Raw genomic sequence first — 71,580 nt, 5'->3', positions numbered from 1 at the left:
GGGACAACCTGATGACCCTGTATCTATCCCAGCGCTTAGACCCGTGCTCTGCACATAGTAAGCGCTTAACAAATACAAAATATTATTATTTAGGAAATCACAGCTATCTCTTGGAAATTTCAGACCAGAAGGAGAAGCGGTGGGGCCTTGTAGAAAGAACATGGGCCTGGGAGTCAGAGGACCTGGGTTCTAATTCCGGCTCTGCCACGCGTCTACGGTTTGACCTCGGACGAGGCACTTAACTTCTCCGATCCTCAGTTTCCTCAACTGAAAAATGGGGTTCAATACCTGGTCTCCCTGCTACTTAGAGGGTGAATTCCATGTGGGCCAGGAACTGGGTCCAACCTGATTAATCTACAGGTACCCCAGTGCTTAGAATAGTGCTCGGCACATGGAGAGCGCTTTTTAGCCTACCCACTGCTGCCGTTTCCCAAGACGATTAAGCGCTATCTTTTTTATTTGGCTTCCGAAGGCCGACGTGACGAAACCGCATCCATGGTCTTTTCACTGTGTTTCAGCGTTCACAGCCTAGGGTTTATTTCTGTCATATGAATAGATATGGCTGAACATAATAGAAACAAAAATATAAAGTTCAGCCTCGTGGGTAGCAGGTCTGATTTTGAGTCCCATCCAGGCAGTCAGCAAAGAATGTCTCAACACGGACCTTATCCATGCCAGGAAGAGGTTCGGCTCAAGTGTGTCATTGAATAAAATATGATAATAACGATAATGATTATGGTATCTGTTAAGCGCTTACTGTGTGCCAAGCACTGTTCTAAGCGCTGGGGGAGATACAAGGTGATCAGGTTGTCCCACATGGGGCTCACAGTCTTCATCCCCATTTTACAGATAAGGTAACTGAGGCACAGAGAAGTTGAGTGGCTTGCCCAACGTCACACGGCAGACGAGTGGCGGAGCCGGGATTAGAACCCACGGCCTCTGACGCCCAAGCCCTTGCTCTTTCCATTAAGCCAAGCTAATTCTCCAGTATGGAGAACATATTTCTCAAAGGATATCCATCCGGGTCACCAAGTCACGAGGCGATTCCAATCATCTGCAGTTTCCTGAATTCAAATTAAATACGTTGGCAGGCACGCACTCAAACGTTTTGATTTTTCCATATTTAAGTGCCCAATTAGACTTCGTCTGACGGTTTGTCATTACTGCCCAGTGCCTCACTCACTATTGGTGCTAAACCTGGAGTCACCAAGGCTAGAACAAGTCGATCAATCAGTGGTATCTACCGAGCACTGACTGTGTGCAGAGCACTGTGCTAAGGTTTTGGAGTCAATAAATGTAATCCAGAAAATGGCCGTTTCTCCCATATGAGCGACTTGATTTTACAGACCCCAGTATCATCTTCCGGAAAGCAGAGTCGAGAAGTCAAGAAGTTCAAGGATTGGCCCATGACTTGAAGGAAACCTAGGCTCGATAGGGTGATTTTAAATGTAATGATGATCCTGATAATAACAATCATCACGATAACAATAATAACAGTATTTGCTAAATGCTTACTATGGGCCAGGCACTGTGGTAAGGACCGGGTTACAATACGGTTAGATTCAATCAATCAGTCGTCCAATTAGTGAAATAATACAATAATAAAATTTGTCATTTAGGGCAGCCCAGCTTCCTATCACAGCTTTGGAACACAGAATTCTTTTCCAGAATCACTTCAGTAGCAGCTGTACCCTTATACCCTTATTCTCTGCCATCTGTAATTTCTTTTAATGTCTATCTCCTTCACTGTATCGGACGCTTCTTAAGGGCAGGAATCCCGTCTGCAAGACCTATTGGATGGACTCTCCTACATGCATTAGGACCTGGGTTCTAATCCTGCTTCTGCTAGTTGACGGCTGTGTGACCTTGGATAAGTCACTTCAGTTCTCCGTGCCTCAGTCGCCTTGTCTGTGAAATGGTGATTAAGACGGCGATCCCCATGCGGGACAGGGAATGTGTCCAACTTGATTATTTTGTATCTAACCCGGCATTTAGTACACTGCCTGGCACGAATTATGTGTTTAACGAATACCGTTTTTTTATAGTGCTTAATAGAGTGCTCTGCACACAGTAAGTGCTCAATAAATATCACCGATTGACTGATAAAGCATAAATAAAAAGCAATACATGTGGACTGGGAGTGGGTTTGTTCCCGTTTGGGGATTAATAGCTTTTCCTTTCAGTGTCTGGAAAAATAGCAATTTCCAGGGGAACTACGGGAAGGGGGAGAAACATGGCAAGGGGTTTTACCTAAATATAATATCCAAAGGAGACAAAAGATCCTTATGCTCTATTCTACCCCTGGGTAGGAGGGAAAAGCTCTGACACAGAGATGGAATATACCCCCAACCTACACACATACACACACTGTAATGCATTTTGGGGGCCTCCTTACATAAGAACCAGTGTTTCCCAGTGGAAAGAGCGTGGGCCTGGGAGTCGGAGGACCTGGGTTTTTCTCCTGGCTCCGCCTGCCGGGTAACCATGGCCAGGTCACTTACCTTCCCTGGGCCTCGGTTTCCTCACCTGTAAAATGGTGGATTCAATACCTGTTCTCTCTCAGACTACGCCCTGGGCGGGACAGGGACTGCGTCTGACCCCATCGCCTTACACTGCAGGCTTGGCACAGAGTAGGAGCTTCGTGACTATCACGGTTCTTAGTATTACATGAGAGAGGAAGTCCCCACTGCCCTGGGACATGGCTCGGGGGGAAGGGAGGTAGCCAGACCCGCTCGGAGCCGTCTGAGGCTCCTCCCTATTGCAGGTCGTGGAGGTGCACTGAGGCTGCTAGATAGAAAAGCAGGATGGTCTAGTGGATAGAGCACGGGTCTGCGAGTCAGAAGGACCTTCCACTTGTCTCCTGAGGGACTCTGGGCAGGTCGCTTCACTCTTCTGTGCCTCAGTTACCTCAACCTACGGGGGTTGAGGCTGTGAACCCCATATGGGAGAGGGACCGTGTCCAACCTCATCTGCCTGTATCCATCCCGGTGCTTAGTGCAGTTCCTGGCACGCAGTAAGCACTTGACAAATACCACAGTTATCATCTGACAGCAGTATACGTTGCCATCTCCGAAGCTCGATTCTTTCCACGATGGGAGGGGGAACCGGACATCAAAGCAGAGGGTTTCCCCTAGACCGTAAGCTCACTGCGGGCAGGGATTGTGTCTACCGACTCGGTTAAGATATACTCTCCCAAGCATTTACTACAGCGCTCTGCACCCGGTAAGTCCTCCATAAATACGATCGATTAATCGATAGCTGTCCCGACACCTACCAAGCTTATTTTCTTGTACTCTCCCAAACAACGCTCTGCGCACAGTGTGTGCTCATAAATGCCATTGATCGATTGCTAATAATAATCAATCAATGGCATTTATTAAATCCTAGTCTCTCCTACTTACTCTAAGCCTCATGTGGGACAGGAACTGTGTCCACTCTGATTCCTCATATTTAGCCCGGCATCTAAGTTCAGTGTTTAGCACGCAGTGAGTGCCTAAGGAGTACCATTAAATAAATAAGAGTTCCCAAAGCAGGTGACTGCTGGATTGCTGGACCCCAGTTAGTTAATGGGGTTCATGAAAATAGAGTGGGAAGTAAAAGAAAACTAAAATAGAGTCCTCCAAGGGAAAAATGGAAAGTGCATCGAAGCGTTCGTAGATACATAACTTTCTACCTTACTATTTCCCCTATCTGTAATTCATTTTAACGTCTGTCACCCCCCGGGAGACTTTAAACTCCTTGTGGGCAGTGATCATATCTACTAAGTGCTTAGTACAGCGCTCTACCCACGGAAAACACTCAAAAAATACTACTGATTGATTGATCGACTGATTTGATCAAGATCTGAAAAAAGCACTCGAAAATGTGTGTTTTTAGAGTGATAAAAACACGATACATTAACTGACATAACACAACAGGAATTCTTCCGTTGGAAGACGCTGCTGCTGTGAGATTTTATCCAAAATAACAGACACAGGGTCCATAACTTCCACTCTCCTCTTTCAAGAATCTGATCCCAAACTCCACCAAGATATGGCTTGGGGTGACTTTTTTCCCATCTGTTACAGGGGCCCTTCGGTTCCCCCGACCTGGGATATAATGCCCAGGGCCCAAGAGGTTCAAACTGACCTCAACTGCCCTCTCGCAGAGTGACCAGTGATCCTGATTTTCTGCTCAAGAGGTTCTAAGGACAGATTAATACCCCTAGGTAACTCTCCGGAGCAGCATGTCTCCGCTCGGTTCGGCCACAAAGTTGCAGCAAAACCCTTTGGGGAAAAGCTCTAGATAACAGCCAATTACAGCAGAGACGGAACTTAGCTTTTCTCATGAACTGATCAAAAACACAGGCCATGAGGCAGGAGAGATTACTACTGAATCCACTACACGGCATGCTAAGTATATAATCTACTCACTAACTGTTTTACATGCAATAATAATGATGATGGCACGGGTTAAGCACCTACTATGTGCAAAGCACTGTTCTAAGCGCTGGGGAGGATACAAGGTGATCAGGTTGTCCCACGTGGGGCTGACGGTCTTCATCCCCATTTGACAGATGGAGTAACTGAGGCACAGAGAAGTGAAGTGACTTGCCCAGAGTCACACAGCTGGCAGTGGCGGAGCCGGGATTAGAGCCCGTGACCTCTGACTCCCAAACCCGTGCTCTTTCCACTAAGCCACGCTGCTTCTCTATTTATGAAGCACCATGACCTGGTGGAAAGAGCACTGGCTTGGGAATCAGAGGACCTGGGCGCTAATACTGGTTCCGCCACCTATCTGCGGTGTGACCCCGGGCAAGTCACTTCACTTCTCTGGGCCTCGGAGAATGGGGATCAAGACTAGGAGCCCCATGTGAGACAGGGACTAGATCCAACTTGATTCGCTCGTGTCTATCCCAGTGCTCAGTAGAGGGCTTTGCACATAGTAAGGATTTAACAAATACCGCAAAAAGGGGAGAACAGATATTTCATTCCCGTTTTACAGATGAGGGAACTGAGGCACGGAAAGTTTAGATGACTTGCCCAAGGTCACAAAGCAGGCTAGTGGCAGAGCTGACGTTGAAACCAAGGCCTCCTCACTTCCACTCCCGTCGTTCTAGCCACTAGACGACCCTGGAGGCATACGGTCTGTTAACTGTTACATTTGGCAAGCTCTTAATACAGTAGGTGCTCAATAAATATTACTGATTGACTGAAACAAGAAATCTGTACCTGGGGATCCGGTTCAGCAGGCCCTTGAAAATGACGACAACAAAAATGCATTTTCCAGACTTCTCTTCACTGGATTGAATGTGAGGTTCCTTCATTCGTGCCATTAAGACACGTCCGGGTAAGGGACGCTTCCTACCAAGCCCAAGCTCTGCTCCCCGTAGCCTCGGCCAGCAAATGTCCGTTTCAGAGGCTTTTCTCCTTGGGGGCATCGGCTTACATTCTTGCCATCCCTTGGTTTTCCTTTTACCTCTCTGGTCAGTCCTTTTTGGTCTCTTTGGTCAGCTTCTCTGTCTTCCACCCCTTTATTTTGGAGGCCCCTTAAGTTGTGGTTGTGACTTTCCATCTATTCTCCATCTACGTCCAACTCGCTCGGAGAACTCATCTGCTCCCGCGGCTTCGACTGCCATCTATTCATTCATTCATTCAATAGTATTTATTGAGCGCTTACTATGTGCAGAGCACCATCCTAAGCGCTTGGAATGGACAATTCGGAAACAGATCTTCAGATGATCCCCCAAACCACCTCTCCAGATCCGACTTCCCTCTTTCTCTGCAGTCTTAGGTTTCGCCTTGCCTTCTGGACACCTCTACCTAGATATACAATGGTCACCTCAACTCAGTATGTCCCAAACTAAACTTCTTATCTTCCTTCCCAAACTCTCTTCTCCCCTACACCGCAGACAAAAGCATAATCCTTCCCGTCTCACAAGCCTGCAAACGTGGCTCGTTCCTTGACTCATCTCTTCAACCCACTCGTTCGGTCACTAAATCCTGTCACTTCTATCACCAGAACATCCCCAGAATTTCATCCTTCTTCCCCATCGAAATTGCTCTCTCACTGGTTAAAGAATTTATCGTATCCTGTCCCGCTACTGCATTACCTTCCTCTCTGACTTACCTCTCTCCATCCTCTCCTCACTCCGGCCCATACTTGGCCCTGCTGCAGGGATCATTTTACTTAAAAATAGCTTCGGGAAAGTTGCCCCACTTCTCAAATGCCTCTGATGGTCACCCATCCTTCGCTGCTACAAGCAAAAACTCCCCACCATCAGCTTCAGCTTCCCAAAACTCAATCAGTCCTCCGACCACTTACTTCTCCTCGCTCCTCTCCCACTACGGCCCAGCCCCCACACTTTGCTCCTCTAATACCAACCTACTCGCCGTGCCCTGCTCTCGCCTCACCCATTATCCATCCCTTGCCCATTTCCATCCTCCTCTTTGGAACTCCCTACCCCTACATATCCAACAGTCCACCCGCCTCCCATCTTCAAGTCCTCCTAAAAGTGCGTTTCCTCCAGGAAGCCCTCCCAGACTAAGCTCTCATTCCCCCAACCTATTTTCCCTTCTCACTGCCTCTCCCATACACTTAACCACACCCTTTAAGCATTTCAGGACTCACCCCACCCTAAAGTACATATGTCCATATCCTTCATTCTCTGGCATTCCCCTACGTGTAATTTCTTTTAATGTCTGTCTCCCCAGATAGACTGAGCTATTTCAGGGTAGGGACTGTATCTACAAACTATATTGCACTCTCCCAAGAGCTCAATACAGTGTTGCGCACAAATATCGCATGCAAAAAGCACACAATGAATATCATCGACTGTTTCTTCGGAATCGCATTTCCTCATCTCCTCCAATTCATTTTATCCCAGAGGCCTTCTCAGATATTAGCCCTCATATTGATAAAGAATATTTACCAAAATAGTTTGAGTATTTTGTAATGTTAAACTGACATTTATCTGATGCTTGAATCCTTCTTAGGTATTATTTTTTCCTTTGCGATAGATCTTCTGAATACAAAAAAGCCATTATTCTTTATCCTTTCATTTTTCTTAAGATTAAAGAAGTTTAGATATAAATCACATAAAAATCCCACCCAACCGCACCAGATATGAATACAGAAGTAATTCCCGATATACCAAAGCAAACTCATAAAATCTGTTACTTAGTACTTCTTATCTTGGCTCTTCTATCGGCTAGAAACACAAATAAGGAGCGAGGCCAGTTTTAATGCCGTGCTCGTCATGTTTACCGAAAGGGTTGGGGGGTAGGGAGGAGAGAGAAGAGAACCAACTTCCCTCCCGAGTCCTTCTTTCCTGAATCAGAAGCGGCACCTTTGTTAGCGGGGACCTGGGAGAGGAACGTAATCATCAGTCAATCAATCAATGGTATCTATTGAGCACTTACTGTGTGCAGAGCACTGGGAGAGTACAATGTAACAGGGATGATAGAAACATTCCCTGCCCGGAAGGACTTTACAGTCTAGGGCTTACGGTCAATGATGCGGAAGCAGTGGGTTTTGGTAGGATCCTCGCAAAGGAATATTCTAGGTTTCTCTGGGAAGACTTCCATGCGACATCATTTCTTTGTGGAAAAATAACGACTGTGGTCATCGTTAAGCCCTCATTATGTGCTGTACTGCACTAAGCACCGGGGTAGAAACAACATAATCACGTCAGCCACCGTCCCTGTTCCGTATGAGTCTCACAGTCTAATGGGTGGGAGAAAATGATTTAGTCCCCATTTTGCAGAAGAAGAAATGGAGGCCCAGAACAGTTAAGTGACTTGCCCAAGGTCACCCAGCAGGCAGGTGGCGCAGTCAGGATTAGAACCCAGGTCCTCTGACCCCTAGGCCCATGCTCTTTTCACTAAACCACACCGCTTTCCTGACAAGAGCCTTTTCCCGCCCCCGACCTCAGGAAGGTCAAATATTTGCTTTAGAATTTGCCTACAAAGTTCTCCAATCTGTAACGTATAAGTCTTTCCATCCTGGGTGCGCACGCCATCTGCTTTCAGTTGGATTAGTTCCCAGATGACTATCAAGCTTTCAGTGGGACTCACAAGATAGTCAGATTACCCTGACTGGGAATCGGAAAAACATCCCATTTCTGTAGGTACAACTTCATACTCGCCTTTCTGAAATAAGTTTAATAAAATGAGGTCTCTTTTCTTTACGATAACTAGTACAGATTTCAACGTGAGAGATTTTTGTGGCTGAATCTCCAAGCGCAAAGCATAAGAAATAAAATACATTAAATCAGTAAGTTTAGGGTTTACCAAATGAGGAATTAGGCGGAATAGGAGCTTCTCCACCTGTAGAAATGCAATGATAGTAATAGCGGACTGTAAGTTCATCTCCAGACCGTAAACTGGTCTCTAGACCGGAAGCTTCTGTGGTGGTATCCGTCAAGCAGCGTGGCTCAGTGGAAAGAGCCTGGGCTTGGGAGTCGGAGGTCGTGGGTTCGAATTCCGGCTCCGCCACTCGGCAGCTGTTTGACTGTGGGCAAGTCACTTCACTTCTCTGGGCCTCGGTTCCCTCATCTGGAAAATGGGGATTAACTGTGAGCCTCACGGGTATCTACCCCAGCGCTTAGAACAGTGCGCTGCACACAGTAAGCGCTTAACAAATACCGACATTATCATTAGTATTATTAAGCACTTACTATGTGCCGTCTCTACTAAGCGAAAGGGTAGATGGAAGATAATCAGGCGGGACAGCAAACTGAAACTCCTTACCGTCGGCTTTCAGGCACTCCATCCCCTTGTCAGATCTTAACTTTCCTTGCTGCTTGCCCACTACGACCCAGCCCTCATGCTTTGCATCGAGTAGGTTGCTCACTGTATCTCTATCTCATCTATTCATTCATTCGATAGTATTTATTGAGCGCTTACTATGTGCAGAGCACTGTACTAAGCGCTTGGAATGTACAAATCGGTAACAGAGACAGTCCCCGCCCTTTCAGGGCTTACAGTCTAATCGGGGGAGACGGACAGACAAGAACAATAGCAATAAATAGAAGCGAGGGGATAAATAGAATCGAGGGGATCTTGCTACCAACTCTGTTATATTGTACTCCCCCAAGCACTCAGTACAGTGTTCTGCACGCAGTAAGCACTCAATAAATCCAACTGATTGACCGATACAGTCTCCGTCTCCCCACGGGGCTCACGGTCTAATGAGGAGGAGGGACGGGTAGGTGGTCCCCATTTTATCGAAGATAACTGAGGCAAAGAGAAGTTAAGTGACCTTACCAAGATCATAAGGCAGACGAGTGGCAGAGCGGGATTAGAACCCGCTGAATCTGCGGCCCAGACCCTTTCCACTCGGCCGTGCTGTGTCATTTTATTTCGGCCTTTCCCTGCCCCTAAGCCTGCCCTCCCACTCTCGCAGTTACCAAGGAGTGAACTTGAGGAGCTCCCACCATCTTACGGAGCCGCTGTCAAGCAAGTCAAGCGTGAGCCCCTTCTTAGATTTTCAGCACTTTTGGGAGCTACGGAACATTCATTCAGTAGTATTTATTGAGCGCTTACCATGTGCAGAGCACCGTACTAAGCGCTTGGAATGTACAAATCGGTAACAGATAGAGACGGTCCCTGCCGTCTGACGCATTTACGGTCTAATCGGGGGAGACGGACAGACGAGAACGATAGCGATAAATAGAATCGAGGGGATTGAACGGCTCATTAAAACGATAGCAAATAAATAGAATCGAGGCGACGCACATCTCATTAACAAAATAGATAGGGTAATGAAAATATATACAGTCGAGCGGACGAGTACGGTGCCGAGGGGATGGGAAGGGAGAGGGGGAGGAGCGGAGGGAGATGGGGGGAAAAGAGGGTTTAGCTGCGGAGAGGTGAAGGGGGGCGGTAGAGGGAGTAGAGGGAGAAGGGGAGCAAAGTCTGGGAAGGCCTCTTGGAGGAGGTGAGCTGTAAGTAGGGTTTTGAAGAAGGGAAGAGAATGAGTTTGGCGGAGGTGAGGAGGGAGGGCGTTCCGGGACCGCGGGAGGAGGCGGCCCGGGGGTCGACGGCGGGATGGGTGAGAACGGGGGATGGTGAGGAGGTGGGCGGCAGAGGAGCACGTGCCAATCTAGTCTGGATATTTTTTCCTGTGCTTTATTCAACGCTCTGCACTAAGAGTTTAGTAAAAAAAAATTACGCGCTTAGTCCAGGACTCAGTGCTTAGCATAGGGCTCTGCACCCAGTAAGCACTTAATAAATATCATTACTACTAAATATTATTACTACGACTATTACAATCGGTACTGTGACACAGTAATTCCTTGACAAACGACTACGCAGATATGAATTAATCTTGAGGTCGTAAATCAGTATTGCACAAATGCAAATGAGCGGCTCTGAGCCCAAATTAGAAATACGGCTACTGGGTCTCAATCTCCGCTTTGGCTAGAATGAAAAGGAACTGGAATTTCTGCACCCTCAAACAGCAGTACATAAAAGTTTGGAAATCTAAACATATTGGAAATATACACAGGGTTTGGCCCGTGCAGTTATTGGATCTGCACGGCTATGGCCAGTGGGAGAAGATTAAAGTTAGATGCTAACGCTGAAAAATGAGCCTTGTATAATGGAAATGCATATTCACGGCGGTGATAGATTATCAGGAGAATGAAACTTATGGGCCGATCTATTAACGGGCCCCGACGTTATTAGGAACAAAGCTATTATCATTTGACATTGTTAACTGATTTTTTTGGTAAACACATTACATAGCTCTGTTTGCAGTTCATCACTTTCTAAGCAGTTAAATAATTATTTCAAGCTAATGTGAAAATAGTCTCAAGTTGTTAGTGTTAATGAGAAATCACCCCGCACATATTAGTGTCACACATTTATAAATAATTGATACTCCATTTGCTTTGAGGACCGCCTCAGGAACTTATTAGTTTCAGTTTGCACCGTAACTTGCAAAACACGGGCGTTTATGAGATTTAAATCAGGTGCTTTAAAATAAAAGGAAGAAAACATTATTTCACAGTGCCAGGATCCGACCGGGTTCTTTAGTGTGGTTTCGTGTTCCTTTAATCTATTAAAATCGGAAGGTTCCTGTTAAGTGACAGAATATCGTGCTTTGTTGACAATGATACCGGGGCTTCAATAAGGCAATTGAGTTTATCCCAAGTAGCATTCTCTCAACACCTCGTCCGGATCTAATCACTCCGAAGTACGCGCCTATCTGTCTTGAGGGCTACAGTCGAAGTACTGGGGAAAAAAGCTCGGTGTCAAACGGTGGGGATTTACGAATCCACCGTATTTACCGGGCACCCACTGTATGCCAAGCACCACGCTAAGCACTTTAAAGAGTAAAGAGAGTTAGAACTCCTTAAGCAAGTTGTCTACACGCCCACTGCCTCTACTTCCTCTCCTCCAATTCACTCCTGGACCCCCTCCAACCTGGCTTCTGCCCCCTTCGCTCCACGGAACTTCCCTCTCTAAAGTAACCGCTGACCTTCTTCTTGCCAGATCTGCGGGCCTTTAGTCTACCCTAATCCTCCGAGACCTCTCAGCTGCCTTCGACACTAGAACAGCCCCTCAGCTCATCGCGGGCTGGGAATCTGTCGATTGCTGGACTGTATTTCCCCAAGGGCTTAGTACAGTGCTTTGCAGACGGTAAGCGCCCAATAAATACCACCGATTGAACGAACGAACGAATGAATGAGTGAAACTTTACCCAACCTTGGCTTCACGGACACTGTCCTCTCGTAGTTCTCCTCCCCTCTGACGGCTCCTCCTCAATCTCTTTTGCAGGCTCCTCCTCTGCCTCCCACCCTCTGACAGTGGGAGTCCCTCGAGGCTCAGTCCTAGGTCCCCCTCTATTCTCATTCATTCCTTTGGATTCGACTAATGATTCGCAAATCTACATGTCCAGCGAATGATTCCCGAATCTACATGTCCAGCGCTGGCTTCCCTTTCTCTGCAGTCTTGCATTTCCTCTGGCCTTCGGGACATCTCTACCCGGATGTTCTGCCGACATTTCAAACTAAACATGTCCGAAACAAAATTCCTCATCTTCCCACCCCAAGCTGACCTACCCGGAACTTCCCCGTGACCGTAGACACCACCACATCTTCCTTTTCCACATTTTTCTCTGACTCATATCTCTCATTCAACCCAAATATCCAATGTCATCAAATCTTCTCAGTGCTACCCTCACGATATCGCTAAAACCTCTTCTCTCCTCTCCATCTAAACTACTACCAGGTTAATCCAAGCACTTATCCTATCCCGCTTCGATGACATCAGCCTCTTCTCTGACCTCCCTGCCTCCGCCTCTCCCTACACCAGTCCTTACTTCACTCTGCTGTGGAGCGGCGCGGCTTAGTGGATAGAGCACGGGAGCCGGAAAGTTAAGGGCCCTAATCCCGGCCCCGCCACATGTCTGCGGTGAGTTCTTGGGCAAGTCACTCAATTTCTCTGGGCCTCAGTTCCTTCATCTGTAAAATGGGGATGAAGAGCGTGAGCTCCATGTGGGACAGGGATAGTCTCCAATCTGATTAACTTGTAACTCCCCCAGCACTTAGAACAGTGCTTGGCATATAACAGCACTTAACAAGTACCGTAATTATTATTACCCATATAATTTTTCTAAAAAAAGTCCAGCACACATCTCCCCACTCCTCCAAAAGCCCAACTGGTTGCCATTCACCTCCGCATCAAACGGGTTGGATATCAAGCAGAAATTCCTCTCCATCAGCTTGAAAACACTCAATCACCTTGCCCCCTCCTATCCTACCTCCCAGATTTCCTACTACAATCCACTTCACCCCTTCTACTGTTATGCCAATCTACTCGCTGTACTTCAATCTCTTCGATTCACTGCCGACCCCTTGCCCGTGTCTTCCCTTGTCCCCGAGACTCCCTCCCACTTAATATTTGATAGACCACAACTATCTCTATGTTCAAAGCCTTATTAAAATCGCATTACACCACCTCGACCTCTCCCACCTCACGGTGCTACTCTCCTTCTACAACCCAGCCCTCACACGTCGCTCCACCAGTGCTGACCTTCCACTGCGCCTCGGTCCCGCCTGTCCCGCCGCTGACCCCGATCCGTCTCTCGCGGTGAGAAGCAGTGTGACATTTGAAAAGTATCTGTTAAATGCTTACTATGTGTCCAGCACCACGCTAAGTACTAGGGTAGATGCAAATTAATCAGGTCAGAGACCACCCTTGTCCCACATGGGACTCACAGTAAAAGTAGGAGGGCAAACAGGTATCGAATCCCCTTATATGGTAAACCGAGGCACATGAGAAGTTACATAACTTGCCAAAGGTCACACAGCAGGCAGATGGTGGATCCAGGATGAGAACGCAGGTCCTCTGACGCCCAGGACCACGCTCTTTCCACTACGCAACACTGTCATCATCATCGTCATCAGTACCGAATGAAGCATCCGATTGAATTGAAGCAAGACGATCAGGTCGGACACGGTCCACGTCCCACAGGGGGCTCGTAGTCTTCATCCTCAGTTTAGAAACGAGGTAACTGAGGTAGAGAGAAGCGAAGTGAGGTCTAAGACCACATATCAGGCAAGTGGTGAAGCCAGGATTAGAACCCAGGTCCTCTGACTCACAGGCTCGTGCTCTTTCCACTAGATCACACTGCTTCTAAGGAGATTGCAGAGGAGGTCAGAGGCTGGTGCGAGCGAAATAATCGACAGCACAGAGATGGTGGCTGAAATCGTGGGAGTGGATGAGCTCCTTAAGGAAGGGAATGTAAAGTGAGAAGACAGTACGGCCTGGTGCACGGCCTGGGAATCGGAGGATCTGGTTTCTAATTCCGGCTCCGCCACTCGCCTGCTTGTGTGACCTTAGGAAAGACACTTCATTTCGCTGTGTCTCTGTTGCAATTACAAAATGAGAATTCAATATCTGTTCTCCCTCCTACTTTAACTGGGGGCCCCGTGTGGGACGGGGACTGGGTCTGACCTGATTAACTTGCACAGAACAGTAGGCACTTAGCAAAATACCATAATGATAATGATATCACCTCAGCACTTTTATATGAACATGTCTATAAATACATACATGCATACAACACCCATATATACGCACATACACATATACGGAGACAAATATATATATAAATGTATGCACATCCTACTTCAAGTACTTACTCATCTGCAGATCTATAGCTTTCTTTAGTTTTCTGCTCTCTCTAAATCATTACGTGTCGATGCAAACCCCGAGTTGGAGGGTGGAAAGGAAAACGGGAATGGAGTTAGCAGGGAGTAGGATCTGGAGGGGTCCTGACTGAAGTCCTAAAATCTCAAGGAGTACAGTGCTCTGAACACAGTAAGCACTCAGTGAATATGAATGATGGATTGATTGATGACCTTGGAGAATGTTGTCTCAGTGAAGTGAAAGGTACTGAAAGCAAATAGGGGTTAAGGGAGTTGGAGGTGATGAAGGGGAGGCACGAGATTTGTTCAACTGTACTGTCCGAACAATCCAATTAGGAATGGTTGCAGGGAAATGGGGCCATACCTGGAGGGATTTGGGGATTTAGGGGGGACACGAGCTTGTTTAAAGGCAGGGGGAAGAGACCAACTGGAAAACGAGAGGTTGAAGATTGAATAGAATTGAGTCGGTAGACACGCTGTCAAGAAGCTTACAATCTAGCAGGAAGATGTCATTACAGGATTCAAGGGGTAGAAGTAAAGTGTTTTGGGAAGAGGTCAGGATGGGTGGGGGAGATTTTCGAAGGAGCAGGAGATCTCTTGAGAAATGCCTAGGATGGATGAGAGACTGGGTGGAGGGGTGTGGGGAGGTGGTGAGGGGAGTTGGGTAGACCGGAGGGCTCATGCCTGATGGTTTCAAATGTGTGAAAAATGTAATTGGGCAACATGCTCGGCGTCACAGAAAGGTAGGTAGGTAGGTTCATTCATTCAATAGTATTTATTGAGCGCTTACTATGTGCAGAGCACCGTACTAAGCGCTTGGAATGAACGAGTCGGCAACAGATAGAGACGGTCCCTGCCGTTTGACGGGCTTACAGTCTTCTTCTTCTTCTTCCAGGAGAAGGCGGGGCCCCTGGAAACCTCAGGAAGAAGTTAAAGGTTTAAGAATAATTATTGAGGAGAGTAATGGGCACGGGAGACAAGGCGGGAAGAGAACTATCATTATTGAGCAGAAGAGAGACAGAGGATAAAAAGTCCGGATGGATTTCAAAGGGTGGGAGTTGGCCCCGTGTCTAGACTTAAGAGAAGCAGCATGGCTCAGTGGAAAGAGCCCGGGCTTGGGAGTCAGAGCTCATGGGTTCAAATCCCGGCTCTGCCACTTGTCAGCTGTGTGACTGTGGGCGAGTCACTTCACTTCTCTGGGCATCAGTGACCTCATCTGTAAAATGGGGATAAGACTGTGAGCCTCACGTGGGACAACCTGATGACCTTGTATCTCCCCCAGCGCTTAGAACAGTGCTCCGCACAGAGTAAGCGCTTAACAAATACCAACATTATCATTAGACTCTAAGCTCGTTGTGGAGGGGGAACATAGCCAACGACATTGTTATATCGTACTTTCCCAAGCGCTTAGTACACTGCTCTGCACACTGGAAGTGCTCAATAAATACGACTGATTGACTGGTACATTTGGAGCAGGATGAATGCAGGATTGAAGGAAGCATGTTGTGGAGGTGATCCAAAGCTGGGGGTTGAGTTCAGTGGAGAGGGCAGTGTTGAGGGTCTAGATTTGTTCCCCCCGCAAAGAGAACTGGGGTTCAGTAGAGAAGCAGCAGTGACCCAGTGGAAAGAACATGGGCCTGGGAGTCAGAAAACTGGGTTCATATCTTGACTTTGCCACTTGCCTGCTGTGTGACCTTAGGCACAGGCCCGCAATCTCAGTGTCATCTTTGACTCGTCTCTCTCGTTCACCCCACGCATCCTATCCGTCACCGAGACCTGCCGGTCTCACCTTTACGATATCGCCGAGATCCGCCCTTTCCTCTCCACCCAGACGGCTACCTTACCGCTACGGGCTCTCGTCATATCCCGGCTAGACTACCGTGTCGGCCTTCTCTCCGATCTCCCTTCCTCCTCTCTCGCCCCGCTCCGGTCTATTCTTCACTCGGCCGCCCGGCTCATCTTCCCGCAGAAACGCTCTGGGCCTGTCACTCCCCTTCTTAAACACCTCCGGTGGTTGCCCATCGACCTCCGCTCCAAACAAAAACTCCCCACTCTAGGCTTCGAGGCTCTCCGTCACCTCGCCCCCTCCTACCTCTCCTCCCTTCTCTCTTTCCACCGCCCACCCCGCACGCTCCGCTCCTCCGTCGCCCACCTCCTCGCCGTCCCTCGGTCTCGCCCGTCCCGCCGTCGACCCCCGGGCCGCCTCCTCCCGCGGTCCCGGAACGCCTTCCCTCTTCACCTCCGCCAAACTGATTCTCTTCCCCTCTTCGAAACCCTACTTAAAACTCACCTCCTCCAAGAGGTCTTCCCAGACTGAGCTCCCCTTCTCCCTCTACCGCCCCCCTTCACTTCTCCGCAGCTAAACCCTCTTTTCCCCCCATCTCCCTCCGCTCCTCCCCCTCTCCCTTCCCATCCCCTCGGCACCGTACTCGTCCGCTCGGCTGTATATATTTTCATCACCCTATCTGTTTTGTTAATGAGATGTGCATCGCCTCGATTCTATTTAGTCGCCATTGTTTTTACGAGACGTCCTTCCCCTCGACTCTATACATCGCCATCGTTCCCGTCCGTCCGTCTCCCCCGATCAGACCGTGGGCCCGTCAGACGGCGGGGACCGTCTCTATCTGTTGCCGACTTGTTCGTTCCAAGCGCTTAGTACGGTGCTCTGCACATAGTGAGCGCTCAATAAATACTATTGGATGAATGAATGAATGAATAATTTCTCTGGCCTCTGTTCCCTCATCTGCAAAATGGGGATTCAACACTTGCTATGTCTCTCACTCAGACTGTGTGCCCCATGTGGTACTGATTATCTTGTACCTTCCCTAGCATTTAGTACATTGTTAGGCACACAGTAAGTGCTTAACAAACACCACAGTTATTATTATCATTCCTATTTCTACAATACAAAAATACTACCATCTTTAGAAACAGCTATACGATCTGCCGGACTGCAAACTCTCTGAGGCCAGGGGTCGTGTCTACTCACTCCGTTTACGCTCCCAAGTGCTCCGCACACACAGTGCTCAATACATGCCACCGATTGACCGAGAGATCGATCGAGGAACGAGAAATGGCGCGTGAAAACGCTCTGACGGAAAGAAGTGGAACGATCACTGCCCCAGTTCAAAGGCCTCCTTCTCCACCGATTAAGGAGCAGATGTTAAGGAAACATGAAAGAAGGAAAACTATTTGGAACTGAAATATTATCCAGAAAAAGGACTGGGTGGAAGCCTACTCCTAGCTGCTGTATGTGTAATGGCGTGCGATTTATATTTATTACGGTGACATTTAAGTGTCAAAAGCAGCAAAGGAAGACACGATAATTAATCAAGGAAAGTGAGCAGCGGTACAAATGACAAACAAGAACCGTTCCAGTGCCGGCAACCTCAGAAAGCTCCTATGGTCTGTTCATTTCTGGTTTGGATTAGAAATAAAGGTCACAATAACCAAAAAGAAAGAAATTCAAATGAAAAATGAGTCTCAAATTGTCCATATAAAAATAAAGGTTAAGGTGAAAGAAATACCTATTGGGAGAAAGATCAGACACTAGAAATGAAAGAGGAAGCGTAAACTTGCTTCTTTTCACAGTTTTGCAAAGTATCTTTACCAACGGGAATGGCCGTTGTCCCAAATAGGAAATCACAGTGAAATAGCGAAGAGGGGCTGAAAGAATGAAAGTAGAAGTGGGTGCGGAAAGTGGAACGGAATCTTCCACGGCTCATAGGAAAGCACGGAGACTTTGGCTTCTCGTCGGGACGGGGCCATTTGTATTCAGAGTTTCACCCTATCAGGAGGAAAGACCCACCTCCCATTCCTCCCGTCTTCCCGGTGACATTAAAATCATCCCGGCCCCGGGGGGCAGAATCATCTAGCTGGGTCCCTCGTGTGATCCAGGACACTCATGACATCACGTAGAACGCCGCACGACGGTATCATTACTGCCCTAGGCAATCAATCAATTGAATTGATGGAGCACTTAGCGGGTGCAGGGTCCTGTACTAAGCGTTTGGGCGGGTGCAACACAAAAATATAACCAACGCGTTCCCTGCCCGCAACAAGTTTTCAGCCTAGAGGAATTTACAGTCTAGGGGGCCCAGAGTGACCGCAGAGACCGAAGGAAGCTTTGGGTGGTCTTGGAAAGAAGAGTCGGCAGGAAGCAGAAGTGTTTGGGAAGAGGGGACGGTCAGGTTGAGGACAGTCAGCGTGGTCGACCATCTACAGATTCATTGACAGTCCATACAAAAGAGTTAAAATACGTCGGCCCACAGAATCAGAAACGTATTTCGATCTTCACAATTACAGGCCGCCGCATCTCTGGGTAGCGGCAGAGAAGCGACGTGGCCTAGCGGACGGAGCGTGGGCCTAGGAGTCGGAAAGACCCGGGTTCTAGTTCCAACCCTGCCACTTGTCTGCTATGTGACCTTGGTCAAGTCACCTCGCTTCTCTGGGCCTCAGTTACCTCATCTGTAAAACGGGGATTAAGAGTATGAGACCCACGTGGGACAGGGACTGTGTCCAATCCGATTAATTTGTATCTACCCCAGCTCTTAGTGTTTGGCACATAGTATGTGCTTAACAAGTACCATAATTATTATTATTATTATTATTATTATTGTTAGCAGAAGAAATCCTGTTTGTTCCACATCCTATGGCTGAGCCTCTAGGAGTCCACACCACCTTCCCTGTCCCCAGCTCTGCTTCCCGGGGAGGAGGGAAACCGCGAGTTAGAAGGTTGCGAGAAAGAAACTTATAATTTGGAAAAGCATAAAGGCAGAAGTTTATAGCTCGAGAAATGGCGATCGGAACAAGAATTTAACCTACGTCCCAGTCACGGAGAATAAATGCCTCATCGCTTGTACTGTTTCGATTTGCCCAGCCATTCATCAGTAATCCGCGGTGGTTCAGTAATAGATGGACGGAATATGCCGCGTTTCTTCTTCCCGGCCATTATCTGAAAAACCTCCAACCCCACCTTCCTTTGGCTGGAAACTTCTATCTCTGCTGGAGAGCTTGACCAAGTAATAAGCAAGGTTCCCTTTCACAGGTTTTGATGAGATTGGGACGCCGTTTTCTTGATAACATCTAAAATGCTGTAAGACTCACCTTGGGCATATTTATTTATATTAACGACCGTCTCACCTTCTAGACCGTAAGTTCTCTGTGGGCAGGGAATGCGTAAACTAACTCTGCCGTACCGTACCCTCTCAAGTGCTCGGTACAGTGCTCCGCACCCAGTAAATGTTCAATTAAATGCCGTCGATTGATTGGAGAGAACTACCTAATCCGGGACATACTTATCGTGAATATGAATCCATGTTCATTTTGATGATCGCCTCCCAGGCTTCAGTGGGGACTTTCAAATTCAATTTACTCGGCTGCTATTCCTGCTCCTCACACGTCCTGCCTAATGAAGGTGGGAAGTGTCAACCACTGCTAGAACGCTCTATGGGGGATGTTTCGCTGGCATCTCGAGCGCAGTATGTTGAAAATTCAACTCGTCTTCTCCAAATCCCCTCCTTTGGCTTAGTGGATAGAGCACAGGCCTGGGAGTCAGAAGGCCCCGAGTTGTAATCCCAGCTCTGCCCCATGTCTGCGTGGGTTACCTTGGGCAAGTCACTTAAATACTCCGGGCCTCGATTCCCTCATCTGGAGAATGGGGATTAATACTAATAACAATGTTGGCATCTGTTAAGCGCTTACTATGTGCCGAGCACCGTTCTAAGCGCTGGGATAGATACAGGGTCATCAGGTCGGCCCACGTGAGGCTCACAGTCTTCCTCCCCATTTTACAGATGAGGGAACCGAGGCCCAGAGAGGAGAAGTGACTCGCCCACAAAGCGGCAGAGCCGGGCTCCGAACCCATGACCCCCGACTCCCAAGCCCGGGCTCTTTCCACCGAGCCACGCTGCTTCTCTAAGAGTGTGAGCCCCCAGTGGTGACGGGGACCGTGTCCGACTCATTAACTTACATGTCTCCCAGCACTTAGAAGAGTGCTCGGCACATAGTAAGCACACGGCAAGTACCGTTATCCTTATCATCTCGCTTTCTCACCACAGCGAGAAAATCCTGTCTCTCAAGCCTGCAACCTAGGCCTTACCCTTGTTTTCTCATTCTCCTTCAACTCTCGCGTTCCACCTGCTGCCACGTCCTGCCGGTTCCTCCTCAGCGTCTGTGTTGACGTTGGTTAAGCGCTTTGTTCCAGGGACTGTACTAAGTGCTGGGGTAGATACAAGCTAACAGATCGGACGCCGTCCAGGCCTCGCGTGGTGCTCGCAGCGTAAACCCCCAGTTTACAAACGAAGTAACCGAGGCCCACGGCGTACCAACGGCAGAGTCAGCGTGGCTCAGTGGAAAGAGCTTGGGCTCGGGAGTCGGAGGCCATGGGTTCAAATCCCGGCTCTGCCGCTTGGCAGCCGTGTGACTGCGGGCGAGTCACTTCACTTCTCTGAGCCTGTTACCTCATCTGTAAAATGGGGATTAACTGTGAGCCTCACGCGGGCCGACCCGATGACCCTGTATCTACCCCGGCGCTCAGAACGGTGCTCTGCACGTAGTGAGCGCTTAACAAATACCAACGTTATCGTTATTATTGGAGTCGGCATCAGAACCCAGGTCTTCGGTGCTCTTTCCACTAGGCCACGCTGCCCTTGCACTCCCGCCTGAGCGTCTTCCGATCACCGTTCACTGAGCCGGTCTGCCGGCTACTGATCCCTCTCCAAATCTCCTCTAGACTAGCCTACTCCTCTAGACTGTAAACTCGTTATGGGCCGGGAACGCGCCCACCGACTCGCCCAAGCACTTAATACAGGGCTCTAGACCGTAAGCTCACTGTGGGCAGGGGACGTGTCTGTCTACTGCTATATTGCCCTCTGCCATGTGCTTAGAATAGTGTTCTGCACATGGTAGGTGCTCAGTAAATCCGACTGACTGTCTAGTAAGCACTTAATAAACACCACCGATGGATTGATCGACCTGGTTCCTCGGGAAGCAGCGTGGCTCAGCGGAAAGAGCCCCGGCTTTGGAGTCAGAGGTCATGGGTTCGACTCCCGTCTCTGCCGCTTGTCGGCTGTGTGACTGTGGGCGAGTCACTTCACTTCTCTGGGCCTCAGGGACCTCATCTGCGAAATGGGGATGAACTGGGAGCCTCACGTGGGACAACCTGATGACCCTGTATCTACCCCGGCGCTCAGAACGGTGCTCTGCACATAGTAAGGGCTTAACAGATACCAACATTATTATTATTATTCCACATTCAGAGGGGGCTTCACTATGGCCGGAGGAGGTTCAGGACTTCCTGCTCGCACGGGTCCCCGTTCACATTGCCGTGACCCATCCCGGCTGCCGACCGCTGACGATTCGATTACGGCCCGTATACGTACGGTTTACCGACTTCCATATCCTTACTGTCGCGATTTGACGTAATACGCGATTGTTCGATATTTATAAAAGCTGAACCAAATTTAATGCTCTGGGACATCCAACGGTAATTTCATCGTGCCTGATTTAGCCGGGTCAGTCCCCTAACGTAACGGCAGCGTTGAAAAAAGCAATAGTATTCCTGCGGAAAAATAAGGCAGACCTAAAGTTTGCCTCTTGGTGTTAATATTCCCAAATTAGAGTGATAAAACCATGTGAAAAAACCCATCCTCCGGAACGGGAGTAATTCTCAGATATTTTGTCCTTGGGCACTTTTATGCGAAGAGTATGAAATGCCGCTTTGCCCGTTTCACTGTTTCCTGCCTCTGGGTCTTAAGCAAACACAGTGAATAAAAAAAGATAAAAGTGAAACCAACGGGGTTGTGAAGTTTGTGACCCTTCATCTTTCCCGAACTAATGAAATGCCCTTGTGTTGTCAATTAAATTTTAAAGGAAATGTGAACGCTTTAAAAATTTAGCACACCGTGGGAAGGCTGTACAAATGCAGGAAGGGAGTCATTTGAAAAGAGCCACAGTTCTTCAAACAATCTGACTTGAGGTATTAGCCGACAAGCCTTTACCTGTGAATAAGAGGATTGATCCCTAGAAAACAAACATAAGAAATGCCAATCCGCCATCCAAGCGATGACCTGTTCAGTTCCGTATTTTATCTCTAATGGCGACAGTTTGCCCTGACTGAAAATACGGAGCAATAGAGTTGCCTTCCCCGATAGCCTGGTTATGGATGAAACACAAAACATCCCTAACTTTTCTCTCTGCGCTCATAACTTCCTTCCTCTCGTCTACGAATTAACCAAACCTCTTTTCAAACTTCAAGATACGCTTGGTGCACAGAGCTTTCCACGATATTGAATTCCAGATGCGCATCACTCACCGCGTGCGGAACTCTCGGGTGTGTTTTGAATTCACCACCTGCAAAAGGGTGCTCCTTGGCCTGTTTTCATTGCGTTTTGGCCCGCGACAATTTGATGTTTTCCTCGTCCCGATCTGAAATCTTCAACCCCGTTCCTGTTCAGTCTTCATCTTTCCCGACCGAAGAGTCCTAACGGATCCTCGTGAGGAAGCTTTACCTTGCTCCCGGTTCTACTAGCTGTCTCCGTATCTACTTCGGTTTAAGTCAGCTGTAGGGGAACCGTGGTTTTACAGAGAGGCTCTACGTTTCGATTTTGTGCACGGCGAACGGATGACCCGTATGAAGAATCCCCTGAGTTTCCCAGGGATTCACTGCCAGATTTACGGCGGGTGGCTCAGGACCACTGTCAGTGATAATAATAATGTTGCTATTTGTTAAGCGCTTACTATGTGCACAGAACTGTTCTGAGCACTGGGGGGGGGATACAGGGTGATCAGGTGGTCCCATGGGAGGCTCACAGTCTTAATCCCCATTATACAGATGAGGGAACTGAGGCCCAGAGAAGTGAAGTGACTTGCCCACAGTCACACAGCTGACAAGTGGCAGAGCTGGAATTCGAACCCACGACCTCCGACTCCCAAGCCCGGGCTCTTTCCACCGAGCCACGCTGCTTCTCTGATGCCAACCTACTCACTCAAACTCAACTGTCTCACTGCCGATCCCTTGCCCGCATCCTCCCGCTGGCCTGGAATTCTCCCCCCCTCCGTATCCGACGGACCATCACTCTTTCCGCCTTAAAAATCTGATCGAAATCGTTTCTCCTCCAAAAGGCCTTCTCCGACCAAGCCCTCAATTTTCCCTACCTGCCCTCCCCTCTGGGCCACCTCTGCGCTTGGACCTGTACCCGTTAGGTACTCTTTTTCATTTTATTTAAGTGCTCACTATGTGCCGGGCGCCGCAGTAAGCGTTAGGGTAGATACCAGCTAATCAGGCTGGACGCAATTCATGTGGGCTCACAGTCTTCATCCCCACTTTGCAGATGAGGTAACCGAGGCACAGAGAAGTTAAGCGACTCGCTCGAGGTCACGCGGCAGACAGGTGGCAGAGCCGGGATCAGAACTCAGGTCCTTCTGACTCCCAGGTTTATACTCAATCCACTAGGCTTCTCTACTTGATAGTCACCCCACCCTCCACACTTATGTACATATCCTTAACGCACTGCCATTTTCCCTACCTGAAATTTATTTTAATGTTTATCTCCCCCTCTGGACGACAAGTCTCTCGTGGGCAGGAAATACATCTACAGCTGTATTGCATTGTATCTTCCCAAGGACACCGTAAACACTCAAAAAATACCACGGACTTATCGTTCTGTTGAGCCTGTCGAGATCCTGACAGAATGGCATCAAGACGATGTCAAGTTTCAGACCAACTAAAGATCCGAAGTCTCATCCTAGGTTACAACTTTCCACAAGGTTACCCCAGACGCCATATCTGACTCCTCAGAAGTTCCACAATACTAGCCGTGTGTCACACTTTCCAAAAAACACAAGGCAAGACACAAACGCAGAGCTTCGGAAGGCAGTCGGTTTATCGGCGTTGAAGAAGTGTCGGTCGTAGAGCACGTGGCTTTTCCCGGGTAGGAACATCTGAGGCGAGCGGGGATTGCAGGATACCCACAAAACCTGCTGAAATGTGGAAACCGTGAACAAAGACAGTAGAGACACTTTGAAATCTAAACAGCCGGGCAAAACCCCAAATACTTGGGCAGAGCCGTACTCGACAACTACGATTGATTGGCAGCTGGGCGACGTCCGGGAGACAAATCGGCCTTCTGTCTACCTTCCAGAAATGGGCCAGGCGGTTCAGAGGAGAGGATTCGAGAAGACCGTGACACGAAGAGGCAGAAACCAAATCAGCACCAGCCACGGAAAAGAATCAAATGTAACGGCACAGTGAGGGACAGTAATAACGACGAATGGTGGCATTAATACTTTCATGTCGTTTTGCGCTTACTACGTGTCAAGCGCTGTTCTAATCCAATACGAGTTGATCAGGCCGTTACCATCCCGTGAGGCTCACAGTCTAAGTAGGAGGGACGAAAGGTATTGAATCCCCATTTTGCAGCTGAGGAAACCGAGGCCCAGAGAATTTAAGCGACTTGTCCGAGGTCACCCAGCCGGCGAAGGATGGAACCCGGATTGGAACCCAGGTCCTCCGGCTCCCGGCTTCAGAGGGGCGAGACGGAGGGAATCTGGGGAGCGTTGCTTCAGAGGAGCTGTGCTGTAGATCCCGTAGGCTCTCGTATCTACCCCGGCGCTTAGAAAAGTGCCCGGCACATAGTAATTGCTTAACAAATACCGCTATGATTATTACTATCATCATTATTAAGACTGCGAGTTCCTTGGGAGACGGGAACTGTATCCAACCTATTTTGTAATCAGTGCTTAGTACAGTGCAAGGCACAGAGTAAGGACTTAAATATCACGATTAGTCACATCATCATTATTATTAAATATCCTTTCTGAGTTGCCTTAGACTCACACCCTTTAATCATCCCACCCTCAGCCCCACAGCATTCATATACGTATCGATAACTCATTTATTTATAATGATGTCTGTCTCCCCCTTCAGACTGTAAACTTCTCGCGGGCAGAGAGTGCGTCCACCGACTAAATCGTACGAGACTCGCCCTAGTAATTAAGACGGTGCTCTGCGCGCAGAAAGCCCTCAGATGAATATGACCGAACGATCGATCGGTGATAATTGATCTCACCGATAAGCGAAGCCACAGCTTGGCCCGTGCGGAACGTCTCAAATACGGAACTGTTATTCCCGATTCAGAAATGGAACTACTTAAATTGGTGGGGACCCATATGAACCCTTTGGCAATCGGAGAACCTTTCATACCATCATACATTCAATAAGCACACGAGTCTCATTTTCAAGAACAGCCAGACCTGTACCATTTTAGAAGCTTCTCTCTCCCACATTCAGAGCTCGCCACGTGCCCGTTCCATCACATCACACGGCACGAGGCCCAACACCTGAAAACCGCTGAGCGGCCTGAGCGACGACACAGAATTGCAAATGGCGGGGAAGTGAAAAAAGCATTCGGATTTATGGCGCGGGACGTTCAAAGCCGGTCCCCAGTCGGGGAAGGCGGCTAACTCGGATCTGGCGGAGGAAGGTAAGGCCGCCGCGAATCGCGTTGTGACAGGCCAACACCCGTATCGGGGCGGAACGACACTTGGCCCAATCTTGGCCGGGCGGTGACTGCGATCCCTTCCGAGACGGTTGCCAAATGACTACCACAGAGTGGAGCAGGAGGGACGGAGCTGCACGCGTTCGTTTCCAAACGCGCTTTTAGTTCTCACGGTGGATGAGAAGCGGCGCGGCTTAGTGGAAAGGGAAGCGGCGTGGCTCAGCGGAAGAGAGCCCGGGCTCCGGAGTCAGGGGTCATGAGTTTGAGTTCCGGCTCTGCCACCTGTCAGCTGTGTGACTGTGGGCGAGTCACTTCACTTCTCTGTGCCTCAGTTCCCTCATCTGGAAAACGGGGATTAACGGTGAGCCTCACGTGGGACGACCTGATGACCCCGTTATCTCCCCCAGCGCTTAGAACGGTGCTCTGCACGTAGTAAGCGCTTGACAAATACCAACGTTATCATTAGTGGAAAGAGCACAGGGCTGGGAAACAAGAGACCTGCGCGGTAATCCCGGCTCCGCAACTTGCCTGCGGAATGACCTCGGGTGAGCCATTCCTTCGTTCCTATTTATTGAGCACTCACTGTGTGCGAAGCACTGTTCTAAGCGCCTAAGAGAGTACAACACCGAGAAGCAGTGGGGACGGAGCGCCGGCCTGGGAGTCAGGAGGTCACAGCTTCTCTTCCAGGCTCTGCCACCTGTCTGCTGTGTGGTCTGGGGCAAGTCACTTCACTTCTCTGCGCCTCGGTTACCTCATCTGGAAAATGGGGATTGAGACTGGGAGCCCCACGCAGGACAGGGACTACGTCCCGCGGGCGCCACTTGTCGGCCGTGTGACTCCGGGCCGGTCGCTTAACTTCTCTGGGCCTCAGTTCCCTCATCTGTCAAATGGGGATGAAGACTGTGAGCCCCACGTGGGACAACCTGATCACCTTGTATCCCCCGCAGCGCTTAGAACAGTGCTTGGCACATAGTAAGCGCTTAACCAATACCACCATCATTATTATTATTACGTGCTTGTATCCCCCCCCCCCAGCACTTAGTTCAGGGCCTGGCACATAGTAAGCACCTAACAGAAGCCGTTATTATTAATGTAATAATAAACAGACCCATTCCCTACTCACAGAGAGTCCACACTGTAGAGACGAGCTCACACTTTTAATTTCTCCGCTCCTCGGTGTCCTCCTCTCTAAAATGAGGTTAAGATACCCATCCTTCAACCCCCTTGGGCCGTGAGCTTCGGGGGAATAGACGCGGCCTGAGCGGCACGGCCTGGTGGCCAGAGCCCGGGCTCGGGAGGCAGAGGACGTGGGTTCTAATCCCGGCTCCGCCACCTGTCTGCTGGGTGACCTTGGGCAAGCCACTTAACCTCTCTGTGCATCAGCTCCCTCATCTGTCGAATGGGGATCAAGACCGTGAGCCCCAGGCGGGACGGGGACCGCGTCCAACCCGATTACCTTGTACGTACCCCGGCCCTTAGAACAGCGCTCGGCACACGGTAGGCGCTTAACAAATACCATAATTATCTTGTATCTTCTCCGGGAAACTCTTGACAAGCATCAGGATTTTTATTAGGAGGCAAGTCTTTTCCTCTACCAATTCAAAAGCAGGTGAGACTGTTCAACTTTTGATTTTAAAGGAGTCAAAAATGACAGTAAAGGTGTAGTACCCTATTTATTTTGTTAATGAGGCGTCCATCCCCTCGATTCGATTTATCTTGATGATGTCGTCTTGTTTTTGTTTTGTTCTGTTCTGCTTTGCCGTCCGTCTCCCCCCGATTAGACCGTGAGCCCGTCACTAGGCAGGGACGGTCTCTGTCTGTTGCCGAATTGTCCATTCCAAGCGCTTCGTACAGTGCTCCGCACACAGTAAGCGCTCGATGAATACTACTGAATGAATACCCTATAATAGACAGGCACGATCTATATTGCAACTGGTTGCCTTTCTCAAAGTGGGTTTTTTTTCCTAAAGAGTTGTATCGTGGGGTACGTTTCTCCAACCACTTACACGTAGTTAGTCAGGCTCGTTGCAGCCGCGACAACTAAGGCCTCCGAAGTCGTAAAAAATTACGTTCTCAATCGCTTTCTATCCTTTCACCTCTTTCTACTGGCCTTTCAACACCCTTACTTCCTCACCCCCACTGAATTTGCCGCCCCTAATCCCCTAGTCCTCCTCCTCACCCAAGTTATTTTGGAACGTGCCAGGCCTCTGTACTAAGCGTGGGGTTGATAAAAGTTAATCGGATTGGACACAGTCCATACCCCACCCGGGGCTCACGGTCTTAATCCCCCCCTTTTGCAGATGAGGTGGCTGAGGCACGGAGAAGTTAAGTGACTTGTCCAAGGTCACACAGCAGACGAGTGGCAGAACCCCAGTACTTCTGCTCCCAGGCCTGAGCTTTATCCACTAGGTCACGCCGCATCTACTTTCTCCCTAACTCTCCTCTGCTTCTCATTTCACCTCCCTGCCCCAGCCCCAGGAACAAACTGGGAACTGGAACAGCTTGGACGGATACAGATGTGGAGCTTCGGGTGGGCAGGGGGAGAGGAGGGCATTTCGGTGCAAGCGCAGCGCAGCCCCGACGCCCTCCTCACCACTTTCCAAAAGTAGAGGATACTGAAGGGAGATGGAGGAAGGGGAGACCGGTTTGGGGTATAAGACGGGGGTAGGAAAATCGCTCTTGGAGAGTAGGAAAAGGACGGGATGAGGGGAAGGGAGGGTGAGAAAGGAATTGGAGTGATTGGCTAGAAAAGAAGCAGCAAGGCTCATGGAAGCCGGGGTACCTCAGCGGATGTACCCCCGACTCACAGGCATCGTAGGGCGACCGTAGATCGGGGTACTCGTGTAACACGTCGTATTATGTAAACCAATCGTCAGTGATTTTTGTGGTATTTTTCAATCCTGGGTAAATTGAACTGGCCCATTTACATTCCCGGACAAAAAAATTAAGCTTTATCAGCGCACGAATTCCACGGTTTCTGAGCACACATGATGTACAGCTGTGACTGAATATGCCCCTCGAGGTACCTGAATGGAGGAAGCAGAATTGGAGGTGAGATCGGCAGCTGTTTCCTTCCGCTTGTTGACCGGCTCCGCTCGTGGAGCGTAAGATCAATCAGAGTGAAAAACTGGCTTAACGCTTCTACAGTTAAATTGTTCATCTTCACAACTGGAAAATGTGGCACTCAGATTGGATTCGGAAAAACCGATTAATTCAATAAGGGACCGATTTATGGGATCTGCGTTATACCTGACACTCCTTGGAGAAAGATGCTAGGCAAGAATTAGGCCATCTCCGTCATCTTGGCGTTAGTATTAAAGCCCACAAAATTGAACCTGTATAAATGAGTTTAACTCTTTAGTGACAATTTTGGTCCTAGGAAGTTGGAGGGACTTCAGGTCAAAAAATTTGCCCTCGGTTCTGACGCTGATCATTTTAGTCTCTGCAAAACGCTTTCAGTGTTTAATCTCCCGCATTTCAAACTAAAGTGGCGTGAGTTTCTTCTTCATCTTTTTTTCATTATCGCAAAGCACCAAAAGAGGATTTTATTCCTCCTGTGTTGCAGATCTATTCAACCCGTAGGAACCTAGTTGTGTGGCATAATGGCCCGGCCCCAAATTCTGGGACACAATTTTCCCACTCAAATTTGGTGTGAGAATGCCACTTGGGGCTTTTTTTTGCAATTTTCGGTCCCTAAGAAAAGCAGGCACTTTAACTGGGTAAAACCTGGGCCACGGTCAAAGGAAAGAAGCGGGGGACTTAGTGCGACCGGGATTTCCTCAGCAAACTAGAGCCACGAGGGTATTCAGAAGAGGGGAGGAGGAGAGGAGACGAAACGTTCTATCTGAGAATATTCCGTCGTCTATTCGCGCACCCGGCTCTGAGATTTGAAGCATTAATGCCCTCACAAAAAAGGCATATCAGGAGGGCGCGGTGTCCTCTCCTTTGAATTGGAAAAGATGGTACGGGCACCCTCTCGGTGCCACTTTCTGGAAGGGATCAAGGGCTGACCAAAGTCGTGGGAGTCGGTTCTGGGGTTAGCACATTGAAGAGATGCTTACCGGGAGGGTTTGGGAGTCAGAGGTTATGGGTTCTAATCCCGGCTCTGGTGCTTGTCAGCTGTGTGACTTCGGGCAAGTCACTTCACTTCTCTGGGCCTCAGTGACCTCATCTGCAAAATGGGGATGAAGACTGGGAGCCCCACCTGGGACGACTTGATCACCTTGTATCCCCCCCCCCCAGCGCTTAGAACAACGCTTTGCACATAGTAAGTGCTTAACAGATACGAACTTTAGCGAGAGACCTGCGGAGACATTTTATGAGGAGATATCACTGGACTGGGACATAGTTTTGGTTCGGCCGTAGAGGAAATACGAGCTACTTCTTTATCTCTTCTAAAGTGGCCGTATTCGGGGACAGCTTAAAGTGGGACGGGGGCAAAACCACCGGGGGCGGGGGGGCGGGGGGTGTTTTAACAGTATTTGTTAAGCGCTTACTATGCGCCAGGCACTGTTCTAAGCACCGGGGCAGATTCAAGATCATCTTGAGTCTCACAGTCGATCTCCATTTTACAGATGAAGGAACTGAGGCGGAGAGACGTGCGGTGACTCACGTAACGTCATACGGCAGACAGGTGGCGGAGCCGGGATCAGAACCTGAGAGCTTCGACTCTCGCCCTTGTTCTGCCCACTGGGCTGTGTTGGGAGAAAAGAGAAAGAGAGAGAGAGAGAAAGGGAGGGAGACACGGAAAAAAAGGAAGAGATACAGAGAAAGAAGGGGGACGGAACTCGGTGGAGGGACAGAGAATGGGATGTTATACAGCTGTAATAATAATGTCGGTATCCGTTAAGCGCTGACTATGTGCAGAGCACTGTTCTAAGAGCTGGGGGTAGATACAGGGTCATCGGGTCGTCCCACGTGAGGCTCACGGTTAATCCCCATTTTCCAGATGAGGTCACTGAGGCACAGAGAAGTCAAGTGACTCGCCCACAGCTGACGAGTGGCGGAGCCGGGAGTCGAACCCATGACCTCTGACTCCGAAGCCCAGGCCCTTTAACCACAGATGGAGATGAAGCTAGGTGGTTTCTCGATACCACTACTTGTGCCGTGCTGGGAAGTCTCTTTTCTGCCATCGTTCTCAGGCCACAAAGCTTTTCCTTCGTGAAATTGAGATGGCAGCGGTTTAGCACCAAACTAGGACCTAAGCTGACTCTCTGAATTCGGAGCCATCCAAGGAAAATAGAGGATTAGAAACTCCAGCCAGTTTCCCATTGATAGCTCCGCTACGACCTCAGGAATCAATCGACTGCATTTATTGAGCGCTCGCTGCGTGCAGTAAGCGCTTGGGAGGGTACAGTAGAGCGAAGTTGGTGGACACGTTCCCCGCCCACAACGGCCTTACGTTCTACGCTTGGGCTGAGCTCGGGGCAAGGCGAAGGAAGAGGTTTTAGCCTGAAAATTTCAGATCGGCTCATCCTACCTCCCTTTTTTCCCCAAGTATAATAATATCGACGGCATTTTGCTAAGCGCTTAGTATGCGCCAAGCATGTTCTAAGCGCCGGGAGGATACGAGGTGATCAGGTCGTCCCACGGGAGGCTCACAGTCTTACTCCCCATTCTACAGACGGGGTAACCGAGGCACAGAGAGGCGAAGCGACCCGCCCAAAGTCACACAGCTGACGAGGGGCGGAGCCGGGATCAGAACCCACGACCTCCGACTCCCGAGCCCGGGCTTTTTCCGCTGAGCCACGCTGCTTCTCCTGAGTACAGCTTCAGCCGGGTAAAATACATCACAACGCGGAACTCGAGAAGCAGCGCGGCTCAGTGGAAAGAGCCCGGGCTTGGGAGTCGGAGGTCACGAGTGCGAATCCCGGCTCTGCCTCTCGTCAGCTGTGTGACTGTGGGTGAGTCACTTCACTTTTCTGTGCCTCAGTTACCTCATCTGGAAAATGGGGATTAACCGTGAGCCTCACGTGGGACGACCCGATGACCCTGTATCTACCCCAGCGCTTGGAACGGTGCTCGGCACACAGCAAGCGCTTAACAGATACCAACACTATTCTTATCATCAACTCTTCTTCTGACCGGGTCCGAGGGGAGCGTCGGAGAGGATCCGCAGTCCAAGTCAGCGCACTGGTAAAACCGGAGGCTATTTCATCAAGTTCCCTAGGAGAAAAACTCCATCCCACCCAGGAGAAGGTGGAACTCTTCCGCTATCGGCAGAAGAGCGGCGTGGCTCCGTGGAAAGAGTCAGAGGTCATGGGTTCGAATCCCCCATCCGCCACTTAGCTGTGTGACTGTGGGCAAGTCACTTCACCTCTCTGTGCCTCGGTTACCTCATCTAGAAAATGGGAATTGACGGTGAGCCTCACGTGGGACGACCCGATGACCCCGTATCTACCCCTGTAGAACGGTGCTCTGCACGTAGCGAGCGCTTAACAAATACCGAAAAAAGAAAAGTCCAGGACAAACCAGCCTCTTTACGCCCTGGGTTTAGTATTTCTACTTGTCCTTTCTCGCGGGCCTTCCAGCCAGGTCCATTTTAAGGATTTGGAAGCACACACCCCTCTGGCGAACGCGCATACCTCTCCGGCTAACGACGACCGTCGGATGGACCGGGGGGGCTTCCGGCGTGGCGCCTCAAAAATCAGAACGGCCCCGCTGGATGCGGTCACGAGGGTGGCAGGATCCTGCAGCTCCGGGAGAGGAGGACCAGAAGAGCCCGCACCTTCGCGCCGTTACCGGACCCCCGGGTCCGCTCCCGCACTTCGGCCACAAGGTTTCGGGGACGGCAGCGCGTAACCCTGTCATTTGTCGCCGGCCCCCGCAACGCGGGTCACTTCGGTCACGGCAAGCCAACGCTCTTCCGAGAGCTCCCGGGGAAAGAAAAGAATCGTCAGCATCGTTTGTTAATTCTTGGGGGGTCCCGGGGAGCAAAGGGGTACCGTGGAGATGGAAGGCCCCGCGTTCCACGGGTCTTCTCTACTTAGCACCCCATCTCTACGGTCATACTAAGATTCCTCTTTTCTCCATGTTTTATTAGGCTTGTAAAAGAAAGAACCTCAGATTGTCCTTACCTCATTAATGCGGTAAATAGCATTCTTTTTTCCCAAGCCGGGGAACTTTTGAGATTCCTATACGGGAGGAGGCAAAATATAGGTCGTCCAGTCGGTTACTCACATCCGTGGGTTTTCCTTTCCCTCGGGATGCCCCAAGCGGCTTTTAAAAACGACCTATCATTTGTGGGGGGACTGTTCAGATCACTCCATTTAGTCCCTTAGACTAACTTCAAACCACAGGTGAGTTGCTTAGGTAAATAAAGTCAAAGCCCAATTTCTTTTTATTGTACGCGGTCTTCCACGACTTACCCCGTCACGGACATACATGATCTTCTGTTTAAGGCATCTCGGGGAACACTCGGAAACAAGGACACTGAAGCGTGGGCAGCTGCACCGACGAGGCATTCGTCAAACGCAGAAAATACCCGCGACGGGGGGCCGCTGTTCCGATTTGATAATGATAACGGTGGTATCCGTTAAGGGCTTACTCTGCGCAGTGCACTGTTCTAAGCGCCGGGGTGGAGACAGGGTGATCAGGTTGCCCCAGGTGGGGCTCACGGTTTTAATCCCCATTTTACACCTGAGGTAACTGAGGCACAGAGAAGTGAAGTGACTCGCCCACGGTCACACAGCTGTGGCGTGGCGGAGCCGGGATTCGAAACCCATGACCTCTGACTCCCAAGCCCGGGCTCCTTCCACTGAGCCATTACTTCAGGACTGGTTTCGAGCTTTTAAAATAATTTTAACAGAGACTTGAATCCGCTGCGACAATGAGTGTTCTCTGCAGGTGTCACATACCGTCTAGTCGTCCCGTCGCCAACCTTGAGCGAATCTCATTGTCCTTTAGTAAGTTGACAGAAGACTTATTCGTGATCAAAGAGTCACTGATTTTTACCCCCCCTTCCCCCCCCCCCCCAATGTGTTCTGGTAACAGGAAAACTCATACAAAATGTCACATACTTCCAACTGCACCAAGACAGATATCCTTCCTTGTCAGTAGTTGCGGCCTGGCAGCGTTGGCTGGGCTTTACGGGATGTGGTGTAATACGACGTGACTTCCCCAAGTTATCTTCCCCTCTTCCCCTGAGTCAGTCGATCATTTTTAAATTTATTTATTTTTTTTACGGTAACCGTTAAGCCCTCATTATGTGCCAGACACTGGACTAAGCACTGGGCTAGGTACAACTGAAGCGTGGGCAGCTGCACCGACGAGGCATTCGTCAAACGCAGAAAATACCCGCGACGGGGGCCATCGTTCTGATTTGATAATGATAATTATCGTTGTAATAAAATACGATTATTATCGAGAAGCAGCGGGGCGCAGCGGAAAGAGCCCGGGCTTGGGAGTCAGAGACCATGGGTTCGAATCCCGGCTCCGCCACGCCACTGCCACCCGGCGGCTGTGTGACCTTGGGCAAGTCACTTGGCTTCTCTGGACCTCAGTTCCCTCATCCGGAAAATGGGGATGAAGACCGGGAGCCCCACGTGGGACAACCCGATGAGCCCGTATCTCCCCCAGCGCTTAGAACGGTGCCCTGCACGTAGTAAGCGCTTAACAAATGCCAACATTAACTTAATGAGGTCGGACCCAGTCCCTGTCCCACGTGGGGCTCGCAGTCTTATTCGCCATTTTACAGATGAGGTAACTGAGGCACATAGAAGTGAAGTGACTCGCCCAAGGTCACAGAGCAACGGTGCAGAGCATGTACTAGAGAAGCAGCGTGGGTCAGTGGAAAGAGCCCGGGCTCGGGGGTCAGAGGTCATGAGTTTGAATCCCGGCTCTGCCACTTGTCAGCTGTGGGACTGTGGGCGAGTCGCTTCACCTCTCCCCATCTGTAAAATGGGGATCAACTGTGAGCCTCACGCGGGACGACCCGACGACCCTGTATCTACCCCAGCGCTCGGAACGGTGCTCGGCACATAGGAAGCGCTTAACAAACATCAACGTTATCATCATTATTACTAAGCGCTTGGAAGAGTACAATCAAACAGTTATATCGTACTCCCTTCAGAAGTCATCTTTTTCCGCCACTTTGCACCTCTTCTCCCCCGGAGAATCCGGGCCCTGACCCAATCTCAGATCGGTTTTCCTTCTCCACTGGACTTTAACCCCGCCTCTCCCTTATTTCCTTTGTTGTCACCTGACGTAAAGAAGTCAGCACTATCTGAGATTATCCACCCCTCTCTCTTCTTCCTCCTCTCCAATCCGCTGCTTTCACGACATTCCGTTCCATTTCTACAAGAAGGAGCAGAGGAGAAATGGTAGAAGATAGCTCCGTCTCCTAATGATAACATCTGGTGACAGGGATCGCGAGGCTTTTTTTTCCTGGTTTTAGAATGGTATCGGTGAGGTGCCCACTACGCGCCCGGAGCTCTACCGAGTGCCGGGGCGGACGCAAGGTGATCGGGCCGGACCCAGTCCCACCTGGGGTTCGGGGCTTTAATTCCCATTTTACAGATAAGGTAACTGAGGCCCGGAGGAGACTTGCTCAAGGTCACGCGGCACACGAGTGGTAGAACCGGGATTGGAACCCAGGCCGCCTGACTCCCAGCCCCATGCTCTCTCCGCTCGGCCAAACTGCTTCTCATTTAGAAATGCTGAGGATTCTTTTGTAATTATCTTTGCGTTCGAGAGGCCCGGGAGCCTCAGGCGCTCGTCTTAATCAGACCAGGGAGGGCTGTCACACGGGAGAGAATTCCCCGCACCCCCAAGACTACCGGGATGCAGGACGGCTAATATATATACATATATATATATATATATATCTCTTCATTCATTCAATTTAATTCAATGAATTCATTCATTCATTCATATATATATTCATTCATTCAATAGTATCGAGAAGCGGCGCGACTCAGTGGAAAGAGCACGGGCTTGGGAGTCAGAGGTCATGAGTTCGAATCCCAGCTCTGCCGCTTCTCAGCTGTGTGACTGTGGGCGAGTCACTTCACTTCTTCAGTTCCCTCATCTGGAAAATGGGGATTAAGACTGTGAGCCTCCTGTGGGACAACCTGATGACCCTGTAATAATAATAATGTTGATCCCAGTTGATCCCCATTTTACAGATGAGGTCACTGAGGCACAGAGAAGCGAAGTGACTCGCCCACGGTCACCCAGCTGCCAAGCGGCAGAACCGGGATTCGAACCCATGACTCCCAAGCCCGGCTCTTTCCACTGAGCCTCGCTGCTTCTCGTATCTCCCCCGGCGCTTAGCACAGTGCTCTGCACATAGTAGGCGCTTAACAAATATCAACATTGCTATTATTTATTGACTGCTTACTGCAGAGCACCGTGCTAAGCGCTCGGAATGTACAATTCGGCCACAGATAGAGACGATCCCTGCCCGCTGATGGGCTCACGGTCTAATCGGGGGGATGGACGACACCTGTAATTTGTTTCCACGTCGGTCTCCCCCTCTAGCCTATAAGCTCCTCGTGGGAAGAGGTACGGCCTAGTGGATATACCAACGCTTAGAACGGTGCTTTGCACATAGTAAGCGCGTAACAGATGCCCTTCTTCTTCTTCTTCTTATCGTTAAGGACCTTGAGCAAGTCGCTTTAACTTCTCTGGGCCAGCAATTACCTCACCAGTGAAATGGGGATTAAGACCGCGAGCCCCTTGTGGGACATCGACCGTGTCCAATCCCGATGAACTTGTTTCTACCCCGGTGTTTAGTAACTGGCCCGGAATAATCATAATAATGATGGTATTTGCTGAGAGCTTACTACGTGCCAAGCAGCGTTCTAAGCGCTGGGGTAGCTACAAGGTAATGGGGTGGTCCCACGTGGGGCTCACAGTCTCTTGATCCCCATTTTACAGATGAGGTGACGTAGTATTCGTTCATTCGTTCAATAGTATTTGATAATAATAATAACGTTGGTATCTGTTAAGCGCTTACTACGTGCAGAGCACCGTTCTAAGCGCTGGGGGAGATACAGGGGAATCGGGTTGTCCCACGTGAGGCTCCCGGTTGATCCCCATTTTCCAGATGAGGGAACTGAGGCCCAGAGACGTGAAGCGACTCGCCCACGGTCACCCAGCTGCCAAGTGGCAGAGCCGGGATCCGGACCCACGAACTCTGACTCCCGAGCCCGGGCTCTTTCCACTGAGCCACGCTGCTTATCGAGCGCTTACTACGTGCAGAGCACTGTACTAAGCGCTCGGATTGTACAATCCGGCAACAGAGAGAGACCATCCCTGCCCCGTGACGGGCTCCGGGGGCGGGGGGCGGGGACAGACAGCAAAGCCAAACAGAACAAAACACAAACAAGACAACATCATCAAGACAGATAGAATCAAGGGCATGTACGCCTCACTGCCAAAATAAATAGGGTAACAATGCCTCGCCTACAGGTTTTTACAACTTGAAAAGCAGCGGTTCCCTCCCACTGGTCTAAAACGGTTTAAATTCAAACCATACATACTGAATGTATGGTAACATACGATAATATCTATCGTACACGTATCGTAATACGTATACATTCCCTCGTTTGGCAAAGCCCACTCGTTCTATTGCGGGAAAAGGAAAAAATAAAAGCCGTGAAGATTTACGGTGGCCGTCCCGAAGGCCGCTACACGACGACCCCCAGGCCAGGGACTGCTTTTTGCACAGCTGGCCCACAGAGGATCGTGCTTTTTGGTTGTTGTTGTTGTTGCCGCTTTTAAATTTCCGGGTCGCTCCACACGGCCTCGCACGGGCAACCTGGCTCCCCATCCGGTCCCGTCCGTCTGCCTGCCGCTCAGGCCCGCTCTCCCACCCCCGCAGGGTCCCCTCGGAATAGAAAAACCGACGCGTCGGTGCCCGGTTGGCACGGAGGGGATAGTAGGCACTTAGAAAGTCCACGAGGTAAAATAAAAAAAAAAAGCATCTACGCACTTCACTGTACTCTCCACTCCCAGATGTTTAATACAGTGCTCTGCACAGTTGAGGCTCAGTAATTACCCCCTCTTTTAGGTTCACTCCTCTCCCACTGCAACGTCGCCTACGGGCTTCGCTCCTCTTATAGGAACGGCGTGGCTCAGTGGAAAGAGCCCGGGCTCGGGAGTCCGAGGTCGTGGGTTCGAATGCCGGCTCGGCCACTTGGCAGCTGTGTGACCGCGGGCGAGTCGCTTCACTTCTCTGGGCCTCGGTTCCCTCATCTGTAAACTGGGGATGAAGACCGGGAGCCTCACGTGGGACAACCCGATGACCCCGTCTCTCCCCCAGCGCTTAGAACAGTGCTCCGCACATAGTGAGCGCTTAACAGATACCGACATTATTTATTATTATTATTTTCCTTCCCTATTGTGTCACCTGTGCCCTCGAGTCTCTATTCCCTAGGCACTTAGGCACTTACCCACCCTCGCTTCACTTACGAACAGATCCTTCTGCACAGCTGCCTCTCCTCCCTGAACTTTTAATGTCTGTCTCCCCCGTTGACGACGACGACGACGACGACGGTATTTGTTAAGCGCTTCCGATGTGCCGAGCCCTGTCCTAAGCGCCGGGGTAGATACAAGGTCATCAGGTTATCCCACGTGAGGCTCGCAGTCTTAATCATCGCCATTTTCCAGTTGAGGCAGCTGAGGCACAGAGAAGCGAAGCGACTCTCCCACGGTCACACAGCTGACGAGGGGGCGGAGGCAGGATTAGAACCCACGTCCCGTGACTCCCAAGCCCGTGTTCTTTCCACTAGGCCATGCCCGGTTGATTGCACACGCCTCCAGGGCAGCGGTCGTGTCTACCCTCCACAGTTCCCTCATCTGTCAAATGGGGACGAAGGCCGTGAGCCCCACGTGGGACGACCTGATTCCCCCGTCTCTCCCCCAGCGCTTAGAACAGCGCTCCGCACGTGGTAAGCGCTTAACAATGCCAACGTTATTAATGTGAGCACTCAATAAATACCACGGCCTCCACCACAGTTCTGTTCTGCCCTAAGGTGAGGGACAGACCACCCGCTGAGGTGCTCCTTCAGCCCTCCCCTTCTCAATAATAATAATAATAATGTCGGTATCTGTTAAGCGCTTACTACGTGCGGCGCACTGTTCTAAGCGCTGGGGTGGATACAGGGCCATCAGGCCGTCCCACGTGAGGCTCGCGGTTAATCCCCGTTTTCCAGATGAGGCAACTGAGGCCCAGAGAAGCGGGTAGCCCCCGGCCAGCGGGGAAGGTTGTACAGGGGAATTTTGAACAACCAGCCTCGTTGGAAACTTTTCGTCGGCCGTTCGCGATGCGGAAACTTATTTTTTTTTAATCACGGGATGCATCCGATCGGGGATCCTGTTCACCTGTGGTGTCCCGGTGAGCTCCTCCTTACTGCTTTTCGGAGTTCTGTTTCAGTAAGACCCCCGCGGGTCCACCTTTAGTACGAAAGAGTTTTCTGAAAAGGGAGGCAAAATGTCCCAAAGCTTACCCAAGGACCGGAATTTTTAACTGACACACTCTACGGGACGCCTGGAAGCCACCAAGGCGGGGTCAAGGAATCATGTCAAAGAATGAAACACTGAGAGAATTAAATGGAAAACTTAACGAAACCCTTTTTCCAAAATGGCTCGTCCGGCCGGCTCCTGGGAAGCTTCGAAGTTCAGGAAAGTAATACGATTTCTCCATCTAGTGGCCACGGGGTTTCAGCATTTTCCCAATGTTGCTTCGTAGAGTTCTTCCCATCTGCCTGAAATCATTAAAATCCGAACCCTATAGCGTAGGCCTCATGACCGCTACCTCTCGTGTACGTTTCCTAGGAACGACTAGGGAAGCAGCGCGGCTCAGTGGAAAGAGCCCGGGCTTGGGAGTCGGAGGTCACGGGTTCGAATCCGGCCTCCGCCCCACGGCAGCTGGGTGAGCGTGGGCGAGTCACTTCGCTTCCCCGGGCCTCGGTTCCCTCATCCGGAAAATGGGGATGGAGACTACGAGCCTCACGGGGGACAGCCTGATGACCCCGGAGAGGAGCAGCGTGGCTCAGTGGAAGAGCCCGGGCTTGGGAGTCGGAGGTCATGGGTTCGAATCCCGGCCTCTGCCGCTCGGCAGCTGCGTGACCGCGGGCGAGCCGCTCCACTTCTCTGGGCCTCACTTACCTCACCTGTAAAACGGGGATTACCTGCGAGCCTCACGTGGGACGACCCGATGACCCCGTATCCACCCCAGCGCTTAGACCAGTGCTCGGCACGTAGCGAGCGCTCAACAAATACCAACATTATCATCATCATCAATCTACCCCAGCGCTTAGACCAGTGCTCCGCACATAGTGAGCGCTTAACAGATACCGACTTTATTATCATCATCATTATTATGACCACATTCTTTCGGGGAGGCTGGGCCAGTCATCACGGTGACGCCTCCTCTAATATCCTCTAATATTCAGATCCGTTCATTAGAAGTTCCTAGCTTAAAGCGCGGTTATCAACGCGCTACCTGGCCTGCCCGAACGTCTTTCTGCAAAATATCAAAGCCCCGGGGCAGAGCGATTCGCTTTCAGTGACCTCGCCTACTGCCGCTCAAAGTGAGATGCGCTTCTACGGGACTGGGGCCAGGGATGCAAGACTGCCAGGAGGGGAGGAGGCTGGAAAGAGGAGACGGAACGGAGACGGACGGATAATAGCCACCCACACAGACATCTGCCCGGTTCCGGAGTTTCAACGGCCGCTGAGGTACCCGAGCCCGGCGGCTCCCCTGCCCCGCGCGCACCTCATTCCGGTAGAGCGACGCTCCGCCGCTTGCCAGCTGTGTGACCTCGGGCCGGTCGCTTCGCTTCTCCGCGCCTCGGTGACCCCAACTGGAAAATGGAGCTGAAGGCCGTGAGCCCCACGTGGGTCAACCTGATGACCTCGTATCCTCTCCGGGGCTTAGGACGGCGCTCGGCACATAGTAAGTGCTCAACGAATGCCATAATCATCGTTATTATTAAGAACTGCCACATGCCATCGGAGAACAGATTGCAGCCCTAAGACCTGGGGTCCCAGCCAGGGATGTGGGCAACCGTCTACCCGCCCTGGCTGTCCTACCCAGCTCCATCACCACCATGGCCCCAGGTGAGATTTTCAGGTACCTGAGCCTGATTTTTATGTTTTCGGATTTCCAACCTAAGGCAGGACCGCTGGTCACCTTAACCGGCTGTTATTATTTATTTATTATCTATTTATTGCCATTGGTTTTGGCTTTGGTCTGTCTCCCCCGCTCAGACTGTCAGCCCGTCAGTGGGCGGGGACTGCACCTGTTGCCGATTTGTCCGTTCCGAGCGCTCGGTACAGTGCCTGGCACAGAGTAAGCGCTCAATAGATACTATTGAATGAATGAACCTATTTATCTAAATTTTCGGGAGAACAGGGAACGTAAGCACACTACGCACACCCGGAAGAAGATATCTATGTTATCTGGAAGCGCTTTTCCCGGTGCTGCGGACTGACAGGAAGCCTGGCAAAAAAGACCAAGCCTACAAAAAAAACAATGAAAACCTTCGTCCAACCCAAGACTTTTACGCCGAACACAGAAGTGCCGTCTCTGAATTGTTTTCGGGGTACCACCATTCAGTGATGTCATTGGGCAGGAACTGTCTCTATCTGTTGCCCGACTGTCCATTCCAAGCGCTCAGTACAGTGCTCTGCACATAGTAAGCGCCCAATCAATACTACCCAATGAATGATGAACTAAAAGACAAGTATGTAGGAAGCCCAATTCAGCCATATAATGTTGGCATTTGTTAAGCGCTTACTATGTGCCGAGCGCTGTCCCAAGCGCCGGGGTTGAAACAGGGTCATCGGGTCGTCCCACGTGAGGCTCACAGTTGATCCCCATTTTCCAGATGAGGGAACTGAGGCCCGGAGAAGCGAAGCGACTGGCCCACAGTCACCCAGCTGACAAGTGGCAGAGCCGGGATTCGGACTCATGACCTCTGACTCCCATGGCCGGGCTCTTTCCACTGAGCCACGCTGCTTCTCTCTTATCTTATCCCGGCTCTGCCACTTGTCAGCTGGGTGACTGTGGGCGAGTCGCTTCGCTTCTCTGGGCCTCAGTTCCCTCATCTGTCAAATGGGGATTAAGACTGTGAGCCCCTCGTGGGACAACCCGATTCCCCTGCGTCTACCCCAGCGCTTAGAACGGTGCTCTGCACCTAGTAAGCGCTTAACAAATACCAACATTATTACCTTATCCGTATCTTCGGACACTCTCAGGACGCAGTAGTAGTGAGGCATTAAGATCCCGGTATACGGAACTGTACTATTATTAAACGATATGACTATCTAATATCTTATGTAGCTGTAAAGAATAATGATAATGATAACGTTGGCATTCGTTAAGCACTTACTCCGGGCAGAGCACCGTTCTAAGCGCTGGGGGAGAGACGGGGTCATCGGGTTGTCCCACGTGGGGCTCCCGGTCTTCACCCCCATTTTACAGACGAGGGAACCGAGGCCCAGAGAAGTGAAGCGACCCGCCCCCGGTCGCACGGCTGCCGCGTGGCTAGAGCCCGGATCCGAACCCACGACCTCCGACTCCCAAGCCCGGGCTCCTTCCGCTGAGCCGCGCCGCTTCCCTCTATCACCTCTTATTCCTCTCTCCCTCCCTCACGCCACTCTCCCTCAGTCGATCCTATTTATTGAGCACGATGAGTAGAATACCGTACTGAGCACTTGGGACGGAGCAACAGTGTGGCCCGATGGACGGCGCACTCGACCTGGAAGGGAGAAGGACCTAGATTCCATACACCTGCCTGCTGCGTGACCTTGGTCTAGTCACTCAACCTCTCTGGGCCTCAGTCCCTAATCTGTAAAATGGGAATTGAGATGGCGTGCTCCGTGGGGGACACGGGCTGGGTCCAGGCCGATCACCCTGCATCTACAGGGCCCGGAACGGAATAAGCGCGTAGTAAAGACCGTTGATGACAACAACAACTAGCAGAAATGGTCGCTGCCCCTAACCAACTCGCAGCCTCGAGGCGGGGATAGACATTAATATCAAATCGCTGCCCATAACCAACTCGCAATCTCGAAGCGGGGGTAGACGTTCATATCGAATCTCCGACGAAAATGCCAAATCTGGTTTCTTGAGGAAATCCGCCAGTGTCGCCTCGCGAGACGGACAAGGTCTCCGGAATAAAATCCCGGTTTGATTGCGTGTGGGCGGTGACCGCGTCTACCGATTCTGTTTTAAACTGATCTGAGCACGGGACGGTGTTCGGCGCACAGTAAGCGCTCAATAGAAATGACTGACGTGGGGAGAGTTGAATGCATAGAGAGCTCCCGTGTGGACAGCTAAAAACGTAAAAGAGACAGAGAAGCAGAGGGCTTGGGGGTCGGGGGTCGGGGGTTCGAGTCCCGGCTCTGCCCCTTGTCAGCTGTGTGACTGTGGGCGAGTCACAACTTCTCTGTGCCTCGGTTCCCTCGTCTGGAAAATGGGGATTGACCGTGAGCCTCACGCGGGACAACCTGATGACCCTGTATCTACCCCAGAGCTTAGAACAGTGCTCTGCACGTAGTAAGCGCTTAACCAATACCAACATTATGATGCTGATGATGATGATGATGATGATGATGAAGCGCAAAATTAGGCAAATTAGAATTGCAACTGAAATCTTAGGGACGCATCGAGGAAGATCGGGCCTACATAAGCAAAAGGAAGCATCCCGGCCTGGTGGCTAGAGCACGAGACTGGGAGTCAGCGTGACCTGGGTTCTAATCCCGACTCCACCGCTCGCTTGCTCTGTGACCCTGGCAAGTCACTTAACTTTTCTGTGCCTCAGTTGCCTCATCTGTAAAATGAAGACTAAGCCTGCGGGCCCCAAGAGAGACGCGGACTGCGTCCAACCCGATTACCTTGTATCTACCCCAGCGCTCGGAACAGCGCCTGGCACATATCAAGCACCTAACGAATTTCGCCTGAGACAAAAAGAGGAGACCTCGTTTTGAGCGGAAGCTCCCAGAGGTTTGTGACTAGGAAGGAAAAGTATCGCAAAGACGCCAGGTGCTGCATAAAGACAAGAAGTCTTTATTGATTTATATAATAAGGGGCAGTCATTGAGAAAACTCGGTGTGGGGTGGACTATCAGGCTTTTTGAGACGGGAAGCCCCTTCATTCATTCAGTCAGTGGTATTTATTGAGCGCTTACTATGTGCAGAGCACTGGCCCAAGCGCTTGGAATGGACAATTCGGCCGGAGACTCTGACGTCGGGGCCAGAGACTCTGTCTACCGATCGCCCGTGCATTCTTTCCTAGCATTTAATACAGAGCTCTGGTTCGAATCCCACCCCCGCTTCTTGTCTGCTGTGTGATCTTGGGCAAGACGCTTACCTTCTCTGAGCCTCGGGTACCTCATCTGTAAAATGAGGGTTAAGACTGTGCGCCCCAAGTGAGACGTGGACCGCGTCCACCACGACTGTCTTACATCTAGTACAGTGCCTGGATCATAGCAAGCATTTAAGTATCATTAAAATAAATATATACCGCCGACTGAAGTGATTTTTACACATTATGCGGAACGGATTGGCAGTTTCATCATCATATTCAAACATGTTCATAAAATCTCCCCATCAGTTGCTTACTGTGTAAGCGACCGGAAGAGTCCGAAACATCAGGTTCGGTAGACACATTTCCCGCCCTCGAGGAGCTTACAATCTTGAAATGAATAGAAAGGTCTCACTCGCAGAGCTACATCGCAACTGACTCGAAAAATATTTTAAATGAGAGTTTAGTTTTTCAGCCCGAACCATTTCTAATCGTATAGGATGACTGTGAACAAAATATAGCAGAACCTCTGACTAGATGAATTTGAAAATCACATTTTAATTGGGGAGGCTTTAAATCAGAAATATACAACCACCAAAATAAAATATTTTCTTGGTACATGCAGCGTATTAATGAAAAACTGAAAAATCATCACGCTTTCCCGTAGTAATCTGTAAAGGTACTAGTGAAAGGAACGGAAGCTGAATGCATCCAGACTTTCGATACACGTTTTAAGAAATCAATGGCAATTTTTCAACTAAATTTCAAAAGAAAAATAAGTATTCCATAATATTACAAAATATCCTAACCAGATTATTTTGAAAACTATACCATTATTCTATAGGAGCGGAGGAGAGAACTTTGCACTTACAAATCTGAGACGAAACCGGGATAAGAATTAATTCCTGCTCTGAGGCTTAAATTTTTCTTTTTGCAATGTTACATGAAATCCACATTTTATCAGTTCTTCAAACGGAAATAAAAATTAAACAGAAATTTACACATATACCACCCAAGGTAGAATTTAACAGAGACGGAGGCTGTTCAAAGATCAAAAGAGAGGAACCATATTTCATTCCCACCTGTGTATTCTCTCCCAGCACTTAACACAGTGCTCTGCACAGAATACCTTCTTAATATTATTTCTACTAAAAAAAAAAAATCATTTTAGTCTTTAATGGTAATTTTGCCTTGACTACAAAAAAACGATGCAGCTGAAACATTAATCGAAGCAATCGAGTTGTTTCCAAAGAAAAATGGTGGGAATTTCATTTTCCAAACCTATTCTAGCATGTACGATTTTAAGGTAATAATAGGAAAAAAAGTGAAACATTTCAAAACGGGCAAGAGTTCTTTGCATAAGGAGAAAAACTGATGTAATGAGGACCAATTATTAATAGGGGAAAATCGTGTACATTCGATTGAGAAATTACATGCAACTGATAGGTCTAGTACGACGCCAAGCAGTGAGTACAGTGCTCTGTACACAATAAGCACTCAATAAATACCACTGATTGATTCTACGCAAAGCGGTGTTGTTCGCGTGTGGGCATGCACGCGTGCCAGATGTGTGCAAATATTTCACATGGGAAAAGGGCCGTGTATTCTGCCATACTGCCTTCCCTCGTACTCAGGGTTGGCCGGAAGGTGTAATAATATTACCGATCCGTGAAACGCGGTATTCTGCACAGAAATCCTCCCGAGGGAAGGATATCTTCAACAGCACTGTCAATTTTCCAACGTTTCAATAGCTGGGTGAGTGGGCTACCGGATATGTTTATGCGGTCCAAAATGACCTACGTATTTCTGATACGCCTACAGAAACCAGAATGAAAGGGTCCCCGGCACTACACCGAACAACAACATCTCGCATTTAAACTTTTCGAAGGATTTGTCTGTTAACCGATAGAGTCATTACTTGCCCGGGATTGATCGGTTTTCCAGTCCGATCACGGTCCCGCCACTCAGGAACAAACACGCTCGACTTCATTGTGAATCTAGCTTTCCGAGCACATCTTAAAACATTCTGCGATACAGCCTCCACGGGATTCTTCTTCGACAGCACTGACAGTAAATGTACGGGCCGTCTATTTCTGGAACCGTCAAAATAACGTAACAGATGTCCGGTGGACGATAATAAAACACCTTTCGAGCAAGGGATTACAAAACACTACCCAAGGTACGAACCGGCAGGGTACAGACTGTTGCTTCAAAACTGTTTACTTCAGACGGTCGGCGGCAGTTTCAGCTTTATTTTTATATTTAACCAAGATTATTTTCAATCCAACATTACTAGGTAATGTGCTCCAAAAAGCGATTGTAATTCCGGAGGTCCAGTCCAGTTAAGTGGGATTTTCCATACGATCCAGTCCCTCAAACTGTAGAAAGCTGTTCCGACCTGATACCTAGGAAAGAAGATACACATAGTTTATGGGGAGTTTAAGTTTCCAACGGCTACCGTTAAATCGATACCCTGGCTAAGACGATAAGCATTTTTTTTTTTCCTATTATACTTCAAACCTCAAGTGAAAAAGAACGACAGCAGTTTATTGCCGACTCTACTAATACGGCAAGGATTCCAGGTTGGCGTTCCGGAGTTTCCGAGGCGGGTCAGAGGATATAGGGAGGCAGGCAGGGAAGTGGCGGGTGGGAATGAGTTCCCCCAGCAAGGTTGGCTCTCTCCTCGGTTCTTCGAGATCTAGTCTTCCAAGGGCTCTCTCGCATCCACCTTTAACTAATTCCACCTTTCCCAGTGGCCAGTGGCCCCCGGCGCTGTCCTCTCGGGGCTTCTGACGTTTCTGAATCCCGAAAGTGGTCACGGGTTCGAATCCCCGCCTCTGCCACTTGGCAGCTGTGTGACTGTGGGCGAGTCACTTCACTTCTCTGGGCCTCGGTTCCCTCATCTGGAAAATGGGGACTAACCGTGAGCCTCACGTGGGACGACCTGATTACCCTGTACCTACCCCGGCGCTTAGAACGGCGCTCTGCACATAGTAAGCGCTCAACAAATACCAAGATTACTACTTTCCCGATGACGTCAAGTTGCCCCCGTCCTCATCGCCGCTCAACTTTTTTTCATTTTCCCTCCCCCTAGGCCTCCGTGGTCGCCTCCCCTTCTTCTAAGACTCTTCCGCTACCATCTGGTGGGGCCAGTTGCCACGTATACAAATGCCGCAATAGAACAAATGCTTCCGAAAATCATTCTCCTATTTCTCTGCAATGAGATCATCTGATTTTATAACACCAGAGAGCCACTGCTCTCTCCCATTACAGAGCTTTCAAGAAGCACAATATGTGTTTCAAAGGCTTTCCCTTTTCTGCAGAGCCTCAGTAGGTCAGTGCCTTAAAAACACAACCGCGACCCTACTTAATGCCATCTCGGCCACACAAACACACACAGAAGTGGTGTACTTTTGCGAAATGAGTACACACCAAGGTCTCTCTCCTCAGGGTTGGTTTTTTATGTTTTGTTTCTATGGTACTTGTTAAGCGCTTACTCTGGGCCGGGCACTATACCGAGCGCTCGGGAGATACAAGCTTATCAGGTCGGACACGGTCCGCGGCCCGCGTGGGGTTCACAGCCTCACTGCCCATTTTACAGATGAGGTAACAGAAACAGAGAGTCGAGTGACCTGTCAAAGGTCACAACGGCCGACGCGCGGTGGAGTCCTGCGCTCTACTGATTAGGCCGCGTCGCTTCTCATTTGACAGTTCCCGCCAGTGGTGTGACCTGCTTTGCGGGGCGATATAGTTTTTCGCGCCGCCATTAAAGGCCTAGAATCCAGTGGGTTGTGGGTGTTGGGAGGTCCGGTCGACACACAACTGACACTCGCCAACAGGAATCATCACGGACCACGGCTGGTATCTTGAATTTTCTTTCCCTCTGCCCAAATGACAATCGAGTCAAATCAACCTAAACCCCGCTGGCTAAATTAGGTCTCGCTCTGCTTCTCATGCCACCGCGGGAGGGAATCCCACTCACACATCACACGAGGTGTCCGTAGAGTTGCGACTCCGTGTTTGAAGACCACGGGCAGTAACGCGATTAGAACCATTCATTTAGGAGTCACGACACGAAAGACGGCAGAAAAACCAAGCCAAATGTTTTAAATGGGAGACTTCTTTGTCACTTTTCTCCTAGACGATCTACCACCGCCCTCTTCATAAAAACACGATTGCAGCTTCAAAGCTACCAGCCACCTCCCCGATCCTGCCCGCGTTTCCTATTCGACTTCTATCCCAATCTAGCTAGTGCTGTCGGTTTTTTTTTTTTAATCACCTCCTGCCAAGAAGCTTCGGCCGGCACGGACGGTCTTTTCTCAGCTTCCCCCCGTCCGATCCGTCACCGCCAAAACGCAGTTCCGGACCCACTCATCTCCAGAAAGTATTCCCTGTCCACTAGCGTAGTTTCCCTTTCTTTCACCCCTTGGGAACGTAGCACGGCCGGGCGGAGAGAGAGTAGGACAGAGTGGGGGGACCCGGGCTCGGATCTCGGCTCCGTCGCGTGCCTCCCGTGTGACTCTGTTCGGTCCATTTTTTCCCGCTCTTCAGCGGTCCCCATCCACCTCCCCGTCAGACAGAAACGCCTCACCGTTGGCTTTAAAGCACTGGATCATCTTGCCCCCTACTTACCACCACGCTGATTTCCTAGGACCACCTAGCCCACACACTTCGCTCCGCTAAAAGCCAACCTACTCCCTGTACCTCAACGTCGCCCGTCTCACTGCCGGACCCTCGCCCGACATCCTGTCTCCGGCCTGGAACTCCCTCCCCCATCACGTCCGACAGACGATCGCCCTCCCCGTCTTCGAGAGCGCAACTCCTCCGAGAGGCCTTCCCCGACTAAGCCTTCGTTTCCCCTACTTCCTCTCCCTTCTGCGTGGCCATCGTGCGTGGATCTGTACCCTTTATTCACCCCAACCTCAGTCCCGCGGTACTTACGTACACAGTCATGATTTAATAATAATAATGTTGGTATTTGTAAGCGCTTACTCCGTGCAGAGCACTGTTCCAAGCGCTTGGGTAGATACAGGGGAATGAGGTCGTCCCACGTGAGGCTCACCGTCTTCACCCCCATTTTACAGATGAGGGAACTGAGGCACAGAGAAGCGAAGTGACTCGCCCACAGTCCCACAGCTGAGAAGGGGCAGAGTCGGGATTTAGTTGAATGTCTTTCTCCCCATTCTAGACGGTAAGCTCCTCGTGGGCAGGGAACACGTCTACCAACTCTGCTACGGTGTACGCACCCGAGTACAGTGGTCCGCTTGTCCCCGTGGCTTTCCAAGCGCTTAGCACAGTGCTCTGCCCACAGTAAGCGCTCAGTAAATACGACTGAATGAATGCTCAAAGGAAGTGCTCGGAAAATAGGATCGATGGATTGATTTGGGGCAAGTGACTTCTCTTTTCTGGGCCCCAGTTTAGTCATCTGTAAATGGGGGATTAAATACCCGTTTTCCCGCGATCTGATCTCTTTATGTCGTCACTATGCTTGGCTCGAGTCGGCCTGCAGCAATTCCGTAAGTACCGTTAGTCCGAGGCATTCTTTAATTGGTGACCTACTGCTATATCCCAATGAGTACTGTCGAGTGCTTTCAGGAAAATACAGTTTTATGTCAAAGACTTCTACCTGAAGTACTGTCCCGAAGGAAATGATGTGAAGTCCATTCATGCATTTCCAAGACTCAAGAAAAGCAAATGTGTTTTGTGAGAAAAGTACAATATAGTCCACGTGAGTGTACTTAAATCGCAACCGATGAGAAAATATTACGCGTTTAAACGATTAATGTTAACCTCCGTATAACCTTTAAAGGAGCAGAATTTCCTGCATCAAAAATAAACCTTTACCGATCGGATGCCCGCCGCAGGCCAGAGACGTCAACGCTCGTTATTCTGACTGCCAGCCTTCGGCCCCTCTGCTGTCCCGATGATCCGGCTCCAGATATGTGGGCAAATACGGACCGTACGACTGTGCAAGGAGACGAACGATAAAATGGATGGGCCAGATCGGCTCAGCGGAGGTCCAATCGTCATCCCCTCCCCCCCGCCGCCTTCCTGGTTTCCGAGTCACCGCGGGGCAGAGTGTGGGTGGGTCTTTCAACCATTTTTCCGCCCCGATCTTTCCCATCTACAATCGCCTCTTTCGTACTATGCCCAAGGCTTCGCGGGACGGTGAGAACCCACCAGCTAGAAGGAACGGCGTAAAAGGCGGTCCGGCCCAGCTGCGGATTCCGTATCACGGCACCGGGTAAGGCTGCGCGGCCGGCCGAAGAAGGGCTTCCGCGGGTGGGATCCGGATGCTTCCCTGATTCGGGAGAGGTCTCTTCCCCATCAGAGCGGCGCATGACAAGGAGGGAAGGGGCGTCGCGGGCAGACGACGGCCGCGATCGGGTCCCCCGAATCCATCCAGGGGAAGAAGGATGCTCTAGGGCCGCGGTGCTGGCCGCTGAAATAACCGCCCTGCCAGCGTGTGCCGCGATCTGATGCTCCCGTGGCTTCCCAGCTCTGCCCTGTCAAGTTGCGGGGAGGGCAATTTTTTGATCCCGTTGGCCTTCCTGTGGGGCAAAGAGGGGCTTCTTGTTTCATACCTCGCTTTTACAAGAAAATACCATCCTCAGCGGTAATCTACCAATGGCCGAGGGCGGCGTGTTGGCTAGTTGCCGTCGCTCTCCCGTGACGCTGCCCTGCCGTTCTGTCCCGTTCTCCCTTCCGGCCGCCTCGCGAAGCATCTCACCGGGCCCGGGAGGACCGAATGGGAAAGCACGGAGGACTCAGCGCATGCCACCACCTCCTTCCTGGCAGGAGGAAGTGCCTTTCTCGCAACCAGATGCCAAAACGGCAAGAGAATCTCCTGCACTCTTACGCGGTTAGCTCAACAGGTTCGGTTGCCTCCTGCCCGCCCCGGTCGGCAAAACGGGGCTTGGGAAGGAGGCAGAAAAGGTGGACAGCTGAATTTTCCCGGACGAACTACACACGAGCGCAAGCGACTCTCTCTCCAAGACACTCGCTCTAACCATTATCAGTGTCATCTTCCAACTGAAGGACGCCTACTATGATTCCAGTCTCCGACTTTTATATTCTCCTGCTCCGCCTCTACAGAGATGAGCTGACGCCGCATTCGGCTGACCGTGAGACAGGCAGGACCAACGTCAGTACTTTGATTTTTATCTTGAGTCCATCCCGAAAATTGTCCTGAAGAGAACAGGCTCCCATTATGATCATTATTATTATTATTCGATATGCTCTTACTACGTGCCAACCACCGTTCTGGGTGCTGAGTTAGAAGATAATCAAGATGGACCCAATAATAATAATAAGGTCGGCATTTAAGCGCTTACTATGTGCAGAGCACTGTTCTAAGCGCTGGGGTAGACACAGGGGAATCAGGTGGTCCCACGTGGGGCTCACGGTCTTCATCCCCAGTTTACAGATGAGGGAACCGAGGCACAGAGAAGTGAAGTGACTCGCCCACGGTCCCACGGCCGACAGGTGGCCGAGCCGGGAGTCGAACCCATGACCTCTGCCTCCAAAGCCCGGGCTCTTTCCACTGAGCCGCGCTGCTTCTCTCGATCGCCATCGCGCACGGGGCTCCTAATCTAAAGCCAAATTCTGCGGAGCTAATTTCCCCTAGAAACAACTGCTATAAATGGGAGGACGGTTCCTAACCCAAAGTCGAGTACCTCGTTTTTAACCACAATCAGAGAAGCAGCGTGGCCTAGCGGTTAGGCCCGCGAGTCGAAAGGACCCGGGTCCTCATCCCAGCTCTGCCACTTGCTTGCTGGGTGGCCTCGAGCAAGTCACTTCACTTCTCCGCGCCTCAGTTGCCTCATCTGTATAATGGGGACCGTGAGCCCACGTGGGACCGGGACTGCGTCCAACCTGCCTACCTTGTACCTGCCCCAGCGCTTAATACAGCACCTGGCACCTGGGAAGGGCTTAACAACTACCATTTAAGAAATTACCCAATTACACGGGTCACGTAGCCACGTTGATGGATCTTCCTTGAACCGCGGAGGTTCTCCGATAGGGTAGCTTGATGGGAAATAAAACCGCTGTGAGCCGGAATGGGTAAACCACAGATGGCGTGCCCCAAAATCACCCTTTTAAGGACCCGGTGAAAGAAAATCTCTCACGACGCGGAGCGGCAGCAGTTAGTTTCCAAAGACGGATCGGTGTGACACGCGGCCATCGGAAATGATCAGCCTCTCCGGGAGTGAAAGCGTCGAGGAGGCCGGGACGCCAGGAGGGAGAAATGAAATGGCAACTAACCGCTAAGAACGGCGTGTGATACTGCAGCCCGAGCACACGTCAAGGAAGTGACGGTCGTACTTTAGTCCCTGGGGACTCGGGCCCACGCTGGGAGAAGCAGCGTGGCTCAGTGGAAAGAGCCTGGGCTCGGGAGTCACAGGTCATGGGTCCGAATCCCGGCTCCGCCGCTTGTCCGCTGAACGACTGTGGGCAAGTCACTTCACTTCTCTGGGCCTCAGTGACCTCATCTGGAAAATGGGGATCGAGACCGTGAGTCTCGTGTGGGACAACCCGATGACCCTGTATCTCCCCCAGCGCTTAGAACAGCGCTCTGCACATAGTAAGCGCTTAACGAATACCAACGTTATTATTATTATTATTATTAAAATCTCACTTTCGGTATCACTATTTTTGAGCCCAAAAGTCTGCCTCCCTCACACGCCCCCATGTATACATAAAAATAATAATAATGTTGGTTTTCGTTAACATAATATATAATATATACACACACACACTCTGTGGAGAACGTGGTAACAGACCGTGGAATATACAAGATAAAAGATGCGGTCCCCACTCTCAAGGAGCTACGATTTAACGGAAGAGATAGTAGTTAGAGACAAATAAAAATACACCGGTTAAAAGTGAGCTAACTTATGCATCACAGATGCCGGTGAATACATTAATGAACTCATACAGACAAGGAAGCTGATGGGTTTGGCATTAACAGGAAGGGGGGGTGACGAATTCATTACCTATAATAATGTTGGCATCTGTTAAGCGCTTACTATGTGCCGAGCACCGCTCTAAGCGCTGGGGTAGACACAGGGGAGTCAGGTTCCCCCACGAGGGGCTCACGGTCTTCATCCCCATGTTACAGATGAGGTCACCGAGGCACCGAGAAGTGAAGTGACTTGCCCAAAGTCACACGGCTGACAAGCGGCCGAGCCGGCATTCGAACCCGTGGCCTCTGACTCCCACGCCCGGGCTCTTTCCACTGAGCCGCGCTGCTTCCCTAACTATGGCGTGTGTTAAACGTTTACTACCTACCAGGCACCGGATTAAGCCCGGGGGTAGATAAAAGATCATTCTTTCGGACGCGGTCCCTGCCCGACATCGGACTCACACTCTAAACTGGAGGGAGGAGGGTTTAATCCCGTTCTGCAGTCGAGGAAACTGAGGTGCAGGGAAGCCGGCGGGCAAGTTGGGGGAACTGGACCTAGAACCCGGGTCCTCTGGCTCCCGGGCCCGTGCTCGTTTACTAGGCCACAGTGTTTCCCATGCAGGCAAACCTGCATACTCAAAATCTACCCATCCTGAGCCAAATATCTGCAGCCAATTGAGGGTCAGGTATTTCATTCATTGGAAAGTATTTACTGAGCGCTTACTATGTGCAGAGCACTGTACTAAGCGCTTGGAATGGCGACAGACGGAGACGGTCCCCGCCCTCTGACGGGCTTTCGGTGCGCCTGGGTGGGAGACCTGGCCAAAGCTTCTGTGAGCCTAGGAAAAGACGGGTTGTCCTTCGTTAGGGAGGGGGAAATAAGTAGGGAGAAAACGGGTGGGCCTCCCGTGGGCGAGGGCTCCCCGAATGACGCCCCATCTCCTGAGCGCTCCCCAAGTCATCCCCGGCCCTGCCGGGACCCTGGAGCGGATCGGGAGAAGCGCAGTCACACTTGGAAAAGGAATATCTTTTACTTGGTTTCTGAGATACGGCTTGCTCCCCAGCGTCGGCAAAACCTTTCCCCGAAGTGGGCCCTTACGCCCCGCGAAGTGGCCTGGCCTAATGGCCTAATGCGAAGCGGAGGTCTTGGGTTCGAATACGGGCTCCACCGCTCGTCAGCCGTGTGACCGTGGGCAAGTCACTTCGCTTCTCTGTGCCTCAGTGACCTCATCTGTAAAACGGGGATGAAGACCGGGAGCCCCACGCGGGACGACCCGATTCCCTTGCGTCTACCCCGGCGCTTGGAACGGTGCTCTGCACGCGGTAAGCGCTTAACGACCACCGACATTACTGATGGGGAGACCACGGGTCCCGGGGGTCCGAGAACCTGGGTTCTGATCTTCACCTTGCCACTTACCGCCCGCGCGCCGTTCGACGAGGCATTTAACTTCTCCGTGCCTCGGCTTCCTCATCTGAAAAACGGGGAACAGATGCCTGTTCCCTCCCCTCCCGTAGCCCACGAACTCCAAGTGGGACAGGGACTCCATCCAACCGGGTTGTTCTGAATCTACTCCAGTGCTCGCTACAGTGCTTTTCACGGAGTAAGCGATTAGCAAACATCGCGGATGCCGTTATTATCGCGGCGTGGCTCAGTGGGAAGAGCCCGGGCTCGGGAGTCGGAGGTCATGGGTTCGAATCCCGGCCCTGCCACCGGTCAGCCGTCTGCCTGTGGGCGAGTCACTTCACTGGGCCTCGGTTCCCTCATCTGGAAAATGGGGATTGACGGTGAGCCTCGCGTGGGGCGACCCGACGACCCCGTATCTCCCCCGGCGCTCAGAACAGTGCTCGGCACGTAGTAAGCGCTTAACAAATACCAACATCATTAACGTTGTCATCATCATCATCTGGGCCAGCCTCCCGTTACAACGGGGAACGGGCAGAGCCCACGCCAGTTCCAGATCTGTCCGTCTGGAGTTGGCTGAGAAAATTCGCGGATACAAGTTGGGCCAGGTGAGGAGGAGTAAGCTTCCTGTGGGCAGGGAATACGTCTACCAACTCCGCTGTATCGTGCTCTCCCGGGCATTCAGTACAGTGCTCCGCAAAAAGGAGCGCTCAGTAGATATGATTGGTTGATTTGAGTCACAGACAGGTGAAGAGTCTGTTGAGCGCAGGTGCAAGATCGGGTGATTTCATCAACAGTAGCCTTCGACGGAAGATTATGACGACGGTAAGGAGGCTGTGATGTCTCTTGCGGAAGTGATGATTGTGATGTCCAAGAATTACATGGGAGGTTCTATTACCACTAGATTTAATGAAGCGCCTGATTCCCTTTCACGACCTATAACCTAGAGAAGCAGCGCGGCTCAGTGGAAAGAGCCCGGGCTTCGGAGTCAGAGGTCATGGGTTCGACTCCCGGCCCTGCCACTTGGCAGCCGTGTGACCGTGGGCGAGTCACTTCACTTCTCTGGGCCTCGGTGACCTCATCTGTCAAATGGGGATTACCGGCGAGCCTCACGTGGGACGACCTGATGGCCCTGCCTCTGCCCCGGCGCTTAGAACGGTGCTCGGCACATAGTGAGCGCTTAACAAATACCCCCGTGAGGCTCACGGGTAATCCCCATTTGACAGATGAGGTAACTGAGGCACAGAGAAGTCAAGCGACATCATTATTATTATTATTATTATTATTATTAAGGACGACGGAGGCTGTAGGTGGAGTAGTAAATTCAGCAAAGGCCCCGGACGGATATTCACCCCCACCCCAAAGCCCTGGCAAACGCATTTTACACTCGATTATTTCCCTATTTGGAATATATTTCAATGTCTGTCTGCCCCTGTCTGGCATTTCCTAAATGCTAACTACGTGCTCAGCATTGTTCAGAGCACCGGTGTAGATATAAGGCTACGAGTCTGGACCCAGGCCCTGTCCCACGTGGGCTCACAGTCTAGGTAGGTTCTAAGTTTCCTGTGGGCAGACATCGCACCTACCCATTCTACTGTACTGTACCCCCAAGCTTAGCACACAAAAGCACTCAATAAACATCGCTGATCGATCTGGATGAAGCAGATCAAAAGTATAAAATTAAGATCACCTGATGCCAGACGTAGATGAACTACTTCAAGAAATGTAGGCTTCTCTACAGAAAAGATAATCATTCGTAATCTACAAAATTTCAAATAGGATACGGATGGAAAAACTGCATTTTACTCCAATTTAATCCAAGCATAAAAGTGGCTAAAAAAGAGGGGGAGATGGGGAGATGGGTGTGGAGAACTGCCGTTGAGACCCGATCTAAATCATATCTAGAGCATCCGTATGACCGTTCCAGACTGTACCACGATCCGTATCATCGCATTTTTGGCATGTTTCAAAGGGCTAAACCACTGGAATATTTGGGGGAATTTTGTTCTGAAAGATATTTTTTTTTTACCTAAGAGGTTATCGGGACCTACCGGTGCCCTAGGACGAATGCAGCGGCCTAAAAAATGCAAGAAAGAACGTTAAAGGCTTCTGTTCACGGCTCCAATAATAAAAGCACATTATATATCTCCATGCCCCGGATTCCACATTTATAAAACAGGGACCGAATACCCGTTCTTCCCTTGAGGATCCGGGGCTGTGCAACCCGACCGCCTTGTATCTACCCCAGCACTTAGAACAGTTCTTGATGCAAAGTAAGCGCTTACCAAATACACCGATAATAATGAACCCATTTTTCTCTCTCCACTGAAATTTACGACGGAAACCCTTTCGTTGTTGTGACCGGGCCAGATACACTTACCTCTCTCTAACGTGAAGGAGAATGTCTCACGAGAACCTGCGACATTTGTTTGGTTTACTGAACCAAAATCGTGGAGAGGAAAACACTAAATTCAAAGTCAACCAAACTATTCTGCACCCTTAGCGTAACACACTTATTACTAGTTCTTGCTCTTCTAAACAAGCCCCCGCTACTCCCACCGACCGACCCTCTCTGTAGTTTTCACCATCACTTGCACCATTTTCTAAGAACTACTTAGACAACCGTAGCTGTACGTGCAGCCAGAGACACGAGACTTGATTTTCAGACCGCTCACGTCCCTAGTCAAAAGCCTAAAAAGCGATGCTATGTGAATTAATTTCTCCCGTAGTCCACACTGTCTATATGTAGGAAAAGTTTCCAAAGAAATAACTTACAAAAGAGAATTACCTGCACGTGTTAGAAAGGGGTCTCCAATCCGTAGGAACCTACAACATCAATTAACAGAAAATCAATTCATTCTGATTGAAGGGCACTAGGCAAATTAATGCTACACTTGACATTTTTTCGAAGTTTTCAAATTCTTTTCTCAATCGATTGATAGAGTTGAATGAGGTAGGATGAGATGAGGAATTACTAATTAGGTACATACCAGGAGTACCTCCTGATTATCTGCACCTAAACGTGTGATTATATAATTATACCCAACATCATCATCGTGGAAACTCGAGTGTTTTTCCTCTATACCTTCAAGTCTCTTCAACTACGAGAGCATTTACCATCACAGAAATGGCGGCGTTAGCCCCGTTCACAGGTAGACAAAATACAGTTCTCAAAAAAACTATGAAGGAAAAAAAGGAAATCAAACTGAAGAACTGTTGGCCCCACCCACGCCTCCCCCTGCCGCCAAAAGAAGAAGTCCCCGAAAAACAAAAACAACCCACCTTTCTCTCTAGCCAATCCAACCACTGGGTGGCAAAGAGGAGAGGTAACGGGAAAAGAAATTCGGTTCAACAACTGATCTCTAGGGAACTTAAAAGACACAAGCTTTTCTTAATTCACCCCTTTGGACCGAGAGGTTCAAATGTGTTGGCAGCCTTTGTTAGTGACCTCGGCCGGCAGCATTTTCTTCAGTTATGCCCAAATTACGCACGGGGACGGAGTCGAATTCCCACTAGTGCATTCTTCCCCGGCACTTAGTACGATGTTCTGCACACGACACGCTCACGCACATAAATATCAGTAGTCTAAATAGCGATAGCATCGCTGAGAATTACACCGTTAAAACTTTTACTTGCCCGTAGCATTCCCCCGCGCCCTGGACTTGTAGGGCCTCGCTAATTTGATTTACGCAGTTTAATCGTATGCCCGACTATAGTATCATAACCTCCAACCTGCCTAGACTCCTTCTGTATTTAACGCTCTAACAGGACCGACTTTCCAAAACAAAAACAGGCTGCTGAACGTCTACCAGGCTCTAGATCAAAGCATTTTACTCACCCTCGGTCCATTCTTTCGATGCCGTTTCTTCCTCGACATCGAAGGCCGTCGTTTCGGTCTCGGGGTCACTCATATTGAACGCCTCCCATCGTTCTCCGGACGGGGGGTCTTCCTTGGAATTTTCACGGCTACTGATTTCACACTTCGAATCATCGCAGGGTTCCAGACTCCCAGCTCCTTCACAGGACGCCACTTCCGAGGCGCTTCCGGACTCGTGTTTTCTATGATGCGTTTTCCTCTGTGCGCTTACGCTTCCGAAATGCAACCGTTCACTGGAGCAGTTCTCCCGGACATCCTCCTGTTGGATTTTAAAAATCCCCGGCCGTGGAGGTTCCTTCTCGGAGCACGGCGAGAGTCCGTTTTCATCGGGACTGTACCTTCCCTCGAATAACCGCCTAAAACCTTTAGTCTTCGGATCACGAGGCACTTCAGAAGGCTGACGGCCAACCACAAGATCCGCGGAATAAACCGCGTGACCAGCCGCGACTAACCTCTCGGCTACGCTGCTCCGCTCGTGCGAAACGTCTACTTGCAGTTTCATTCCTAAATTATATCCCCTCATCTGGAAAGTCAGGTTTGGTTTACTCAGAAGACCTCGAAAGAGAACTCTGGCTTCTTCGCTCCAACGTTTACCCATGGCAGGCACCACACCGTATAAGGCGCAGGGATAAGTCAATCGCGGTAAATACCTAAGTCCCCTGGGCACCACCTTAAGATGAGCCAGATCCGAGCGAGGGATGCACGCAAAAAATCCATAGTCGATGAATACGAGTTCCACAGACTTATCTGAGACTTTAGAAATTTCTACCCTATTCCACTGATCGAAACATCCGAACCTGATCAAGCCACTGGAACCGGTAACCACCAGGTCCTGAGGCAAAGTCGGTAAATCCGGGGGTAAGTCAGACAGCATCGTAAACAGCGCTCTCATGGTGTCAAACGAGTCTTCTAGTTGAATCCAAAAGTCGGATGGGTCGAAAACAACAGTCACAAACCCTAGATATCGCTCGCCCCTTTGGAGCCCGGCCCACTTAACTGAATTTCCGCTGACAGACGTGACAAGTATCTCGGGATCCCCGGGCGGGGCCTTCGCGGAACGGCGATTTTTGCTTTTTCCATCTGGAGAAATAGAATTTGAGTATTCCAAAAGCGACTTATCGTTGACCAAAATGTCCACTTCCCAGGCAGTGTCAACATACCTGAGGAAAAGGATTTTGACTTCAGAGCGAGCCAATACGCCCAGGTCAAATGCCTTTCCCGAACCCGCCATCCAAACCCATTTACAAGGCACGGCCTGTCTTGGAATAGTCCTACCCTCACTACTGAGTTCCTTTGCATCCTTCAGAGGCACTACTTCAAAGGTACCGCGGTCAATAAAAAAAACAAGCATTTTCTCTTTACTGAAGTCCCTGTTCTTCACCGTTGCCCGATACCACTTCAGTGTTTCTTCAGATTTCGCCAAACACTCCAGGCCCACTTCGATCTCTTCCGCGGCCAGCGGACGGCCGTCCTCGGCTTCTCTAGCAACCCACGATGTCAAATCGGCTGCCACCTGGGCATTTTTGGTTAATCTGACGTAGAAGTTTCCCCCTAATTTTGAAACCTGAAGAACCTGGGCCATCTCTGACTGTCCAGGCTTTATCTCTTCCCTGGGAATCTTCCCCAATTTCGAAGGTTTAAGAGCTGGAGCGGCCGCGCGGGTTTCTGCTCCTTCCCCCACTCTCCTACCCGTGACCGGGCCGGCTCCTTTCGACGCCGTGTTCTGACGTTCGGAGCCCGCTATCCATTCCCTAAGGTCATCGGTGACGGACTTCCCGTCGTAAAAAATATCGACTTCCCACTTTTGCGCGTGCTCTCGCAAAAATTCGCAGGTGAGTAGTCTGTCGTTGACTTTTGCAGAAAAGTACGCCGAAGCTTCGCCGCTGCACAGTTCACTGAACTCATCGCCCTCTACCCCGCTAAGGACAGAATGGATACTAAGCCTGGGCACAGCTAAAAACTTGCCCGGAAGCGTGTGGATTTGGGAGACGTTTACGATCGCCTTGTTGCCGTAGTCAATGAATTCCACCTCGAAGGATTCCCCCGTCACAACCCGACTGATGACCGCTCTGTACCAGGCGTTGTCCTCTGCGTATTCTGCCGCGACAAGGTCTCCCGCCTCAAGCCCGACCACCGACTTCTCCTGCCCCGTGTCCATCGCTCCGTCGTTGAGTTCTTCGGCCAGTTTAAGGATCAACGGCTCATGCTCTGCGAGATGAATATAGAAACTCGACGGACCATCGGCGGTGGAGACGTACGCTTCGACTTTGGCGTTCCGGTTGACGTCAGGTTGAGGAAGGGCGGAGTACTTGGGTCGGGCGACGCCCCTCGCCTCCGGCGGGGCCGAGCGGCGCTCGCCAGCCGTGAGGCGTTCCGTCGAAACCCAGGTAGATTTTTCCCCGGTCCCATCGGAATCGGGCTCTCCGGCAGAACCGGATTCAGTCCGCGGATGCCCACGTCTCGGCCGCCACTGAGCCTCCCGCCGACTGGCCGGGTTTCCCGAGTCGGGCTTACTTTTATCCAAGCCTGCCGTCGCCCGCAGGGGTTGAAAACGCGCCGCGTTGGGACCTATTGCGTGATCTACCGTTTCTGCAAAACCACTGGGAGGGTCAGTCCGACTCCCTTCACCGGACAACCGGTTGAACATCTCGTCCCCTGAATCAACGATTTTACATCCCCTCGGCCCCGCGTTCGCATCCTCTCTTGCATCACGCCTTCCTGGGGTGGACGACCGAGAGCCACTCAGCGCCCGACGGGAGCCCCCGCGCTCTTGGAAACGAAGCACGGACTGAATTTTCTGATTCAGGAGCTGATGCCCATCGAAGAGTTCTAAGCCGAGCCGGCCATCCGAATCCTTTGCCACCACGACGGCTCTGAGCGGCTTTCCCAAAAAATTATCCGAAAACCAGACGCTGAGTTCCACCGGGATGGCCGCTGGGCTGAGGCTGGTCAGGTAGCATCTGATGGCTTGCATGGGGGTGAAGAGCAACTCTAGGCAGTCCCCGGAAATGGGAATCAATTTGTCTCTTTCTACTATCTGCTCGTTTCCAAAATCCACGAAAAACACTAGCAAATAAGAGGAGTTTATTGGGGTCGCCAAAGCGCGGTACGGAAGACCATCCGCGAGATATCTAGCGACGCACAGCCTCGGGCCGTCACCGTCCCATCCCGGTCCACCCGGGTGGTCGCCGAGCTCCGCGATCTTTCGGGCAATCGTGTCTAAGTTCCCGCTGTTCCTTTTAAGCTGACAGTAAAATTTCCGGGGGCTACAAATGTGGGACAGATACACCTCCTCCTCGCTTCCAAGTTTTATGCCGAAGGAAGAGAACGAGTAGCTGCACAGATCGGCCGGCGACGGAAGGGGGACGGAAGATACACTCTGCTCGGCATGGCCGCGGCTTATAAGAAATTCTCGCACGTTCACAAACGGGGTCTGCAGATCCACTACGTTACACAAGTGGCCCGGCCGCACACGAAGCAAGCTGACGACGGTACACGTCAAGACGGCACTGGTAGAAACGAAGTCACCGAAGTCTACGCACGCCTCTTTGGTCCATTTCAACGACTCTGTGCTTACGGGGGCAATTAAATTAAGACTGCAGGTGAATGCCTGGCCCTCCAAAATCAGAAAGTCTGGATTCATAGCACGGAGGTCAGTCAACGGAACCCTTTCGCGGTTCCCACGGTCCACCAACACCACATCCACCTCTCCCTCGGTCACCGGCGCCGTAACGGCTGCTCGGTACCAGAGTCCGTCCTGAGCACTCTTGGCAACGCAGGCCACCTCTCCGATCTGATAGGGATCGGGATGAACGCCATAATAACCTTGGATTCTTCTCATCAGTAACATCAGCTCGGGTACCCGGCTCAGAAGCTGGCACGAAAAATCTCCGGGGGAACAGAAATGGGAGCATCTGACGTCCATGACCGTTCCCGGTTCGAACGCCAACACTTTATAGGGATACAAAGGCTCGTTTTCCCCCCGGGACTGTGCAGAGCTTCTGGGAGAACAATCCACCGAACTCGAGGAAGGCCCGCCTGGGAACTCCGGGAGGGGAGAGGTGTTTTCCTCTGCCGCGTCCGAACCGCGCTTTCTACCCGCGGATCGCACGCCGGTACTATCGCTCCGGGAGGTGGCTGACCTTTCCTGGCTAAATGAACGTTTTGGGGGTTCCGGCTCGAACCCGGATTTCGCGTAATCGTTTTCACCTTCCGGCGCGCACTCGGACTTTACCTCCCAATACTCCGCGTATCCGGCCTCCACCATAAGCGTGACGGCGCTGACAACCTCTGAGGTTCCCGGGCACCGTACGTCGACAACGTACCTGTCGTCCTTCTTCGCGACAACCTGGAGCAGCAGCGTCCGGTTGAACACGGCGGCTCTGAAGAAGTCCGTCGCGTTCTTCACCCACACGTCTTCGACGGGAAACGCGTGGGCCAGGGAACAGCACATGGCCAGCGCGGGTAATTCACACAGCTCCGGCGGCAACACTTTCACCTCGTAGAACGGTACCGACTCGGTATTTCCAAAATCCAGAAAATAAACGTCAGCCTTGCAGCCGACGACGCCGGTGACCACCGCTCGGTAGAAATGCCTATCCTTGACGTACCGCGCACAACACAGTGACCCCGGCTCCGGCTTCTCGAGAAGCAGCTCCTCGTCTCCACGGGAGTCATAAAGGTCCGCGATCTTTTTCATTAAATCTCGGAACTCGTTTTGATGGCTATCGGTCCGAACCCAGAAATTGGAAGGATTCAACACGTACTCTACAAAAGCCACGTGAGTGGAGCCAACCTTCATCTCTACCGTCTTCAGATGGAGACCGAATTCCACTAAGCTGTCTTTCTCAGGCCTTGACCAGTAGGCATTTCCAAAGAAACGGTCCACGGGGATCTTCCCCGGGTCACGGAGCGCGCTGACTCCCAGAGCGTCGGTGGGCTTTCCATCGGCCTCCCGGAGACTCAGCGCTACGCACCGATTCTCCCGCCGGAGACGCTCGGACCCTCTCGGGACGTCTCGCCGGCGCAACGTCACGAAACCCAGACGGTCGTCACCGAACCCATCGACGCAAAGGGCCACGACCCGTCCTAGCAGGGCTTGCTTCAGTAGGGTCAGCTGCAAACGTACCGTGTCCCCGGTGGGATCGCGGAGGCAGGACAGGGAACACGGAAACGAAAACAAGGGCGCCGAAAGGAACTCCCGTTTCAGTTTCTCGACGTGGTCTGAGGGCACCGTCTCGCCGCTACCAAAATCCGGGAACCATATCTTCACTTGATCGTTCGGTAAGAGCCGCTGCAGGATCCCTCTCTGCCACTGCCCGTTCCTTCTCTTCGCAGCACAGAGGACCCCGAAGGTGTCACGCGACGGACCGCTTCCCCTACCGGCCGCCTCGTAATGCGAAGTCATGGCCGCGGTCAACGCTTCCAGCTCCGGTAGCCACCGGAGCAGCTGACAGTGAAACCTGGCCGGACTTTTGGCAGAAATCACCCTCGCGCTCATTCCGACGCCGACGGACAAACGTGGCCAGAGACCGGAGGGGATGTGCCGGGACTCGGGCAAAACCCCGTCGCCGCTCGGCGAAGTCTGAGGCGGCGGGTAGCTCCGCCGCGACCAACCCGGCGCTCGCTCACGACGGGAATCTTCCGACAGCTCCACGATCAGGCGGAAGGAATCCCCGTCCGCCGGCCTCCCCAACTTCAGTTCAAGAACGTGGGCGCTGATTTGGGGGACCTCGAAGAGAACGATCTGACGGGGCGAAAGGGCTTGCGCGTGGCCCTTCACCTGCAGGCCTACCAGTGACCTGAAGAAACTGACGGCCTTGGGGGACCACCTCTCCCCCGCTGGGAGGACGTTGGCGAAAACGCCAACGGCCATCTTCGGAGGGAGCCGAAACAGGTCGCCGTGGGCAGAGGCCAGCCGGGCTCCGCTGACTTTCAGCTCTTTTCCACAATCGACGAGAACCACCTTATAGAGCTCGTTGACCTTCTCCACCACCCGGCCTCTGTGCCAATCCCCCGACCCCTCCTCTTCGACCAAACACCGTTCTCCAATACCGACGCCGACTTGCGTTTTGGGGACGTGCTGGATTTCGCTTTGCAATATGTGGTAGTCCAACTCGCGTTCGGGTCTGCACCTCCCCCGAAACTTCACTAAAACTTCCTGAGGGACACACTCTACGTGACATATCCTCAGATCCATCTCTGAAAGATCCGGCGGCGGAGGCGCGGAATCCATGTCTGCGAAGCGAAAAATAAGAAACGAAAAGAAACCCGATCAGCTTTTCCGTCAGAAGTCGGTCGTTCTCATCGGCCGTTCGCATCGCATTCAACCGTCCTCGATGAGAGGCGGAGTGGCCGGGGGGCGAAAACACAGGACCGGGGGTTGGGAGCTTGGAAGCCCTCAACCCCCTCGCCCCCGCCCGCCTCGCTGCTCTCCCGCGACAACCCGGCCCGCACGCTGCGCCCCTCCAACGCCGACCTTCTCCCTCTTCCTCCACCTCGTCTATCTCGCCGCCGACCTCTCGCCCGCATCTCACCTCCGGCCCGGAACGCTCTCCCTCCTCAAGTCCGACAACCACCCTCCCCCGCTTCCAAACCTTACCATCTGCTCCGCGAGGCCTTCCCTGACCAAGTCCCCCTTTCCTCTTCTCTCCCTCCCTTCTGCATCACCCTGGCTCGCTCCCTTTATTCGTTCGATCGCATCTACCGAGCGCCCACTACGCGCGGAGCGCCGTACCAGGCGCTCGGGACGTACGGTTCGGCAACAGGTCGAGACGATCCCCGCCCGGCGACGGGCTCTCACTTTCGGCCGTCCCTCCTCCCAGCTCCACGGCACTGACGGACATATCTGTCATTCATTTATATCAACGTCCGTCTCCCCCTCCAGACCGTTCCATTTCGACTCGCCGCCGTCGTTCCCGTCCGTCCGTCTCCCCCCGATCAGACCGTGAGCCCGTCGAAGGGCGGGGACCGTCTCCGTCGGGGGCCGGACTGTCCATTCCGAGCGCTTAGCACGGCGCTCTGCACATGGTGAGCGCTCGATGAATACTAGCGAATGAATCGAGTGACTGGACCGTAAGCTCGAGGTGGGCAGAGGTGTCTGCTCGGTGTCACAGTGCACCCTCTCGAGCGCTTAGCACTACGGGCGCTCGATAAACGCAACCGACCGAACGATACACCGAGGCGGCGGGGCTCGGCGGAAAGAGCCCGGGCTCGGGAGTCGGGGGTCGTGGGTTCTGATCCCGGCTCCGCCGCCTCTCAGCTGCGTGACTCTGGGCGGGTCTCTTAACCTCGCTGTGCTTCAGTGACCTCATCTGTCAAAGGGGGATGAACCAAGTGGGATGACCTGATTACCCTGTATCCGCCCCAGCGCTCAGGACAGCGCTGGGCACGTAGTAAGCGCTCAACAGATACCGTCACGATGAACGACTGGGTTCTGACTCCGGCTCCGCCACCTGCCCGTGGCGCCTCCGCATTTCTCTGGGCCCCGGTTCCCTCCGGTGGAAAACGGGGACCGAACAGCCGTCCTCCCTCCCCTTTAGGCCGTAAAAACGCTCTCCGAGAGGGGGGCTTCCGATCGTCTCTCAACGGCGGACGACTACGCGACTCCCCTAGGAGCCGGAAGCGTCTCCCTCTCCCGGGCGGCCCCGTCGGCCCTCTCCTCCGCCTCGCCGAGGACGCCCCCATCCCGACGCGCCTCGTACAGCCCCACGGGTCGCCGAGATGCGGCCGGCGGCCGGCCCCCCCCCCCCCCCGCCCCCCCGAAACCCCGCGACCGCGCCCTGAGCCGCGGGGAACCCGGTCGGGCACGGTCCCCGACGCACGTGGGGCCCGCGGTCTCCGGGGGAGGGAGGGAAGGTACCCCGTCCCCCTCCGAGAGCCGAGAAAGACGAAAAGGAGGGCAGGCGAGCGACTTGCCCGAGGTCACACGGCAGGCAGGTGGCAGAGCCGTGGACGAGAACTCTCGAGGGGCAATCGAGACCCTACGCTCACCGTGGGCGGGGACCGTGACTGCCGTATCGTTGTACGCAGCGCCCGGGACAGTGAACGCTCGATAAATACGGCCGACCGATCGGCCCAGGGTACAGAGAAGCGCACTCTGGCAAACCTTGAAGCGGAGAAGCAGAGAGAGGACGGGCCCGGGAGCCGGAGGATACGGGTTCTAATCCCGGCTCCCCCGCCCGTCTGCCGCGTGACCTCACACGGGTCACTTGGCGTCTCCGCGCCCGTCCGACCTCATCCGTAACACGGGGGTTAAGACGCGTGAGCCCCGGGAGCGACGCACGCTGAGCACCGAAACTAAGTGTTCAAAAAATGTTTTAAAAACCAGGTTCTTTGACGCCCAGTGCCACCCCGCTCCCGCAGCGAACAAATCAACGGACACGACTCGCGGAGCGACCGATCACGGAGCAGGAAGGGCAGGGGCCGCGCGGGAGGGGACGCGACGGGGCCGGGGAAGACCGAGGCCACCCCGGGGAGCTGAGGACCGGAGGCTCAGGCCGGGCCGGGGGAGACCGAGGCCGCGCCGGGGCGGCCGAGCGCCGGACGCTCGGGCGGGCCGGGGGAGACCGAGGCCGCTCCGGGGGGGTCGGGCGGGCTGGGGGAACCCGAGGCGGCGACGGAGAGGCCGGGCGCGGGAGGCTCGGGCGAGCTAAGGGGAAACTGAGGCCGCGCTGGGGCGGCTGAGCCCCGGAGGCTCGGGCGGAGCTAATAACGTTGGTATTTGTTAAGCGCTTACTATGTGCCGAGCACTGTTCTAAGCGCTGGGGTAGACATAGGGGAATCAGGTTGTCCCACGTGGGGCTCACAGTCTTAATCCCCATTTTACAGATGAGGGAACTGAGGCGCGGAGAAGTGAAGTGACTCGCCCACAGTCACACAGCCGACAAGTGGCAGAGCTGGGATTCGAACTCATGAGCCCTGACTCCAAAGCCCGTGCTCTTTCCACTGAGCCACGCTGCTAGGGGAAACCGAGGCAGAGCCGGAGAAGCCGAGGGCCGGAGGCTCGGGCGAGCCGGGGGAAACTCAGGCCAAGCTGGGGAGGCTGAGGGTTGGACGCTCGGGCGCGCTAGGGGAAACTGAGGAAGAGAGATTGGGCCCTGGAGGTTTGGGCGGGCCAGAGGGGAAACCGAGGCCGCGCTGGAGAAGCTGAGGGCCGGAGGCTTGGGCGAGACCGGGGGAAACTGAGGCCGCGCTGGAGAGTCTGAGGGCCGGAGGCTTGGGCGGGCCGGGGGAAACCGAGGCCGGGCCGGGGAGGTGGGGCGGGCTAAGGGGAGACCGAGGCCGGGCCGGGGAGGTGGGGCGGGCTAGGGGAGACTGAGGCCGCGCTGGAGAATCTGAGGGCCGGAGGCTTGGGCGGGCTGGGGGAAACTGAGGCCGGGCCGGGGAGGTGGGGCAGGCTAAGGGGAAACTGAGGCAGCGCTGGAGAATCTGAGGGCCGGAGGCTTGGGCGGGATAGGGGAAACTGAGGCCGGGCCGGGGAGGTGGGGCGGGCTAGGGGAAACTGAGGCAGCGCTGGAGAATCTGAGGGCTAGAGCCTTGGGCGGGCTGGGGGAAACTGAGGCCGGGCCGGGAGGTGGGGCGGGCTAGGGGAAACTGAGGCAGCGCTGGAGAATCTGAGGGCTAGAGGCTTGGGCGGGCCGGGGGAAACTGAGGCCGGGCCGGGGAGGTGGGGCGGGCTAGGGGAAACTGAGGCCGCGCTGGAGAATCTGAGGGCCGGAGGCTTGGGCGGGATAGGGGAAACTGAGGCCGGGCCGGGGAGGTGGGGCGGGCTAGGGGAAACTGAGGCAGCGCTGGAGAATCTGAGGGCTAGAGCCTTGGGCGGGCTGGGGGAAACTGAGGCCGGGCCGGGAGGTGGGGCGGGCTAGGGGAAACTGAGGCAGCGCTGGAGAATCTGAGGGCTAGAGGCTTGGGCGGGCCGGGGGAAACTGAGGCCGGGCCGGGGAGGTGGGGCGGGCTAGGGGAAACTGAGGCAGCGCTGGAGAATCTGAGGGCCGGAGGCTTGGGCGGGATAGGGGAAACTGAGGCCGGGCCGGGGAGGTGGGGCGGGCTAGGGGAAACTGAGGCAGCGCTGGAGAATCTGAGGGCTAGAGCCTTGGGCGGGCTGGGGGAAACTGAGGCCGGGCCGGGAGGTGGGGCGGGCTAGGGGAAACTGAGGCAGCGCTGGAGAATCTGAGGGCTAGAGGCTTGGGCGGGCCAGGGGAAACTGAGGCCGGGCCGGGGAGGTGGGGCGCGCTAGGGGGAAACTGAGGCAGCGCTGGAGAGGCTGGGCGCTGGAAGGTCGGGCGGGGCCGGGGGAAACTGAGGTCTGGGGGAAAGGGGGGGGGGGGGGTCGTTCCCCCGACACTTACTCAACAGGCCGCCGGGCCGCACGGACCCGCGCGGACCCGCGCACCCAGCGCCCGCCCACCACGGCGCAGGCGCACAACGGGCCGGGGGCGGGGCCGGGGGGCGGGGACGAGCTCCGCGGGCGCCGGCGCAGGCGCAGAACGGGCCGGGGGTGGGGGGGGGAGGGCGAACCGCGGGGGCGAGCTCCGCGGGCGCAGGCGCAGAACGGGGCGGGGGCGCGGACGAGCTCCGCGGGCGCGGACGCAGGCGCACAACGGGGCGACTGCGCGGCGGGGGGCGGGGGAGCGGCTCGGTGCGCAGGCGCGTGCGCGCCGCCTCCCGCGGGAGGGCGGGGCCCGCGGGGAAGCCGCTCACCCGGGAGACGAACGAGGATGGGGCTGCCCTGACCGCCATCGGCTCCAGGATTTCTTAAGCGTTTACTGTGTGCCACATACCGTGTCAAGTGCCGGGGGGATGATAATAATAATAATAACGTCGGTGTTCGTGAAGCGCTTACCGTGCGCCAAGTACTGTGTTAAGTGCGGGGGTAATGACAATACTAATAACGTCGGTGTTTCTTAAGCGCTTACTATGCGCCAAATACTGTTAAGTGCGGGGGGGTAATGATAATAATAATGATGTCGGTATTTCTTAAGCGCTTACCGTGTGCCAAGTGCCGTGTTAAGTGCCGGGGTAATAATGATAATGTCGGTATTTCTTAAGCGCATACTATGCGCCAAGTACCGTGTTAAGTGCCGCGGTAATAATAATAGCAATAATGTCGGTATTTATTCAACACTCACCATGTGCAGAGCACTCTTCCAAGCGCCGGGGGGGGGGGGACACGGGGTCATCGGGTCGTCCCTCGTGAGGCTCGCGGTTAATCCCATTTGACAGATGAGGTCACTGAGGCCCAGAGAAGTCGAGTGACTGGCCCACAGTCACCCAACTGCCAGGTGGCGGAGCCCCGGACTCCCAAGCCCGGGCTCTTGCCCGCCGAGCCCCGCCGCTTCGTGCCGAAGAAGCAGGGACCGTTCCCGCTCGCCGAGCCCAGGGAGGAACGGTTCCGGGCCCCGGGGCTGGACCGGCAGCCTCTCGGCTCGCCGTTGTGACCCATCTGCCGCCTGCTCGCTTTCGCTGGATTTTCCTCCTCGTGTGGTTTCACCCGGTAGTTCTGGTTATTTCTTTCCCGCTGTGGTCCATTTGCCCTTGATGAGTGCTCTCGAGATATTACAATGATAATAATGGCACTTGTTAAGGGCTTACTATATGCCGAGCGCTGTCCTAAGCGCTGGGAGAGATACAGGGTCATCAGTTTGTCCCTCACGGTCACAGAGGGAGAGACAGGGTGATCAGGTCCTCCCACGTGGGGCTCCCAGTCTTCATCCCCGTTTTCCAGATGAGGTCACCGAGGCCCAGAGAAGTGAGGAGACTCGTCCAAAGTCACGCGGCCGACAAGGGGCGGAGGCGGGGTCAGAACCCACGACCTCGGACTCCCGAGCCCGGGCTCTTTCCGCTGAGCCACGCTGCTTCCCATGAGAGACGTCTGGGGTAGCGTGCCCCTGCGGGGAATTAAGGCGGCTGCTTCCGACGGGGCGCAGGATGCGGTCTAAGTGAGGAGGAGGAGGATGTTCTCCGCCCTCGACGAGCTTACAGTTTAGAAGAGGAGACAGAGGTTAAAGAAAAGAAGGCAGGTCGGGACGGAGGTTCCTCGGTGACGTGGGGGGATCCCGCACAGACAGCGTGGGGGGGGGGGGGTCTGGCTCTTGTCTGTCCGTCTCCCCCGATCAATAACGATGATGTTGGTATTCGTTGAGCGCCCGCTATGTGCCGAGCACCGTCCTAAGCGCCGGGGGAGATACGGGGTCATCGGGCCGTCCCGCGTGAGGCTCACGGTTAATCCCCGTCTTCCGGATGAGGCAACTGAGGCCCAGAGAGGTGACCCGCCCACAGTCACACGGCCGCCACGGGGCGGAGCCGGGCGTCGAACCCACGACCTCCGACTCCCCAGCCCGGGCCCTTTCCACCGAGCCACGCCGTCCTTAGGCGCCGGGGTAGATGCGAGGTCATCAGGTCGTCCCCCCGTGGGGCTCGCAGCCTTCATCCCCGATTTGCGGACGAGGGAGCCGAGGCAGGGAGAGGTTGCGCGACCGGCCCCGGGTCGCACGGCAGACGAGTGGCGGGGCGGGATCGGAACCCACGCCCTCTGCCTCCCGAGTCTGCGCCCGTCCCACTGAGCCACGCCGCTCCTCCAATTCGACGACGGACCGGGGCGGCGGCGGCCGCGGCGGCGGACGTGGCGGGTCGCGGACCCCGGCCCCGGCCCTCCGGGACCGCGGATGCGGCCGGAGCGGTCGCCGACCTTCGGCTGGGGACGGACGGGCCGCCTCTGACTCACGGCTCCCGGATCCCCGCCGGACGAGGGGCCGGGATTGGAAGAGTCACCGAGTGTGTTTTATTTTCCATTTATGGTCTCTTCCCTGAGCTCGGCGGACTCGGGTCAGCCACGGGAACGGCGAGGGTGGAGGGAGGAGAGGAGCCTTCCCGCCCTCGGGAAGCAGCGCGGCTCCGCGGGAAGAGCCCGGGCTCCGGAGTCGGAGGTCACGGGCCCGCCTCCCGGCTCCGCCGCTCGTCGGCCGTGCGCCCGCGGGCGAGGCGCTTCGCTTCTCCGGGCCTCGGTGACCTCACCTGGAAAACGGGGATCGACCGTGAGCCCCACGGGGGACGACCCGATGGCCCCGCGTCTCCCCCGGCGCCTAGAACGGTGGTCCGCACGCGGTGGGCGCTCGACGAGTGCCGACGTTATCATTATTTGGGCGCAGAGAGGAAACTCAGTTTTGGGGCGGAAGGGGGGGGGGCCGGAAAGGTCAACTCTTCCGGAGACGATCGTTCCGTCGGCCGCCGTGAATTGGCCGCCGAGCGTGGTGAAGGTCAGCCTCGCCAGGGGTGGTCTTTCGCTAGACCCCTCTATTCCTTCCACCGTCCGGAAGACGCGGGGAGGAGACGGGTGAGGAAATCCAAGGCCCGCTGGCATTTTACCTGGATCTGCCAACCTCTTCTCTCCTCCTCCGCCTCTCCGGTGCCTTTAATGAGGTGGACCGCTCCCTCCCCCTTGAAACCCAGCAGGCGCCGTGAGAGGCGGCGTGGCTCGGTGGAAAGAGCCCGGGCTCGGGAGTCAG

General features: G+C 52.5%; 1 protein-coding gene across 5 annotated transcripts; it reads right to left on the bottom strand.

Moving 5' to 3' along the window:
• Positions 1–46,107: 46,107 nt before the first annotated feature.
• TDRD15 (tudor domain containing 15) lies at positions 46,108–68,483 on the bottom strand. Of its 5 annotated transcripts, none has more exons than XM_039913036.1 (5): positions 68,425–68,483; positions 58,037–64,312; positions 56,987–57,024; positions 56,250–56,275; positions 46,233–46,296 (listed from the first exon to the last, which is right to left on the bottom strand). In XM_039913036.1, exons 2-3 carry the CDS (start codon positions 64,308–64,310, stop codon positions 56,996–56,998), a joined length of 6,303 nt encoding a protein of 2,100 aa, XP_039768970.1. In that variant the 5' UTR covers positions 64,311–64,312; positions 68,425–68,483; the 3' UTR covers positions 46,233–46,296; positions 56,250–56,275; positions 56,987–56,995. The 5 variants fall into 5 exon arrangements, 4 of the variants coding, with proteins under 4 accessions (XP_028927885.1, XP_039768971.1, XP_039768970.1 ...); XR_005660331.1 differs by having other exon boundaries at positions 46,253–46,296; positions 56,228–56,275; XM_029072052.2 differs by lacking the exon at positions 56,250–56,275 and having other exon boundaries at positions 46,108–46,296.
• Positions 68,484–71,580: the final 3,097 nt, after the last annotated feature.

This window comes from Ornithorhynchus anatinus, chromosome 9, assembly GCF_004115215.2.
Source record: "Ornithorhynchus anatinus isolate Pmale09 chromosome 9, mOrnAna1.pri.v4, whole genome shotgun sequence".
Lineage (NCBI taxonomy): Eukaryota > Metazoa > Chordata > Mammalia > Monotremata > Ornithorhynchidae > Ornithorhynchus > Ornithorhynchus anatinus.
Note: the sequence above shows the minus strand (reverse complement) of the source record. Positions and strands in the feature narration are given on the sequence as shown.

Bases quoted from the DNA above. Each gene is read 5' to 3' on its own strand.
- TDRD15 (XM_029072052.2), bottom strand. From the start codon at position 64,310: ATGGATTCCGCGCCTCCGCCGCCGGATCTTTCAGAGATGGATCTGAGG. The intron at 57,025-58,036 runs GTGAGTAAAATG...TTGATGTTGTAG, and splicing joins ATCGAAAGAATGGACCGAGG to GTTCCTACGGATTGGAGACC.